The sequence below is a fragment of the Ischnura elegans genome, chromosome 10 (genome assembly GCF_921293095.1).
Source record: "Ischnura elegans chromosome 10, ioIscEleg1.1, whole genome shotgun sequence".
NCBI classification, from domain to species: domain Eukaryota; kingdom Metazoa; phylum Arthropoda; class Insecta; order Odonata; family Coenagrionidae; genus Ischnura; species Ischnura elegans.
The window spans coordinates 43,096,229-43,168,317 of record NC_060255.1 but is presented as its reverse complement, the minus strand read 5'-3'; positions in this window follow the sequence as shown (position 1 = coordinate 43,168,317).

Here is a 72,089-nt window from a genome sequence, read left to right as displayed (position 1 = left end):
AGAATTTACGCGCGAATCGTTAGTAGTAAACTTTTACCAATGCAAGCACGTTTGTTTGGGTATCACCGCTTAGAACCATTCGGCTACATTAAAAGTTTTAAGAAAGATCAACTGATCGCAATGCTTTCTTGATGATCGAGAGCGTGCTATTCAATTTTACCGGAATAGAGAAAATTCTTCCTCATAGTTCGGATGGCGTCATTAAAGGCAGGTAGTGACACTGATGCGATCAGGCGTAATGGTCAATATCGAAGTTTAGAAATCGAGTTTCTATCAAAATTCGGAATTGAAGGCCTTATCTTGTTTTCCTCGATCTTTGGCATTTAAAACTCGATTTAAATCCAAATCGATTTTTCCATCACTAATTATACCTCTAAAATTGTGCCTGAGCACATTTTTTACGCCTTAAAAATATTATCACCAATAATCTTCGAAGATTTTCTCAAAAACTGGGACGAATAATTTCTTATACTGGTCATTTTAAACAAATGTATACCCCTTCCATAAAGAGATTTGGTATTCACAAAGGTAGCTGTTACATAATTATTACGGAATTATTCAATAAACTTAAAAATATTCAGAAGAAATTAGTCCTCTTTACTGGAATTTTGTGAAGACCACAGAACTGAAGTTAACGAGTATGTCCTCAAGGAGAGATTTTATGAGAAATTAATTCCATACATATTACCGCCAAGCTTACATTAATGTCCTAAGTCTAATATTCCGTTACACGCGACCTTTTCCCTTAATATACACCTCATGCTCCTATGCAGGAAGAGTAGGTGTAAGTGAGAAAAGACTTGCAGTGTCAATGGCAACTAGTAAGTGCTTCACCACGGGGATTACCCGTTCATTACTTGCGAGCGGGCGGATAAATATTAAGCGGACCGCCGCCGTCACAGGCTGAGAGAGTTGTCCGGCCTCACGTAGCGGAAAGCGGTCATGCACCGACGACGGGGCCCTTATAGACGACATAGGAGATTCGGCGCAATTAGCCCCAACTTCACGCCATGCCGGGCTGGGGCATCGGCCCATGCCCTTGATAGTGACTGGGGTGAAAGATGCGGGAGCGATGCGAAATAAGTGGAAAAACACCGTGATAGATAAGCGACCATCCACATCACCTAAACAGGATTTTCAATTCATATTTTATAGCGACGTTGTTCAGATTTTTTTTTCGTGGAAGCTGACAAATATATCATTCTTCAAGCTGAAATGCACCTTCCTTCGCCTTTTTGTCAAACTCATTTCGTAAACACCATGTATTGATAAATCCTTTTCTTCTTGGTTTCACCAATATAAAATTTATTCAAAAGTTTGTTATCACTCACCTGAAAACGCTGGTTGCCAGCGATATTGTCGTTTTGAAATAAATTTTGACTCGGTGAAACCCTGAATAAAATGGAGTTATGGTAACAACTGTTCGTGATGTTTTTTCGGGTGTAGCCCGCGTAGATATTTGATTTCGCGGCTGTTGCTGGTCACTTTTTCTTAGAAAATAATGGAAATGTTTTCCGTGGAGGGTTTACATAAAATTTCATAAAGGGAAGGAGATTGAAAGGAGAAGAGGTGAAGGAGTTGTCTTTTTTACAGAATAACATAAAAATCCATGTTTTTATTTAATAGATAGGTACTTTCACTCAAGATAGAGGGGAGAAAGTTCCTTTTCAGTTTATAAAATAAATGTCGTGTATATTTATCCTGAAGAACTCTACTGCATGCCTCTTATTTATTTGAATAATTAGGTAGATAAATTCAGGCGTCACTTCATGCAATTAGGAAAGTATGAACTTTCTATTTTTCCACAATTTTTTCTTCCAACATCGGAACTTCTATTCCATTTTTAAGGCACAAATATCCCTTGCAAATGACACAGAAGTCCTGAAACAAGCCGGAGTAAAATTAAATTTGGAAAAAAATGCCAAATTTATTTATTTTATAAGTTTTAAAATAATATATTTTGCTGAAATATCTCATTTTTTTCTTAAATAACCACAGAATATTTCCGATGACCATAAAAATAAGTAGTGGTCATGATTATCATTAATTGGTAAGAACGTTCGTATATATGTAGTAACTTTTCCTTAATAACTATTTATTCATGATTAATTACACACAGGAATTCCATTTTCATAAGCATACTGGGAAAAAAGAAATAAAACACAGGCATCTTACCATACAGAAAAGTAAACCTACAATTTAGACAAAAGGATAAAAAAACTCTTACTACTTACCATATTTTTAATACACTGTTTATACATAATGGCGCTCTAATCAAGATATATTGTGCACAAATAATATAAACCAAGTATGAAGTGCGTAACGTTTGTGCATAGTGAAGCTTATTTTCTTTTTCAGCGATTCAAAAAATTTAAACAGAAATATAAACTTTTCTAAAAACGAGTGATCTTTGATAATCGATGAGACACTTGCTGCAATAAATGATGGTACAACAGGAATGATGGATGATAAACTTTTTAAATTTTGAATAGCACAAAAAAACGAATATTTTCATAATTGCCGTGAATGCATTCCAAAAACTTGCATCTTCGACCATTCATATAATAAAATTAGATTTTTAACCTATCATTATTTCAGTTGCAAGTCTTAAACTTACTGATTAAAGCAAGTTAGTATTAATGAAATAATATATACTATAGTAAATTAAAGAAAATAATATACATGAATAATTATTTGTTTTGAATTATGACATTTCAGTGACTTTAAATATACATAACGTATTCTAAACGTCCCAGGCGACATGCATCTCGGAATATGCACCATCTCTCAACCTGAGCAGCAAGGTAGCCCATTGGACAGTGCACCAGGAAAAAGACCAAAGAAGTTCAGATGAACACGAAGAGAAATTTATGGAAAAAACCGAAATCGAAAAAAAAAGTATTTTGTATATTGCATTACAGACACATTGGGAGCAGTATTTTTTATTTACAATACTCCTCGGCCTGTATTTTTCCCAGCGCTGATTAAAAGTTACTAGTAATAAGAAATCATAATAGTAGTTAAGTTGTTTTAGTGGATTTGGCTCTCTAACGACCAATTAAAACCTATTGAGTAACCATTTATAATTGTTATCTCAATTCAGAATACCCAATGAATGGATCTCTAAGTTTCCACTTAATTTCCCTTAAAGAGCGTTTCCGTACAACTCCAAGACCCTAAATAAACTTTCAAATAACAAAGAACATTAATAAACCAGAGTACTAATAAAATTTCATTCATTGATACTATATTTTTTGTTATAGATACTAATTTAGTTGTCCTTTATCTAATTTAATAGCACTCCGTGTATTCAACTATTAAAATAGATGGATATAAGTAACTGATAATAAGAAATTATCAAGTCTAATGTATTGCGTACTTTGCATTTTAATTATATTTGGGGCGGTATTTTGTGCTCCAAATACTTCTCGGCCTGTATTTTGCCCAGCTCTGATTAGAAGTTACCGTTATAAGAAATGCTTACAAAGTTTTTTTTAAATGGATTTGGATCTCTAATGACCAATTAAAACGTATTGGGTAACCATTTATAATTGGTATATAATTACGATGACCCAATGAATTCATCTCTGTCTAAGTTTCCATGTAATTTCTCTTCAACAGCGTTTCCGTCCAACTCACAGACCATTAATAAACTTTCAAAATCATAAATCATTAATAAACCAGAGTATAAATAAACTTTCATTCTTTGATATGCATTGGTATAACTATATTTTGATTATAGATACTATTGCCCTTTATCCAATTTAACAGCCCTCTTTGTATTCAACTATTGCGATAGATTATTAGAAGTTACTGATAATAAGAAATAAACAATTCAAATGTATTTTCTATTTTGTATTTCATATACAATTCGGGCGGTATATTGTATTGGCATGCATATTGCCCGGCCCTGCCCTCAGGCTAATATCATTCGTATCAGTATACTTCTCCCCGTACTGAATCCTTCACTCGCATTCCCATCCCCTTTCCACCATCTCTTGCGCAATGCATTCCCTTCCGGCCAGACTACCCCTCGGGAACTCAGCGAGATACGCATTTTCATTCCACCTCCCCTCCTACTGTTATCCCTCCGTCCCACCTGCGTCCTCACTCAGTTTGGGGATTGGTAATTCGTTCTCCCCGCTTTGTTTCTCCCTCCCAACACGGACAGAGCGGTTCGCTTTTGCCATTCATTCTCTTCCACCTCTCTCTCTGTCCCCACGCGTGCTTTCTGCCTTTTCTTCGGCGTGCTGAAGCCTCCTTGTTTGCGATAAACCCTCCATGACAAGCTTTCACTCTGTGTGTACGTTCTGTGGAAGAAGTTTTGCACAAAAGAAATTAACGTTTGCTTTTTGATTGTTGCGGGACCTTTTCTTTGATAGAATAATTATGGAGAGCCCTAATTTTTACGACTAGTGAGTTTGTGTGTTCGGTGATCATTGCTCATAAGGATTGAAGTTATCAATGAGAAAGTTGGCCATAGTTCAGTCGTCACGAATTTGAGACGCCCAGTTGATATTTTTTTTCCTACTAGAGGTGTTACTCGAGCATTTGTGTTGATTATTTTTCTTTGAAGAGTTATTGTAAATGCTGTGGATCTATTAACACTAGAACCGTGCACGGGACTTTTTTGTCCCATCGCCCTTTGCAAATGTTTGCCATTCATGTGCTAGTGGTTTTATCCCTTTGAAATTTACTGACTTTTACTCATTTTTTATGTTCTTTCGAATGGTCATATTGAAAATATTGTACGATGTTTGGTTTGTGAGAAAAACGACGATTTACCTAGAACCGCGGGATGGGACTTTTTGTCCCATATGGGGAAAATATACAATTTCAGTTTTTTTGTACACTTATTTTGTATTTAGCATAATAACAGTTTATTACGAAGGGAATCGATGCAAAGATACCGTTATTCTGCCAGTTAAAAGAGCAGAAGGGAATAATCTGTGCACTGCGCCGGCCGCCTACTCACGCCCTCTGTCGACTATCCTTGACGTTACCTGGTTATTCTTGACAAACAACACTTTTGCTGTCAAAATAAGTTTACTGTATTCCTAGTTATACTTAATAAAACGTTTTAAACATTACCTAAACACGTGTTTTGTTCGAATTTGAGATAAACCGTTTATTTCTATATCTTGGGGTTACAAGAGCAACTACTTCAATAAATTTTCTTTGAAGAGTCATTGCATATGGCAAGGTGGATAAAAGTGCAAGTGATGGCTTTCCTAGATTTGAAGATGAGCAAAAAAAGTGGTTTTATCAAAGCTATTCTGACTGTAGCTCTCCCCTTTTAGAAGTCTGTCTTTAAATTGCTTCTCTAACAGTTAAGGTTGCAGGGTACACATAAAAAATATAAGCAGTGGTGTTATTAATCAAGAAGAGGATATGGTGTTATCTATCGAAATTTGGAATCTGTTTGACGTTAGAATTGAATGTTGGGGCTCACCCTAAGAGACATAATAAATGAACCACTATTTGCTTTACTTATTCATTCTAAACATATTAATGATACTCTTGTAATAAGAGCGATAAAAAAACACGTTCCATTCAAGAAGTTAGGCTTGGCCTAAAATTGTTACATATATTATATTTAGCATCTACATGAGCCCTTCTAGCCACCTCTAGGGTATTTGTCAGGGGGTGATAATTCACCAGTATGCAGCATGCAATGAGATTCACTCGCGCACACCACACGGACCAAAAAACGTTACGCATACTAACAAATTATACTGCCAAATTCATTCATAGGCTAAAATTGCCAACTACTCATTAAGGTTTTCTGCCAATAAAGCTAAAGCACACAAAAATGCTATCAGAAATAATAAGAAAGTTCAGAAACTTTCATTTAGGTATGCATAAGTTAAAAGGCTACATCACAACTCATCTAATCTATTCGGGTGCAATGGATCTGACAGGAACGGCAAGAGTGTTTTTTTCATATCTCCGTGCCACTAGGCAGCATATTCCCTAGGTGATTGTTTGGTAGGTGTGGTTAAGTGTTTCCCATGGTAGCTATTGACATGCTCTATGCAGCCTTTTGCTTTTATTGTTTATGCCGAAAGATCAGTGGCGGATTATTTAGCATATGTAAACAAAATAATGGCACAGTAAAGCAAAATGAAAATTAGCATTATTAGCTAAATAAGTTAGCAAAATAAAAAAACACTGATCTTATAGAATCAATATGATAAAATACATTGCTTATAATAATAACTTATAGTCTAAAGTGCATGTTAAATCGCACCTTGCTGGATCGGTCCCGGGCAGTATGATGGTTTGTAAAGGGGCATATATATATATATATGGCAAATAAGACAGAATTTTTGTGTTTGCTCATACTATTAATGGTGCTTTTAACTTTGAAGGTGTACCACCGAGCCATGCTAAGAGTTGATAATGTTTTTTTCATATCTATGCCTGCCAGGCACATTGCGTCTGCACTAAGCAGCTCAAATATTGCGCTCTACGGAAGGTTAACACTGACGTCATAGTCGCTTATCGTGGGAAAGATTAAATCCTGAATCTGTCTGTTCTCCAATCTCTCTTATTTTATTTATAAGATCTAATCCACCCTATGTGTGTTGGCGTTCGTAAGGCATGGCTGACTTCGTCAGAAAATGCACCGCTCTTGAATTTATGTAATAGGTTTATTCTATATTATAGATTTCCCACTCGAGTTTATTGAAGAGGTCAGTTACACTAACAAGACTTTTGTAACGTCTTTTCACGACCCTGGAAGCTCTTCTTTGCCCGCGTTGTAACTCTGTTTTTCAGCCTATTTCATGAGGATCCCAAACAATGCCAGCGTATTCTGAATGGGGTCAAACGAGGGAGCCGATATTCTTTTCACTAGAATCACTTTACGATTAGGTTGATTTGTTATTTCCCGTATTTTTTTATATTCCACGATGGGTAATTATTGAGTAGAATTCCTAGATATTTCACGGTTTCCACAGTATCTAATAGGACAAGCTGAATCATATAGCTTTGAAATGAATATCCACTGCTCGCAGGTGAATTAGGTGGTAAAATCGGCCTAATTTCACTGAATGAATCCTTTTTTTACCTGGTTTATGAAACAAGTATGAGGAGTATTATTTGATATTCTTATTTTTTTAATGTCCATTACACGCATTATGTCCTCTAAAGTAGTCATGAATGCCAAAAAGTTCATTGTCAATTCGCAATGCAAATATTAGTACAGAAAAATCAGCACGCACTGATATGGATGCCATTTCTTAAAAATCCAATGAAAAATTGCTTGACAGAAATCAAATTAGTGGTTGCCACAAATTTGTAAATAACATGTATGCAGCCTTTTGGCATTTTACAATTATGCATTCATGACAGCATGATTTATATGCCACCATTCGTGAATGTGGATTTGGAACACAAAGCTCATTCAAGTCCACATAGTGCAAAAATTCCCAGAGAGAAGCTTAGTGTCCATGAATGATTTACCCTAAGGGAGATGTCTCCTGGTTAACCCTTCGGTGTCTGTGCGGGGTAACTTAAGTACCCCGAATTATGATAATGTTGTATAATTTTTTTATGTCGTCCGTTTGATATTTTTTGTGCTTGAGCTCAATCACTTCGTTTTTTAGTCGATGAGTCATTTTTTTACATTTAAATTATTATTGAAAAGTTATATTTTAATTGGTGGGGTAACTAAGTTACCACGCACAGCTGTTGGCGGGGAAAAAAAAACTTGCTGGTTATATGAGTGACGGGATAAAAGTTAAATGCAATAAAATTTATTGCACTATAGCTTCAATAACGCCAAAATTATACATGAAGTCACCTTTTGTACTTATTATTCATAGCATGTTAGTCAATGTACAGTTACGATAGCAGAATATGAAAGATTCATGCCATTTCGCACAAAATCGACGTACAACCTAATGCTGCCTATAATGTATTAATAAAATATACAAAACAAGGTATTATATCGTTAACAAAAACCCATGGTGTTGAATTACAGGAAAGACTACCTGTAATTGATTTAGGCTATTTCAGGCTATTTGTGCGAGTATGTGAAACACACCTTTAAGGCACTCACAACAGGTTAAAAAGTACCTGCAGTATTAGGAGGATGCGTATTTATGTGAAAGTATCGCACGTTATGTTCAGGAATTCCTCTACGGCTCTACAACAGGTTGATTTGATTTTGATACCATACACACAACATGTCGATGGCTAAGTTCTAGCAACACATCTCTTAAAATTTGGCCGGTTTGAGACTGATATCTTAAAAAATGTAAAGACACTAAAAAAATAAAATTCAAATAATAAACAACGCTTAGCAAATATATTCTTCTTTTTCAGTTTAATGAATTTTTGGTTTTTCATTTTTGTGTACAATTAAGAATATAAATCATTTCTATTGCTCTCCTGAAAAGTTGCTATTTTTGAGATACGTGTTGTTAGAACTTAGCCATTGATATAATGTATCAAATGGGAAAATGACTGGCATACCCCTTACAGTCGCTCGCGTTACTTTTTTAAGCACAGTTCAGTTTAAAGGGTTATGTTGTGATTTAATCTAATCACTCGTTAAATCAATCACAGACTTTCAACGAAGTCTAATTTATTAACACATAAGACATATTACATACTCAGTCTTACAACGTACTGTGACCGTGACGTACTGAGCGGTGACTACGACTGCTGCACACACACTCACTCTGCTCAGTCCCTGTACGCCACAGGCGCTGGTGGCCAGTATGTGAAACTCACCTTTAAGGCACTCACAACAGGTTAAAAAGTACCTGCAGTATTAGGAGGATGCGTATTTATGTAAAAGTATCGCAGGTTATGTTCAGGAATTCCTCTACGGCTCTACAACAGGTTGATTTGGTGTATACGTCAGCCAGGACTGAATTAACCTGGTGTAGATCCCGAACAGTATTCCTGAATATAACTGACGTGGAATAATTAAAATCGATTATCCTAAGTTATGGTTTCCAGGGGTAACCATATATCTATTATGGTTCATTTAGAAATATCTCCTCAATATGAAATGCATTGCATTTCGGAAGCACGCTCCTTATAGGTGGTGAACAGAAACTTCTTTTAATGCATGTATTATGATGGGGAATTTCAGTTGAATGGAATATTACAGTTAATACATATTCGTCTATTTATTTTTCCTTTCGAGAGCTTTGTTTATTTTATAAAAGTACTTTTTATATCTTAGACTTAAAGAAAAGCTCTGGCTAAAAGATAGTGTGCTTTACCTAATTTTGTATGCCTTTTAATTAACTTAAGCCTTGATTCATAACGATATATTTTAAGAAATTAGGTATGTATTAGACGCAGATATACCTTTCAGTAATTATCACTCCCTAACTCACCGTTATCGTTGTTTCGCTTTGTCACAAACAATTTTTAGAATGTAACGTTCGTTTGATAATTCTTTTTGAACATAATGGACTTCAATGTTATCCCGAGTGACTTCTGCGTCACATCATCACCGTTAATTTTTTTTCCTGTGAAACGTGAGTGGATGCTCACGCGTTATTACCCACTGTGACAATCGAGATAACACCCTAAAAATCTGCCAAAGAGTTCACACAAAAATATGCAGTGGAAATGCTAAATTTCAGTTAATGAATTTCAGTGGGCGACCACAATGCATTGACCTGAATATTTTGGTAATATCATGTCCATAATAAAAAATGCAAATACCATTTGGTAAACTGGGTAAATAATAGAAATAATATTAGGTATGAAGCATTTGTGTGCAACCCTCTTATTTTTTTCGAAATTAGTTTCAATATCTATTGCAACATCTTAAATGTCTATTTTTTCTTGTTTCATCCATCAATCATTAGCAATTTTATATGCACATGCTCATAAATGTTGAAAACATGTTTTACAAAACAGTTTTGTCAATCGATTTATTTCTAATTTAGGATTAGTATTTTGTCCACATATTTCAACTTATTACTGTTGGTGGGTAGCCGAGAAAATACTAGGCCCGTTAAAAATATGAGCATGGAGTGAGGTGCTTGAGATGGAAAGGAAAATAAAAGAGGAGGTGCTAAACTTGGTTGAAGTTGGTTGAAATCTGGGTTGGTCGCTGAAGAAAGAAAATTTTAGAAGAGGTAAGCAAAATACTGAAGGCCGGGATAGAGCAAGTACTAAACTTTGACGGTTAACTGAAAATCACCTTTGAGTGAATGATATCTGGGTAAACATGGAAGGGAAAGATATATAAGTGTTAAATAATATTAAATTGACGACTTACATCACCTGAAAATTCAATATCGAATAATATTTTACAATTTTGTCGTCGGACAAATTCTAACCTCCACTAATTGGGTGAATGCCATAGAAAGTGGGATTTTCTTAAATGGTGATGTCCTTAATAACTCTACTCTCAATGTAACATTATTTTCCAACATTTAAAAGTATTTAAACAACAAACTTTTTTGTGGAACATTACTGATTGTAAGTGATTTATTTTCCTCTATAGGTATATAGTTTCGCCATGTGAAGCCCAAACACTTGATATATATTCGGAAACTGTGTATTTTAAGTATGATTTGGTTGAAATAAGCGTCACCTACTAAATATTTCTTAAATGGTGCTGTGCATAATAACTAGACTCTCTTCGTAGCACTCATTTCCAACGCTTTTAATCATCAGTGTGTCACCAACGTCTTCGCAGGGTGCTTAATTGCTCCGTCAGTCACCGCACGACTCCGTCAGTCATATGCGATCGCCCTACAGTCACCACTTGCGTGAGATGTCATTCCACCTCCTGCCCCGGCTATCCGTCTCCCGCCTCTCCACCCTCATTGGCACGGCTGACGGCTGTCCCTTCGGGGCGAACCCAGGATCACCAGATGACGGGGCTAATGCCACCAATGACATTTCTCCAATCCCACCTTATAGCGCTCCCCATTGCAATCTCTATCGGTCGACAGCAAACACAGCGGCCGGCGTCTATCAAATCACCCGACCAGCAGCGACCGTAGGTAGGTTGGTAGGCATCCTCGCCTTTCTCTCCCCCTCTCACCCATAGTTCTCACGCTGCTGGTCCGGCCACGACCTTTCCGACATTGCATCCGTGGGATACTCGCATCAAACTACCGGCCTCTGTCCCATTCTCGCCTCCGTCCCTTGGGCCATGCAACGGGCTTGCCCATTTCCTTGGCCTTGTTCCTTCCTCGAATCTCCATCAGAACGATATTGCCTCCACGTAGAAAACTTTGCGTAACGCAGAGCACTATCACAAAATTAGAGAGATTAAAAGTATGCATTTTTATTTCAAAAGATTTTCTATCTAATAGCACCAAGTGCTTGTGATAATATTTCATGATTGTTAATTCTTATTTGTATCAGGTTTTTTTGCTGAAAACTCATGCAGTTTAGGTGCAACAGGGGCGCTAGTTACCTTAAAAATTTTGATATCCTCGAGGCCTGTTATGAATCGTATTCTAGTCATAAATTATATATGATTTTTTGAATGCAAGGTATAGGAACCATTACTCATCATTAGCTTTAATTTCAAACTTAATTTTTCACAGGGGAAGAATGCAGCTTAATTATTAAATAACAATATTATAATGCAGGGATCAATTAGTGTATTTGTGGACCCTGGAAGCCAAGGGGTACAAGTGCAATTTAATAATTTTGGAGATAAGTTAATTAAATAATTTTAAATGCAGTGGTTTGTGGGGTACGTACAAAATATTGTCGGGGCAAAAGGATGCAAGTGAATCACTGATCCTATCTTTATTTATGTAAACATACTTATGAGCGATTCACTTGTACACCATTGCCACAACAATATTGTGTACCCAACAAGCCATTATCTACACTTATCTCCAAAATTATTAGATTTCAATCATATCCCTTGCCTCCTAGGGCCCTTATTTGTGCTTTCGGGTGTGAAGAATAAATTTTTATGTCAAAATTTATAAATCGAAAAATATAGACTCAGTATTTGTAAGATGAAACGTTGAAATATTTCACTTATTTTATTTTAGCATGACGTAATACGTTGTTATGACAACATTCTACGATGCATTATGTGCAGCCAAGTTCTGAATTAAGTAGTTCTGATTTTAAAGGTGAAGGGGGTAATTTTTTATTAGAGCTTAAAAAATAAGGAAAAGCAAGTGCAACATTTACTAGAAGCAAATTAATAGCTAGATTTCTTTTGAGCGAATTTCTTTTAATACAAATGCTCTGATAAAAAATATGTGGCATAAGTAATTTTCAGATATCCATGAAACTTATAATGGAATACCACAAAGTAATTCAAGAGGTAGTGAATTTTTTTTAGGATATCTTTGTTTGATCATGTAAAATAAATATATATATTTAATATTGAATAGGTAGAGATAGGTATAATAGATGGGATTCTGGTTGAAGTTCTGGTTAGATTCTATTGAGTTTACTTGATATCAGAGGGAGAGAGAGAGAGAGAGAGACATTTGACTTCCCTGGCCATGATGCAATGATGCATTTGGTAGCGGTGTCAAAAGTGAAACATGAAATACCCTGTAATGCTCCCCCATAATAGAAGTTAATTGACCAAAACTAGGACCATGGGGATGCAATAAAATATGTCAGAAGTGTGGACAATTTTAATTTTCGGATAAGTTTGCATGCCATGTTTTCATTTAATGCTCGATTGGAAATTATCCGTTATAATTGTATATCCCATTAATTTTTCATAGTGGTCAGGCTTGTACAGGGTACAGATATGCAAAACTAAGTTGTCTTAGGAAAAATGATAAATTTTACGGACAGTGTATCATCAATTAATAGCAAAAGGATTATAAATTACTGCGGTTGCACTTTCAGAAGGTTGGTGACGATTTCCAAGAATGGCAGAAGCTTTTGAAGTTTTTATAAGCACCGGAGATGGGTAGCTAATGAACTTGCACACTCTTAAGCAGTACTTGCAGTAGTAGATACGTGGATTAATTTATTATTATATGAATTAGATGAATAACTTTGGGGGGGGGGTGGTGAGTCAAGCGACGGTTATACTATGTTATACTATACCTTCTGGTTGGGTATTTTTCTGCTGGTTGCATGCCTACCAAGAAAATAAATTCTAAAGCTATTTTAATATGCATATTTTGAGCATTTTTTCGGCTCTATTCTTTTTGGGAAATCTCCACCAGGAAAAGTAAATGATGAATTTCTATCTTCGTGTTTTATTATAATTCAGTGTAATGAATATGCCTTTAAAATCATTTAATGGTTTTAAAATCATTTAATCTGCTTAGAATACACATTGAAGGAAAATGTTTACACATATTCGTAATATTCACTCTAATAACTTTGAAAATGCATCTCTTCTACGTTTGCGGAAAGAGCGGTGTTTAGAACAGCTGGGATTCCAGAATGTCCTCTTGGAAATTAATTTAACTACCTAACTAAAGATGTTACAATAACGGAAACAAGCTTTTACCAAGTTTTTTTTACCAAGGTCCTTGCTACGCAACGGTCTCTAAGAGTAACATCAAACAAAATCATTTCAAGGGTGTGCGTACTGGAATTTCGAATATGTTTCCGAGAGAAGCATTTTGCATGTATATTTCGTCTTTTGATGTCCAAATGGAGTTTACGGATCGCCAACTTCACAATGGCGTCGTATTTATTCTCCGATGATTTTTTTAGCCTCTTCCGACGGGTCAAACATTTTCGTTGCAGTGCTGGCCTTTGTGAAGCGTTGCACCCGCAGGAAAATGTGACCCTGGTGTGGACTTCCCCAAGGGCGAATGGGATGTTCGTTATTTTTTCATTCCTGGAATGAGAGATGCAGCGGGTCATATATGTTAATTTCCTCTCGACCTTTCCATATTTGGTCCCATCCTGCACTCTGGCTAACAAAGGATGCCTTGACCGTATCAAAATGGTTTTAAAATCATTTAATCGGCTTAAAATACACGTCGAAGGGAAATCTTCACACATATTCATCAAAAATCCATATGTTGGACGTTTGGTGAAAATCCTTTTCCCCAAAAAATTTGAGCACCAATTATTGAGAATTTTCAATGTTAATTTTACATTTTTTCATCTGTGAACATTATATTAATGTGGCAAGCGTTGTGTGAGAAACATTTATCAACTTCAAAATTTTCCACATCAGATTTTGGTTCTGATATATCAAAAAAAAACTTCTTATATTTCACGGATTTCCTCTTTCCAATCTGAATGACAAGACGTTTAATTTTAGTCTCTGCAGGAAAGTTAAGGCCAAATTTATGCTAGTCTGATTTAAAATTTTGTGAAATCCCTTTTTTAAATTTTCAGGGAAAAGAGAGATTTGGATGGCTGAATATTTTGCTTCGGCCATTGACACGTCAGTGTGAAATTAAATAAAGTACTTTTAAGCGTATAAAACTTTGTACTTTTTATTACTAGTTAGTTATTTGTTCTTCAAGTTAGTCTAATAAGCTCTCATAAACCTACTATTATATCTATAGCGTTATAATTTCGCAGAATTTGTTTCTCCGCCAATGCAAATTCTCATAATTCGACCGATTCTACTTTTATCTAATACTCTATTCAACTCTATTCTAATTTTTTATCTAATACATTATATATCTAACACAAATTTCCGAAAAAATTTTTCAAAGCGTAAAGTTAAATGCAAAGGAACTACTTTGAGGAGGTCCTAATCCATCCCGAAGGAGGCTGATCTCTGTAGCCACTGGGGACGCTATTTAGTTGGTTTTCAAAAATATCCTCTGCCTGATGGTGAGTCTAAAACGACGGATTTTTTATCGAAATTTTTCAGTTTTACATTTGAAATTGCGAGAAGTAGGCTTGTAAGGTCGAAATTTGATTGATGAGCAACATTAATCTTAGTCAACTTAGTCAACAATTATAGGTTATTTCTCCGAAGAAATTTGGATCGCTTTGCCCATCAGTGACGCTATTTGCGACTTTTACAAATCCATTAAAATGCACAGCGGGTGAAATACTTATATATAGGCTGACTTGAGGATCCCCTCTTGTAATACTAGCGGTGAAAACACATGATCAGTGTCGTGTTACAATGTTTTTCTCTTTTCTGCGATTCCGATGGCTATAGTTTGACGTAGTCGCAGTGAAGAAAACAGATATAGGTGGAGAGAGCGAAAGGGAAGGTATTTGATTGCGGCGTTCGTGGGTTAGCGGCAGTGATTGCAAGATGGAGGGAACAAATGGGTGAAATTTCTCGGTACCGTAGCGTGAGATTGGGAAGTCTGTTGCGATGGAGGGTGCCGAGAGAGGGTGAAAAGTCTAGCGAGCCTGTCGAAGGTGAGACGGAAAAAAGATCAGGAGGAGGAAGAAAGTAAAGAAATGGGGAATACGGTTTTGGTTCGTTGCTTTACCTTTGTCACACAGCCTTTTTACTAAGCTTTGCTTTGCTTTTGCTTTTGCTTGGCTGCCACAAAATCAAACAACTTTGGAATCAAGTGTGTCAGTTCATGTAACTCCAATACAAGTAATGTTTTGAATCAGGCCCGGAGCTAGGGTGGGGGAGAGAGGCCACGTGACCCAGGTGGCAGATTTCAGGGGGCGGCCAAATTTGTAAATTTTATTTTAACCCTTTATAACCGAATGTTGCTTAGAAGCAACATCAAAAATGTATGAATTTTCAGCTCTGTTTAAGGAAATATCTTAACTGCGCAATATTTTGTGGTGTAAATTTTAGTGACGATATATTTAGCAGCCACGATAAATGTGATTGAGTGCTAAATTTTCAAGTTTTTAAAATGAAAATTGTTGAAATTTGATTTCCCCCAGAAACAGCTCTGGGTTAGAAAGGGTTAATAAGTTACGTAATATTTCTAATTAAATTATTTAGATATTTAGCAGAGATATTTTGATCAACTCGGTTTGCGATTTACCATGGGTGGTGGAATAGTGTGCAATGCTATGGTGAGTACCTCGATTAGGCAGAATTACTACTGAAGGGTTTTACAAACACTCAATTCAAACTACAGTGAAAATGTTATTCATAGAGAAATGAACTGAAGTGTGATTGATTTTGGAAATCCTCCACGTACTCTTTGAAAAGGGATTTCCATTGTTTTCCATACATATATTGTAAATTAGGTATAAATAAATGAAAACATTCAGGGAAAAGGGTGAAACAAGTAATCGTGAAAGGAATTTATAAAATTTAACAATAGTGAATTAGTTGGATTACAAGAAATTTTGGATAGAGACTAATTGATTTCTTTGAGATTATTTGTTGCAACACTTGATAATAACTAATAATTTAAACTCGATGTTTTCAGGCTTAACTTTGTGAAAATCTATTGTAAACAATTAAAAAGGTATGATCCTTTTTCATACAATTTATATAGGACAAGAATTATGAACTCAATAGAATTAATTTTTTTATCGAGTTACTCGTCATAGCATAATTTATTAAAATTATTTATATTTATTTCTTAAATAAATTATATGAAAAAGTACCATGCCTTTCTAAATGTATATAACCAATACATTAATTATTGTATAAATGTCGTCAGTAAAACTCATCTCTTTTTGTAAGAATATATATAATTTAATATCCTAAACTATTAGATGACTCATTAATTCTTTGGTAAGTGGATTTTCCGAACTATGATTTCAACTAGGCGTTCTTAAGACCGCTATTACTTCTTATTATATGATTGAATATTTAAAAAATATATAGAATATATATTGCTTTGTTAAAGCCCCACAAAGTAAGACACCTACATATTCCTTTACCCATGGGAAAAAACTTTTGTCCTAAAAAAGGTGATCCCTAGGCCACATTGCATCTGTGGCTATGAGGTGAGCCCTACCTTCACCTACACAAAAATACCTTCGGGTTCAATGACAGTGACGATGAGTGAATGGTTCACTTCTGCATATTAAAGGGCATAGCCGGATAGGAAGGTGAAAAGTCCCCCCTCCCGGATTTTTCCCGTACTTGGGGTATGCAATTGGGCATCAAATAGGACAAACCTCCCCATATTTCCAGTCCGCTATGTGCCCACCAGGGCCGGCTAGATCGAAAATACGATTTTCACTCTTTTTTAAATATCTCGGTCAAGAATGCATATTTTTTATTGCAGTTTGCGGCATTTGAAACCTTATTTAATGGCACATCTTTCCAATTGTTTTCAAGAACTTCGAGCGGGGCAAGAAGATATGGCGTCGATTTGAAAATTTCTAATGCATGTTTTCATAAAACTTTCTTGAGAGGGCCAAAAAGAAAAAACGTTTTCTGGAAGTGTTTTTTAATACCTTTCGGCTGGCGTATTGGAAATATAACTTTTAGGTGGTGGAACATCGCGAAAAATGCGATTGAAAATATGCGACTTTGGCCATTTGGCTCTATACTCTGGCCCTCCATAACACCCATTTTTAGTTATTATAGTATTGTACCGATTAAGGTGCTCACCATAGGGACAGAATTGTATTGATACTGGTGCCGTAAATGACTTCAGGGCCTCCGAAAACTGCCGGAACGTAAGAATTTAGATTAAGAAAATGAGCTCGATTTGAGTTCTCCCCGCGTTTTATCTACGCGTGTTGTTTCATTTGTGGATATAGTGCTACAAATTACCTCCATCGTGTTCCCGTATAAGCTAGATTGAAGGGGGTGGAGTATGATCATTTCTTTCAAAAATGTAGTCTGTAAAGGTTATCTACATGATAAGCGGTTTTTACCTATGAAATTCCCACTTTCCGTATCTACTGCAAAAGTATTTCCTTGCATGTTTCTAAAATTCGTCTATTTGTGGACAAAGTCGCATATTTATCTAACCGCAGTTTGACGGCGAAACTTAGTGACTTCCTTTTTCTAGAGAACTGATTGTCCGCGAACTTTTACCGGTTTGTCATGGGACCAAGTAACAGAGTTACTTAGTGTGTTAACGTTGACGAGAAATTCGAATATTAAGTCAGACACTCAAGGGCTGATAGTTTTTCTTTTTAAGCTCCAAACCGGAAACATGAACAGTACTAGCTCCTCTTTGTAAACCATTCCCTATTTTTACCCTAGATGGGTTGTGATTGTTATGCCCGGACCCTTTTTGGCCATTCAAAATGATGCCGATTCTCTAAAATAAATCTTGCAATCGGCATATCCAGTGATAATTTCATGAAAAAAGGTGGCATTTTGATTCTGGATAGAGGATTTCGGGATGTTGTGTCATATTTAGAAGATAATTCAGAGTTCTGCGTGCTGATGCCGACGCTGAAAGGCATGCTAGCTCAATTAACGACTAAAGAATTGAATAAATTGTGATTTCGTGGCTAAATTAAGACGGGTAGGTATTGATAGCAATAAGGAAAAATATCATTAAAATATAACGAACTATAATTTTTATTTAGAATATACTTACAGCGAATGGCATCGTATGGGGCAGCATATTGAGATATTTCTGTGACTGTGGTAATGGAATAGAAGAATAGGGTGTTGCGCTCATATAGCAGCAACAATTTATTATTTATCCTACGGGCAGTACCAAGATAAAATCGCAAGACCATGGTTTTATTTAGTAATATTAAATAAGATTTTAACTAGCATTTGTTTTGACGGACAACGTAGTAACATGTATCAATGAATATTCAGAGGATGACGAATAACATTTCAAGAGCGATTTTCATTGACATCCTGGAGTCAATATAAAATTGTATGGTGAAAATTCATCTGTTCGGCTAGTTACTGTTCACCAGATTTTTTTTATTTGTATGCCAACTGGGAAAAAGCTGAAACCCATAATTTTTTTCATTTCAGCAAACAGCTATCATAAACTTATCATGATATCCACATAGTTTAGCATAGGTGAGGTAATTTAAATGAATTTATATCTTATAAGGACGTTGAGGAAGTTCAACAAATTCTCATTGAAAGGAATGACGGAGGGGGTTGGAAGACGGGAAATTCTTTTTAGCTTACTCGGGCGTTTTCAAGGGCCCTGAAGGCATTTTCGGAACCAGTATTAATACAATTCTGTCCCTGTGGTGAACACCTTAATCGGTACAATACTATAATAACTAAAAATGGGAGTTATGGAGGGCCAGAGTATAGAGCCAAATGGCCAAAGTCGCATATTTTCAATCGCATTTTTCGCGATGTTCCACCACCTAAAAGTTATATTTCCAATACGCCAGCCGAAAGGTATTAAAAAACACTTCCAGAAAACGTTTTTTCTTTTTGGCCCTCTCAAGAAAGTTTTATGAAAACATGCATTAGAAATTTTCAAATCGACGCCATATCTTCTTGCCCCGCTCGAAGTTCTTGCAAACAATGGGAAAGATGTGCCATTAAATAAGGTTTCAAATGCCGCAAACTGCAATAAAAAATATGCATTCTTGACCGAGATATTTAAAAAAGAGTGAAAATCGTATTTTCGATCTAGCCGGCCCTGGTGGGCACATAGCGGGCTGGAAATATGGGGAGGTTTGTCCTATTTGATGCCCAATTGCATACCCCAAGTACGGGAAAAATCCGGGAGGGGGGACTTTTCACCTTCTTATCCGGCTATGACCTTTGCATGTTTTTGACTTCTGCATATGATTCATAGATATATATTTCCTTCAGTCTTATATTTCTTTGCTTTTCATTTGATTTATTTACATATAATATGATCAAGAAAATTCCTTAAGCACATTGCCATAAAATATAGTTTGTCTTATTTCACTCCCAACAAATACCTTTTATATGTCTTAAGTATGCCTACTCTTGCAGAGATAAGAAATATTAATGACCTTGTAACATTATGTAATTTATATATCCTTAATTGTAATCTATATATTTTCTATTGAAGTGGCATGATCTCACCTGTTTTAATGCTAATTAACTTACAAGTACATTATCATTTATATCGATCCGGAAATATGTTTCATATTAGTCATCACGGTACTATTATTTAATAACCCTATTTAAAGAACACAGAAATTTAGAGAACACAGAGACAGCAAGTGATATTGAAGATATCGATTTCTCTCTTTCAATTACAACATTTATAAAAATTATTCATAGAAACATTTCGCAATCCTGTGCAGGATATAGAATTTCAGTTTTTCCCGGAGTATAGTTTGATCTGATGTGGTTTTACGTATTTGGTCCCATCGTTTCGACGGCTGAGTCTACCACCATCTTCTTGGGTAGTTTTGGAGCCAACCGTGGAGACGTTGGAACCAATTACCCAAAACCACATCGGGTGGGTAACCCAAGAATTATTCCTTCAATCTAGAAGATATATTTGGATTAAAAATAATTTTATACAACTGTTATTTTTTATTTGTGCTCGTCAAATTTTACAGATTTTGTATTCTTTAAGAAATTAAACTAATTTATTATTATGAAAAATTGCCCCAGTGCCCGTAAAAAAAGACTATTGAATAATTGTTTATCTATGGAGAGAGATATCCGAAGTATCGTGAAAGGCTCGCGAACCAGTCGAAAAAGAAAGAAAAGGCTGATGGAATAGGATGAAGGAAGATTGCGAAGAGAGATGGGCAGATGGCGGGAAAGGACTCTTGCGGGTAATTATATGGAGTGGGAATTAAGCCGGGGGTGAGTCTTGTGTTCTTTGAATCCCCAAAGTTGTCTGTTCGGGAGTGTATATGTGGAAGTAAGGGATGAGGGTGTGCGGCTTAGTAAATGTTCCAGCGTCTTCGAGAGTAGTCTCGGCAGTTTGTTAATAGGAGTGGATTAGGATTTAGTTTGGAAACCCCTCGCGTGGCGGCGCTCGTGAAGCTCCTCTGGTTGGAGACCGTGGCTTGGAAACGGTCGTCGTCGTTGGGGAAATTTGAGAGTTGTGGGAGATGGTGACCAGAACGTTGGAGTTGGTGCATGCTGGGAAAGAGTTGAGTGATGAATTTAGCTCGTTTTATGTCAGAAGAGTTTGTTCAGAGATCTCTTCGAATCGGATTTGGAAAGGTAATTATTCGTCTTGAAGGTGAAAGGGAAACTCCCGCGTTCCTCTTCCTTCTGCTGATGATTATTCATTCTTGTTTTTAGATTCTATAGAACGTGAAATGGAACAATGCTTTCCCTCGTATCCTTTGTGTGCAAGTAACAGAGTGCGCTCCGTTTAGATTTTTACAAATAAATGACTCCGCTTTCAGAGATCAAATGAGTTTTATTTCCCTTCTTTCATGTTTAAATTAATGGATCGTACGGTTTTGTTGTTAAATTTTCGATACATATTGGGAATAATTCTAATTAGATTTCGTGCCTGACTGAATTTATAAATTGTGTTACTAAAATAAAATTAGTGTATTTGCAGACTGTCATTTCTTTGTGTCCCCTGCCGGTTCTTTTCCTTCTCTCTGTTTTACACCCGTAACTTTGATTACCTACAGCCTTATCGGCTGATACCTTAGACGAAGAAAATGATCATAGAATCGAAAACAATTGGCGATGGCATGGAAAACCACCTTTATACCTATTAAGGGTTGTATATGACTAGAAGTTTCTCCTTCAATCACCTTGAAAGTCCGAAAAATTGATTGGTCCTCTTAAAAGGGCAGTGGGAAAGTAAAGGATATAAACAAAATTACGTCGCTAATCAAATGAAGAAAATTAAGTCATTTGCATAGGCCTTAATTTTTCCCTCTTGTGTTGGTCATCATTCGTAGCAATTATCTTGGCTCTTAATTTTAAATTATATTTTAAACACAGTTTTTCTCAAGCAAAAATGGATTTTCTAACTGATGCAGAACCTTATTTTACTTTTTCGTTCTGAATTGTACCTATTGTTGCTTCATGCGTTAGCTACTAATTACAGTTTGTACTTGTACATACATGTACACATACATATTTATTGAGTTAACACTTTAATTTCAATTAATGTTACGTTACTTTTTGCCATCATTGAAAGAAGAAAAGTATCAAACCAATTGTGGTATATAATGTAGCAGGTAGTCTTATGTATTTCATATCGCTATACCGCCGCTGTCTAAAAGGTTTTATGTTGAACATATCATGTCTTAAGAGAGTAAAAACAGAAATTGGGAATGTCGTTCACAATAAAATCGTCATTTCCGTCAATGCGTTGTAGAAGTCGGTCAAATTATTAGCCGGCATCCGCGAATCACTTTACCAAATGGTTTTTAACGTCTTGAAACATTCCGGGTGCCTTTTTGCTTGATTGGTCATTCCCACTGGATCGTGATCAGGAGTGTTTTCCTACGCTTTATAATCATGGGAGAAGGGAAAGCTCTCATGCCTTTTCTTCCTCCTTGCATTTACAAGCACGAGCAACTCTCACGTGTTGTGGTGGGGATTTTTTTTCAGTTTTAAGGGGAATGGGGGCTCCAGTTAGAAAGGTGAAAGTGAGTAGGAGGGGCAGTTGAGCAAAGTAATTTATTCACTCCCATCGGCTCCCAATCGAATCGGAAATATCAAGCGCTTTTCATTTATTTCTTCCATTTTTTTACCATTCCGAAAAACAGTCACGATAGTATTTCCCCCAAGGAATCTAAATTACACGTTGAGGGAGCAGATCTAAATGATTTTACGCAAGCACGCAAAATGTGCGGTGTGAGTTGGGTGGAAAGAGTGTTGGTAGGTGGGGGTAGCAGTAGTGTAGACGTGGGGGGAAAAAATACTGCAAAAGGGAGTGGACAAAGAATTTGTTCCCAAATTACACCTCTCGTGCCGCGTCCTACCAACCCAAAATCGATTCCGCATAGGGATTTTCCCTTAAAAAAGCCGCTGGAAAATGTATTCGGGTTGAGGGGGTGGGAGAATGCAGGGGTCACGAGGTTTTTGGGGAAGGAACCCCAAAAATATTTTTTCTTCTCTTTTCGAGGAGAAATATGAAAAAGGGGAAGGAATGACGCCAACCTTTCAAGGAAATGCGATAAATTTCCCAAATCACGATTTCTTTAAGGGTTCGATAAAATTGCTCAGATAGATGAATGATTGATTATGGTTCCCCTGCATTAAGAAATCGCCGTAATAGTTCCCTACCTTTAGTTCACCTTGGCGGGACAGCTTTCGTTTTGGGCAATGTGTGGGTTATCAAGTGCGTTCACTTTCAGCAAAAATCTGAGTAATCTTCCATTTATGATAGTGAGTGGCCGAATGGTCATGCGTGTATAGCCGAAAGAGCGTACTCACTATAATCAAAATGGTTGAATTTTGTATATAATATAGGTACCCTAAGAGATTAAAAACAGAAATATATGAGTGTTGAGCCTTTTAATGCTGTCGATTTTGTAGTAAATGTTTGATAACCCTTTTGTTTGCTTATTTTTTTCTGAAACATTTGAAAAACGAAAGGACATAAAAATTTTCGTAATATTTTCATTCATTTTTATTAATATTGCTGATTTGTGCACATTATATAGGTATCCATTGTGATTCTCTTCGCATGTTCACATTTTATAAATTAAGGTGAAATATTCATTCTCGTCCTTCAAATTTACTTTCTCACTTTTCATTCGCCAATTATTTGCTGGTTTTATGTGCTTCTACTAATGTTTGATATTTAACTTTCTTCATTATGAACCTCCATTTATATCTTTGATAATGAATTTATTTTGATGATCGATCACTCATGGCCACCCATGGTCACTTATAAGCGAAAGCTTTACACTTGCAATGCCCATTGGTGATAGAAAAGAGACTTTACTTTAATTAAATTAATATGGTGTTTAAGCAAGTTTCATTTTATCAATATTTATCCGGTCGTGGATTCATGTATTTCTTTTAATTATGCTTCATATGGGAATCTAATTTTACTCACATTTTTGCTGCGTTCACTCTGAAAGTTCTGTTATCAATAGAATGGACGTTACAGATACTATACTGAGGTGAAGCACCTTTCCTGTTATTTTTGTCATAATGCCATGCAAGCTTTTTTCGCATGATTTACTTTCCCCTTCCAACCTTAGTATATTTTCCAATTATACATTAGTGTATAGTCTTTTCTCTTTTTTGTAGCAGTCTAATTTACGGAAACAAGTATGGAGAATTTTCAACAATTTTTATACAAGATGTACGGTCCGTAGACCGTAGACTAAAAATATAATACATAGTCTGCAGCCTTACTTTTATTAAATTTTATAAAGTAAATATGCAATTTTGTCCCTGTCTAGTTTTTTGCGTAGAGCTATATAAGGAATATCCTTTTTTTGTATTTGCAAATACTAGATAAACAGAATATTAAACGATGTCAAGTCCTAAAAGTTAAAAAACACACTCCACCATTGCTCTGGTGGAATTAGTTTGCTTTGCCAAAATATGCTTTCAGAAAGAAAAATAGTGTATTCAGGACAGATTTCGAGTGGAAACAGAGTTGGTTATAGAAATTTCGAAGCAGGAAACTTTAGGAAACTGCTCCAACAAATTAAACCCATTCTGGGTGAGTATTCTCTCATCGAATATTTTTCGATGGCATTGGGTCTAATAGCGATTGGCATCATCCCTTATCGAAGGACAGCGAGATTCAATGATGGAAAAACAATTATTTAAAAATAGTAAAAATGGAAGATGATTAAAATACAGCTTCAGAATTCGTTTACATGGAGGGAAAAGCAATTTTCACCTAAGAAACCACGAAACCACCACGAAAAAAACATTAATTTTAAACCATTCAAATGTTTTAGATTTATTTTTATGAGTACTGAAGACTTTTCCGTGAAATTCGTCCTAAACGCGTGCAATATAGGCGCCTTACACACTTGTATCCCGGTAGAACAACCGTTTTGATCACTCTGCAGTGGGGCGGACAGGTCCTTATTAGTTTGCAGTCTCTTGCGCACTAATGGAAATAAATAAAGATTAACTAAACCGGACACTTTGTTGTTCACGAAAATTCGTTCTCTATTGTCGCAATGATATTTTCCTGGAACAAGGAGCATCATCCCTTTGTCCGTGTTTCCTGACAGCTGATGAATTGACGTATTATAGAGCCTAGGAACAGAAAAATGTACGTTTCGAAATGAAGGGCACAGTGCTCGCCCGGTCGGACTTCTTGGAGAGATATATAGAGAGAGATTCAACTACATGCGGCAATATGTTTGTCCTTCCACTCTCATTCCGTTCAAAAAAATCCTTCACCGAGGGGATGTTGTTCCGTTTCCCCGAAAGGTATGATGATGAAGTCGCCTACGCCATGACTCTCACTACTCGGTTGGACCGGGGGTGTTCGTTCATCATGGAAGCCTTGGGGAAGAGAAGGGCAAAATAGCGGGGAGAAAGTGACAAAACACGTACTACACACTTTGGGTCCTTCGCCGCCAAACTCGAATTTTTCCACCTCTGTCACAGCGGGGTAGTTATCGGCAGCCTATCAACGCTCCTCTTTGTTGAGTTCACGGGGGTGACCGCGGAGCTTCATAGCCTGGGAGTAAATGATTACTTGCCCGTCGGCTTTGTACCAACCCTGTGCTGCGTTTGTTGGAATATTATTGCTTCACCAGCAACCCCAATCAAAGGATATTGCAAAGGAGAATCGATTGCGAACATTGTTTCGTTCCGTGAAATTACATCGTTGTGCCCTGCGGTTCTATTACGGTTACGTATTACGATTTTCCTCCAGTTTTTCCCATGGTTTCGAGAGCAAGCTAATTGAGGAAGTTTAGTACTTCGAGGGTGAATTAATAAATATTTCGCTTAATCTAAACTTCAAAGAGTGTGGTGAATATAGTCAACTGTCCACTTTTCATATTGGCAGCTTACAAAGCTCATTACTTAAGAGAATGTTCATTCCTGTATGCATTATCAATTTTTTGCAATGGTAAAAATTACTCGCCGACCTAAATTAACGGAAAATTAATAATTTATTTCAACAAAAACCATCATTAGATCATTTAAAATCGTACATATTCCCAATTTCCTGTAAAAAATACTAATTAAAGTATTTTTCATCTACGTGGAATCTTTCTATCACCATTTTATAAGGAAACTAACACTCCTATGCTTGTGTTAAATTCATATCGCATGTGTATAATGTTAACAAGGTTAGCTTACTCGCAGGATTAAAAAATACATTATGAGTTTTGGCTACCATCGTAAATACTTGTAGCCCTCTTCCATGCATAGCCAGTATTATGATAATGGCAGTACTAGACCGATGAGGCGAAACCTATCTAACCAAAGAAATATCTTTAGAAGGGAACCAAGTTAGTTTTATTTGAGATATTGGAATATATTTATGTTTTCACATTTTTAAATTCACTCAAATTTCACTTTTTTGAGATGAAAATCTATTATGGACATGTTCGTCATTTTTTGTCTTTGGATGAGGCAGATGGATAACTTTTCGCTATTCTTGCGTGTAGTTTTTAAATTTAAAAAGAAATAAAATCTTGTAGGTGTTGAAATAAATATAATTTTTTCCAGAAACGATTTCTTCGTTTTATAGAATGAGAAAAGCCTTGGTTTTAACTCCGGTAGGATTGAGCGACATGTTGTTTACCCGATTAATTGAACTTGTCTGTCTTATGTCTGTTTTCCAATGCAGCCAACTCTTGGGACTTATTTTTTTTGATGTAGTATATAATGCCAAGAATATTAATTGTATCTTCTTATCTATCTAAAATGGGAGACAATTTCCTGAGAGAAGTCAATTTTAATTCTTTGGCTGATTTTATAAATATCAACTTTTAACTTTATTTTTAAACTACTCTTATTCAGCTATGACCACGAATATTTAAGTCAGCTTCTAGCTGTGTTATCATTCACCGTGCATTTAAATGGATGTACAAAAGTCACGACTTGTATCGCTGGCAAGCCGAGAAATTCCCTAATTTAAGGGATAAATTACGCTGAAGTTAATGTACGAATTCGTTTTAGGTTTGACTTAATGGAAATGCGGTACATCCACGATAAAATATAAAAAATACAAATAAAAATTTCCACACTTAAATACATAACTCCACTACCAACGATGATTTCAGCTCCCCATGCCATCTTCAAGGCCTTGAAATTGACGTACTGTGAAACCATGGTCGGTATTGGAGTTACATTTTGGAAAAATTACTATTTTTTTATATTTCAAGGCATTTACAATTGAAATAGATTAACGGAACCATGGTCGGTATCGGAGTCAAAATGAAAAATTATAATTTTTTTAACATTTCAAGGCATTTAAAATTAAAGTAGTGTCGAAACCATGGTCGGTAGTGGAGTTATATATTAAAGTGTGGAAAAAACATTTGTTTTTTATATTTTACCATGCCTGTAGTTAATGTTTTTAGCCAAAGTTTATATTCATGATGATTTGATCTATGAACTCTATAGCTAAAAATGCAATTTTCGCGACGGTAAATAATGTATAATAAAAATTAAGAATTAATGGATCGCTTGGTACGATAAAAATAACAATAATTCAGATAATTAGGGCGAGATTGGTGCTAGAAAGTACCAATATCTATAGAAGCCTACTTCGCACTCATTACTTTGCTGCGAGGATTTTTTGAAACAGATTAAAATACGTCCAGATTAGCAAAAAAATCAAATTTCAACGGGATGGACAACGGTTCCTAGCATGCACACCCTGTGGCTCTCAATTTGGACCAGAAAAGACACTCGTCCCAAACAATCGAAAAGCAAATCCAATGCGTGTCCCCATTTTGCTTCAAGCCTTGCCAAGGGAAGTCCCATTCCTCCGTTCCGCGATAAGCTTGCTGTTTATCCAAACATCCTGGAACGCTCTCCCGTTCCACCCTTGAAAAGGAAAACACGGTGCCCCACCGGTTTGATTCTCGAATTTGTCATAGGCCTCTCCCGTTTGGTCCAAACTATCGGCGATTCTATGAGGAGAACTCACTGCAGGTATTGAGGCCGAAAGGAGAGGAAGGACTCATAGCTGGAGGGAATTTGCGTGCAAAACAGAGGGACACGCTTTCAGGTCGTTGGCAGGGATTGCCTTAGTGACAAGAGAATAGGACAGGGGCCATGCGCGTATAATGCCAAGAGGCATTTGAAGAAGAGTTGAGGACAGGTTTGTACTACTATATTAAGCGAATTATACTGGGAAGCCCTTGAGACTCGGAGGCTGCGCGCTAGGCTTAGATCTCTGGAAGAATTGAGAATAAAACCTTTGTGAGATACACGGAGAATATCATCTTCGAGCCCCACTATATTTCCAGCTCCGGCAGAAGTGATTAATCAACCGAGATATTTTGCCGATCAGATAGATATGGGAATTCGTTTTTCCCCCGGAACATAAAGGACTTAAATAAATTCTAGTGGTGATTTTGGTTGAGCATATGCTTTTTATGTGTAGATGATGTATATTTTTACACTATGTCCTAACACCCCCTGCCACACGCTTTTTTAGGCGGATTTCGGGGTAGTATGTAGAGGTAGATGTATAATCGAGCATGAGAGTTATATGATGTCTTTTACTTAGACACAAAACTGAAATTTATTACAAAACTAGGTTCACGGAAATGAAAGATAAGCAATAATCTTCCTTTTTTGGGCAAACTGGCAGCACGATTGGCTTAGTGACAAACGGATAGGATAACAATCGTGTGCTTACAATGCCAAGTGGCACATAAAGAATAGGTGAGGATAGATATGTACCAAGAGAGCATGAGAGTTATACGATGTCGTTGACTCATGCTCAGAACAGCAATTTACTGCAGAGATCGGTTCGCGGAAGTGAAACATATGTTTCAGCGAAACAATAATCTTCCTTTATTTGAAAAAACAGGGCGAACGGTTAAGACTACGTTGAAAAATAATGTATGGCATCTGAGGCTTGAAAAATTGGAAAATCAGCCGTCGCCGATAATAGAATGTTGCCACCCAGATGTTAAGCGAATTAGGCTGGTAGCCGCTGGAGACTCGGAGGCTACGCGCTAGGCTTGAACAATTGAGAATGGATACCTTTCAGAGTGACACGAAGAACATAATATTAGAGCCACACTTTATTTCCAGGTCCGATTGCAGCGATAAATTAAGAGAGTTTTTTGCCGAACGGATAGATATGGGAATTCGTTTTTCCCCCGAACCATAAAGGACTTTAATAAACGCTAGTCCCAACTTCCTTAGAGCTCTTCATTTTTAATTCATAAACGGCTGGTGTTCTAACACCCCCTGCCGCACGCCTTTTAGGTGGCTTACAGGGTATTATGTAGATGTAGAATAGTATCAACCTTAACCACACCATCTGATTTCTTGATGCCAAGATTTTAACATGAATATTACAAAATAAGGGAATGAATAGGATCAAAACTCTACTGTCAATCAACTTCTCGTTAAAGTTTAATATAGGAAAATAATAAAGTTGCCGCTTACTTCCATGAAAATGTAATAGATTTTAGTGTCATTTAGTGTTTTTGGGGTATATTTCATTGATAGAAGACATTTTTCTCTAGAATACGATCAAAAAAACGATCCTCGCGAAGCCAAGGATAATTTTAGAACTGTTGATCTGCTCGGCATGATTGCGCGACGTCTTCTTATCTGCGAAGAATTAAAACCATTGGTTTTTCACCGAGAATAGCTCCATAAGAAGGCGTCGCGTCGCGTCGAAGAGAAAGAGGGAAAAATAAGTCTCTTTATTTTCCTGTGTCACATTCGGTGGCTTAAATAAATTGGTGCACGATCCCATAAAGATTAAATTTACTAAAAGTTTTTGTGGGAATGGTGATGTAGAGAGCTAATTATTTGCGATAGAAGGCATAGCGTTCTCAATTGCACAAGGGGACATAATACTCTTGCTTCACATGCTCTTTTTTGGGACTTATTTTCCAATTAAAAATTAATTATTTCAGGGTATACTAGGTCGACACGAGTTAGCACTTGTCTGAAACAGAGTTTAAAAATTTTTACCATAGTCTCTTTTTATCACATAATATTTTTAAATTTTATAGGTGCAGACAAATCTTGGAGGAGATCTTTACTCTTTACCTTGAAAGTTTCCACGTTATTACATACGTTATGAACGAGCTATAAGTTGCGAAAAAAATAAATTAGGTACGGTTGATCTAAAGGGAGTGAGCTTGTCCAGTTAATTCTTGCACTGAATAAGAATTGATGAATGATTTAATGAACTCTTAGATTCCACAGCAGGTAAGGTAGCAATGCAATGATTTATAGAAAGTGGGAAGAAAATTTATCCATACACGTCTTGGTTTGTATCATAATCACAAAATTATGTAGCATTAAAATTACTCCATTAAGTCACGTGAAGTAATAACACATAATAAATATGACTATTCCGTGGTGCAGACTCTTTTAGTCCCTCATTTAATATTTTATTTGTACCTAATGAATAATAATAATTGTATGTATTAAGTTTTTGTAAGCTGAGTACGAAGGAGAAAATTAACTAATTTTTTTAATATTTCATTAAAAGTGAGAATTCACGTGAGCGATTCTGTATGCACAGAAAGACCAAACCTTTCTTTCAAGTTTCATTGCCCATTGAGAGTAGCCTCTCAGATCTCACATTACAAGATTTAGATGGCAATCCCTAATGAGTGGTTTTATAATGACTAAAAGGCATTATCCACCAACAGATTGTAACACAAAGGGCAGCATGCAAATATAAATCAATATTATAGCCAAAAATGAAACTTTTATTCACTAAGAAAAGATGTCAAATATCGTTTTATACAATTTATTGCATTGCCGCGATAAAATGAAGCGAATGCTCTACATGTAATGGCGACCAAAACATCAACCAAGCATTGAAACTTTCTGAATATTTGAAAATAGAACGCATGTGAGAATCAAAGGATAGTGTGCCTTGAGGAATTGGCGATGTAAACTATAGCCTTGGTATCTGAGAGGAATTTATATCGAGGGCTCTTAGATATCACTTGAAATAACATGGAAAGATGAGAAATATCTTGAGCTATATCCGCACGATATCTCAAAGGGCATTTAGAATGGGAATTGCGCGTAACATAAACTTCGACGAAGAAAAGTGAATTACCAAAGAAATCTATCTGCCTTCTCAGAAACAAAGTGTTTTAACATCCTTTGAAAAGAGATTGGTTGGAAAACAAACATTTCTCATGGCAGTTTTCAAATTACAATTTCATGATCTGTTAGTCTAACACTTGTTCCTTTGAAAAATTGAGCGGCTCTGCTCTTTATTGATTGAAAAAAAGTCGGAAATATGATGTTGCATGGTTCTTAAAGCGTTATACCTTTTTTCAATATTATTTATTGGAATGAAAAGTCGTAAAAGAGGCTTTTATTGTTATCAGAAACCTGATAAGAGGATCCTAGTGTGAGAAAAAAAAACAAGGGTATCTCCCAGTAGAATTAAAAATGCTGGAATGATAACATACTAATGTGATGAGGTAAATAATATCATTTTGTATTTTTGTTATAGACTTGATGTGATTTCTGCTTGTATTACGTTTTAATGTTCTCTTAAAAATATTTTTAAGTAAATACTCAATGACATTGTTTTCAATGTGTTTTATATATTTAGAAATTTCGAAAATCTAAATTCCCAGCCATCCATATTTGGGATACAAATGTGTGTATGTATTTATATAGATATATATTTTTTTCTTCGTTTTTCCGCATTTTTGCATTTTAACTTATTGAACCCTATTTTTATAATTTTAGTATAACCTCTTTTAATTAATTTTTATTAACTTTAATATTGTTGTGATATATCTCATGGACAAGAACGGTGCACGATATTGAACGAATAAGAAGGCTGGTAAATATACCCATTCAGTGCGCGGCGCTTCGTGGGATGGAAACGTGGATGCAGAGGAAGGCTGTTGATAAAGACATTGAGGAATTTTCATGAATTGATAAAATGCCCGTGGACCGGGAATCGAACCACGGACCTTTGGCTTTCCGGGCCAATTCGCAGACCACTGCGCTCTCCAGGTTCCTTAATGCACACGGTAGTTGTACCGAGAAATTTTAAACATTACACATACCGCTTTGCGCCACTTTAGCGCAGGTTTGAGGCTCTCAAACGGTTGTGGTTTCTTGGAGATCCTTTTTCACTCGCATTCCATCCTTGATGGACCGCGAGGACATAAAATTTCGTACCATGAGCCTCGGTAGAAATACCGCAAACCTGGATAGCGTAGTGGTCTGCGCATTGGCCCGGAAAGCCAAAGGTCCGTGGTTCCACTACCGGTCCAGGGAATTTTTTTCTCAAGGCAATTCATGAATATTTCACCACCGTTCACGAGGCAAGATTTGAAATATTACAACACATTGAGGAGGTTGAAATGCTGATGCAGAATGGGATGGAAGAGGTGAGATGGATGGAAATTAAAATAAAAACATGTACAAGACGGAGACATGATGGGAGAGGAGAAGGATATTCTAGGGGAAGCAGGATGAGGACGAGAGAGAAATTAGTCTGAGGAATTGCTAAGCGGAAAGGGGATCTTTAATATCATGTCTGAGAAGGTGACTTAACGTACACATCTACGAGGCCACCACCAGGGTGAATGGCACGGGGTGATTCCACACCGGGCATGCAGCACTCATCCTAGTCTTGATCAGACACGCGCTCGCTTGCCGTACACAGGCCAAGCACACAAGGCAACGACATAAGGTCAGACCAGAAGCTAGGAGAGTGCTAAGGACAAAAACATGCGACCATACAAATGAAATAATTAGTAATCATTAGGAAATGAATATATAGCGTAGAAAGTGGTTCATGCGTCAGTAATTCCATACCATAATGTTCATGTAGCTAAATTGTTGGCGCCAAATTCTTTTAGGATCCGAATCTCGGATTTAACATCTATACTTCTTTTATTAACAATCACAGTAAGTTATGACGCATACATGCAGATTTTTTTGTTATTTTTTCCGGCTCAAGTTATCCTAGAACTTATCAGTCGCAGGTATTGAGGTCCCTTACTGTAGGCGGAAAAGAATGATATCTTCAATCAATCGGTTCAGCTGTCTATTTCCCTCATCTATAATCATAATAAGAGGCTTTCTCAAAATATCTTGAACATCAGGCAAAATATACTCAAATTGAAATTTCAGCAAATTAAGAGGAGAATGAGAGTAAGAAACTTGGAATTCTAGTTCGAATGAAAGGGAATAAGTCTTATTGTGAGTGGAAAATGGAAATTTGATATGGAAGGGCCGATGGGCCAGGGATATTTACTGCATTTTCCATTCAAAAACTTGGATATATCATCTAAAATAGTCTTGACTTGCATACTTATCAATTGTGGCGGAAATAAAATTTGGCTTATTAGGCTGCTTTGGGATGTGTCAATGGATATATTTTTTTTAAATCACATGCAGCTATTGTAAAAGCTAGCTATGATTACGCAATTCCCTTTGTTCGTAAAGAAACCGTTAGTTTTTTAAATTATCTGTGAGTAGTGAACTAACATATTTTGCGTATGATCAATTAGTGTGGTTTTATTTATCTGTTTTAATCTACAGACACCTATTTCATTTTCACTCTGCATTGTACCTCTTCATATATTATTTTTCAGGACACCAGCTCAAGTGGGTGAAGTGCTATAGGATTCAGGATTGCGTAATTGGTGAGTCAATTTCTACAAAGTAGATTTTTTCTACGATGTGTTTAAACTTGAAATTGACAATTTTCTCAAGAGAGAATCATATCATCTGCTTTGCTGCTACTTTATATTTTATATTTAACTTTATGTAGTATTACTCGCTTATTTTACCTATAATGTAGGATATTCATGAGGATAACAACGAGGGTTAAAATATTATGTTAAGTTTCGGAAAAAAACGAAAGAAAACTGTCACCTGTGCTCCAACAAACATTTGGCGCTCTCATCACTCATGCGCAGTAGTTCAGTAATTATGTGAGTGCTTTCTTCCCTCTCATTAATGTGCACTGTTATTTTGGTATTTTTATCTTCAAGACATAACGTCAAATCCTCCTGATATCACCCCTGGTAAACTTTTCCGTACTCTTGTATTTAAGTCCCGCTTATTGGGTATTAACAGAAAAAATTGTTGGCGTCGAATTTCTTGGATGCGAATCTCGATTTCACAAATTCGCATTTATTCATACTTCTTTACACCAACCCTCTCATCGAGGATCTATTACCCCAGGTGGGCAGTACGCTTTCTGGAAAACTCATTATCCTCTTAGTTTGTCTTTTCTCCGTTAGAAAAAGCGCCCTTGTTTTTCTTTATTTTCCTTTACTCATCATATTACACAGTTCCAGCACGTCAAGGAAAACTACAGGATGTATTTACCCCTCGTAGGATGTGAACAAATGAGGATCTTTTGTGGATTTCCACGGGTAAAGTTCATCATGTTCACCAACGCTCCGGAACACGAATCGTGAATCGTCTTCGAGGCTGAATAATCAGCCCTTGGCTTTAGCCTTGGAGATGATGCACTAGCTACGTGTTGAAATGTTGGTGGATATTGAAAATCTCGATGGAAGAATATTTCAGAAAATTGGCTTTAATGCATTTGCTTCCAATTGGCTGGCTTGTTTCGTGAAGAGCCTTCTGCAATATTTATTTGAATTTTGAAATGTATTAATGTAGTAGTTTAATTAAACTTCTTTTACTTCTCCTTGGAATCACTTGTTTGTTGGCTTTCTATTCGTCACTTTATTTAACACATTCAAATCTTTTTAAGATTTTAGAGCATTGCTTGCGTGATACAAAAAAAGAAATTATGAATAAGAAAAATCACTGACGGGTAAACGGTTTATAACTTCTTCCGCACCGTTTGAAATGTATTATGTGGATAGTTGAATTAAACTTCTTTTACTCCTCCTTGGAACTACTTGTTTGTTACCTTTCTAAGTATTTATCATTTGATATAACTCTTTAACATCTTTGTGGGATAATATTATTACGTGCGTGAATATAATTAAAGGAACTAAGGCGTAAAAATGTTGAAGGCTAAATGGTTTACAACTTCTTCCACGCCAAAGGTGAGATACGAAATTATGCAGCAAACGTGGAATCACAAAAACGATATAGAGAGGATAAAATGAAGGGAAGCCTTTATTCTAAGCAATAATTCGTAATTTTTTTTAGTTAGAGAGCTGTTTGCTGATAAAAAAGATATTTATGCATGAATAACATTATACATAAAATATTTGGTCAGTGCTGATTTTCGTGTTTCCCAGCCGCGTTGGTTGTTTTTGGATGACAACAGTTTCGGGAGCCATCCTGCTCCCGTACATTTTTGTGATTTCACATTTGCTGCATAATCCCGTACGGGAGCAGGATGGCTCCCAAAACTGTTGTCATCCAAAAACTACCAACGCGGCTGAGGAACCCGAAAATCAGCACTGACCATGAGCAACGCCGCGGAAACCTACGCCAGAATTTCACATAAAGTATTTGAGATAAATAACGAAATTTCAAGAAGTAAAATAAAAATTGTTTGTACGCATGAAAAATATCCATGACTTTGCATTTAAATTACATCCTCAATGTTACAATCCATTCTAGCTGTTGCAACAATTTTTTTTTTAATTTACATGTATGCAAGCCAATGAAAAAAATTTTTAAGGACTGATTGAAGGAAATAATGGTAGAGTACGGCCTCTTATGGCATAAGCAGCAGATGATAAAGAATGAAAACAGAAGAATTACGAGGTGAGTTCAAAAGTGACACAGCACTTTTTCTTTTCATTGCCAAATTTGGTTGAAAAACTTGGCATTTCTTGTGGAACATTATCAAACATTCCCTCTTCGTCTTGTATAGTTTCATTGACTTCTGATACGTGACAGCTCTGCACGGCGTCTGTAGTGGAGGAGCGTTCCAAACCACGGGCAATATTTGAGTTTTATTTGGCGGAAAACTAGGGTATTACAGATATTCATGGGCACTTGCAGCATGTCTATAGTGATTTAGCGGTGGAAAAAAGCACGGTGAGTCGTTGAGCAACGCGTGCTACATCACCAATGTTACGGGGATGATGAAGAAGTTATTGATGCAGTACAGCGTTGCAGTAGCGTAACTAGGGATAGGCTCTGAGGTGGGATGGAATGGCCCCCCAACCCCCCACCCCCGGATAACGGGGTCCGGGAAAATTTTTGAGAAATGACATGCCTGAAGATACATTTTACATCATTTCGGCACTAAAGATTTAACTTTAATCAGGTCCCGTTATTGCATGACCAAATTAGATAATAGTTTTAAATAATATTTAAATTTCTCTGAGGCTTAGGGGGGGTCTTTCCCTTTATCCCCCCACAGTTACGCCACTGTAACGTTGGCTCCGACATTGGAATGGTGCCGTGCAGGCGTACAAGTCCTCCTTTGAAAGTGGCTTCAAGCCGTTGTATTGAATGGTGATTACGTTGAAAAATAGTGTTGTGCAGGTAAAATTTTGGGAAATAAAATGGTAATATTTAATGGTGAATAAAGCAATACTTGTTTCCAATCCAGAAAAAAGAGTGTTGCATTACTTATTGAATTCAACTCGTATGTAAGCGTGAAAAGATTAGCCGTAAGGAGGGGAGAAATGCGTCAAACCTATCTTCGAAATTCTGACTGTTGATGATGATAGACTTACTAACGGTGAAAGGTCTCTATCAAATGTATTCATGATTGAATTTGATAGAATGCAATATCAAAGGTATGAAGATTCATTATCATCATCAATGAACAATCCTAAGATTAATAATCGATTTTTATTGCTCTTGGTGAATAATATTGAGGAACCAGGTTGATTCAGTCGTATAGGCCAAAGTTTTGGAAGACGACTTGTCATTGAATGTCCTTAAAAATGGGAGGCAAGTCGTTTTAGGAAACGTTGGTCTATACGACTGAATTAACCTCGTTGAGAACCCGAGAAGAATTCCACAATCCTAAGATTGTTTTGATATAGATTTCCATTCCTCACTTCTATCCGCAAGCCTTTTATAGCGACGTATTTCTTCACGTTTTCATCCTTTATAACCTGTCTTACGTAACTCACTCGGGGCCGTCCCTTGCCCTTCTTCACTTTCACTTGATCTTTTATGTTTGTTTTCATCAGGCAATCATTTCTCATAATGTGCCCAACTAAATTGCCTCGTCTTCTCATTAAGGCTTATCTAGGACTTATCTTTTCTTCCACTCTTCTAAGCACTTCCTCATTATTTACCCAGTCGATCCATTTTGTATGCATCATTCTTTGCAATAATTCATAATGGTGTTTTAGTTAGACAGCCATTTACTCATAAAAAAGATATTTATTCATGATTAACATAATCCATAAAATACTTACCATAACTCGAAAAATTTCACTCTAATAATTGCGTTATTGCATTTCTTTTTAGTTGGACATGATTAGGATTTTGGAGAAAAAATAAAATATTACTAGTGAAATTAATACTTTGAAAACTTCCTCAAATTCAAAGGAACTCACATAATATAAAAACTAAGATGTGTATTGAACACTGGAAGTTATTTTTTTATAATTTCACGCGTATATAAAACTCATTACTGACGCAAGAAGAACTGATTGAAAAATCGTGAAAATCGAGGTGAGTTAGGAAGTAAAAAAATGAAAATATGCAGAACACCTGTGTTACTTTGCCAACATCTTAGAAGAAGCGTTTTCAGCCTCCAAAAATATTTAAAGGTACCACATTTTGGCTTTCTATCACAATATCATAGGTAGACCCTTTTTCCAGTCAAGATTGCTTGGGCCTTCTACAAAGAGGTAGTAAAATTTTAGGTAATTGAACGGGGTAACTCGCAAACATTCTGCTCACCTGACTAATCTCGCCCGATGCAAGAAAAAACATATCAGCACGGCCCCCTTTAGACACTGCGATGTATCTCTTCATAAAATAAAAACACACTTTTTTCCCTAGCCACGCCTGCGCGTGACGTGCGACCGCCCGGGGCAAAAAGGAAAGAGCGCGTCGGAAGATACGATAGAGGAATGAAAGGCCGATGAAAGGAAAGAAAAGCGAAAGAAAATGCGAAAGGATGAGAGTGGACAGGAAGCAAAACAGGGAGGTAGAGAGAGAGAGAGAAGCGAAAAAAAGAAGGATGGAAGAAGATCCCGGCTCAGCAAACAGAAAAACAGACCCACCCCTTGAGCCAGATACTCAACCCACCCCCCTCGCTTTTTTTCTTCCCTCCACGTAACCTATCCCTCTCCAGGACTTGGCCCACATACGCAAGCCCGCGTTCACATCCAGGGCCCCTTATCTGACCATTTTTTCCTCTCATTTCCTCCGAATCCACCCCTTATACCTCCTCCTCACGGTAGCCTCCCACTCACCCTATCACTTTCACGCAGTTTTCTACATCGTCCTGCAGCGATCTGCTTTTTCACCCCACCCCAACAGAAACTCACCGCACTACCCCACGTTATCCGCTGCGTAAATGTTTTCACTCATTATTTATCCCTCTTCCTTTTATTCATGTTTTCTTCCCCCCTCCACTACTTTCTCTCGTCCTTTTTTTTCTGCTTTTACTAGTTCGTCGAAACTGCTTGCTTCGCTACTGATATCTCTCCTCATCCCACCCACCTTCCCCTAACCCTTTTTAATTCCCCGTCTACTTGCGTTTATTCAGCATGTCGTGAAATTCAACTCGGTGCTCTTTTTTTTGAGACTTTCTCTCGCCCTGGCTAATTTTTTTTCTTCGTTCGGTCCATCATGTTTTGGAGCGGTATACGATTTCTCGGTAAGGGCAAATGAGCTGTACCTGACGGCAGAATTTGATGGAATTTTTCATTTCCCCAATCCCTAGTCCATAAATATATGTTCTTTTGAGAGAAACATTAGAAAAACCGAAAATATACTCACTGTGTGGAACTGGTGAGACACCAGAAGGTAGACACAGCTATGAAACGAACGGTATCATGTGAATAATGTCACCATGGTGGAGAGTGCACAATAACGTGGGTAAGAGCTCGTTATCATTTACCATTAGGTAATTATGTATTTCAAACGTGGTAGATAATATGAATAAATGATGTAATGATGGCCTCAATAATAGCAAGTATGGCAATTGAAACGCAACTAAAATGTTTCGTTTTGACCCAGAGGGAAACGAAAATATGAATCCTAGCCTTAGTTTCGTTCCCGCACGAATTAAAATCTCCAAGGAGTATAGTTTCTACCTGGGACGAAACTTTCTCCCCGGAAAGAAACTAACTTAATCGAAATTCCGCCGCTTATAGTTAATTTTCGATCCCAGAAGTTGAATGGAGAGGGAAAAGAGGGAATAAAGTCGACCCATTACGTGTGACGTACGTGTGGAGAGGTTAAAACATTGAGTGAGACAAACAATCGAATAGGCAGTTTGCGTTCACCGCTCTCCTGTTTGTGGTAAAAATGTGAGTCCATAATGCATCTAATGGCGGTAGACCGAACCTTTACTTCATTCAAGCATACTTTGTACTTGGTGTGTGGGTCGAAAGTAAAGTTTTCAAAGGTGAAACACGTGGTCTCTACGGTGAGAAACATAGTCTGTGCTTCGTTTTGTGCCAGAGGTTTAGTTTAATTTCGACCCGAAGTAGTTTTGAATCCGATTTCGTTAAACCCTAAGTTTAGCTCCCTGGGTTTAATTCTTTTTCGTCTCTTTCCGAAATTTCACTCCCGGGAACGGTTCTATTTAAAATTTACTCGTTTTGACTTTAGTTTAGTTTCGATTGCCGTGTTTTTTAGTGACACTCCCCTACATGGCTTAGAATTTAGCTGATAAGCTTCAATGTTGAAAAAGTTGGTCCTCTGAAGATCCCGTGAGGATGAACAGCAAGTCGCTGCTAGAAGCATCGGGAGATATAGAGAGCATTAAACGGTGCAAAACGCAAGAAACTTTTCTGCACCTGATACGCCGGGAAAACCTATTGTCATACTTCTCTAAGCAGCTCTACGGATTCGAAACAGTCTCGAATTAATTCTCAAAGGACATCTTGTGTTTTTTACCCAATGATTTGATTATTTCTCCGATGATTTTATCTTTTCCGGGTGTTATTCAATCAATAAGTTTCTAACGGTTCTCTCAAATTCCCTTCTAACTATTCTTGGACCACGATTATATTTCTCCACTTGGTCATCTGGGACTGCTTCTTTGAGGAGTTCCGGGCCTCGGCATAGTTCTTCTACCCACTGATTCCATCTACTTCCGATGTATCTACATTCTTTCAGTAGTTTACCATTGGAATCTTTAATGTTTTTCATCTTGGTTTCTCTTCTCTCTCGTAGGCAGTATGTTTTTCTGAGTTACCTTCCTCTGTTGCACCTTGTGGTTCTATTTACTCCAGGTATCCTAAACCCTTCACAAGCCTTCCTCATGGGCACCCTTCCAGCCAGGGCCAAAGGTCTTATGTATCGTGTGCGAACACTCTAGATTTTTTCCCAGTAATTCTCCCACTGCTTTGATTATTTCTCCACTACCCTCACCTAATCGGAATATAGTAAACCTGATAACTGGGTCCGTCTACTAGTATCTTCCATGCATATATTATTCGTTGGTGCTGCATGGAGAGGATAGCGATAAGTCGAAGTAACTATTTTATTTGTGTTTATTTCAAAAATTTTCTCTTTGTTCAATTTGGTTAAAATTTCCATCTGATGGCCACAAAAATTGATAGTTTACTCATTCCGTTCTTGATTTCAGTAGCTATTAAAAATTATCATTATATCTTATCTTTAAGTACATTTCAGAAATCATTGGACGAAACGTTTCACCAAAATGATAGCGAATGATACGCGGTTGACCAAGAGGATTTCGGGCAACTTCGTCTTGTCAGCAATATCTGCGGTAATAATTATCAGTATGACATGTTAATTGCTCTGCGTCATCATTGGTTCACAAATACAGGTTTTCATTTTTATTTCGTTTTACGTTTGTCATTAAATAATTTTTCGATTGTGAATGCTATACTTTGAAGTATGTGTAGTTTTTATTAAGTTAATAAATGCACTATTTAATGAAAAGGCATTTATAAGTGTCTTAAAAAATTCACATTTTGCAAGGAAAAACTGGTGTGTGTACTTTTTCTGCTTTGTAGTCATTTAATTCCAAGAGTATTAATCCTTCAATCAGTTGTTGTGTTGACCAAATTTAGTCTTCAGGCACCGGAGTTAAAGGGGAATAATCGATAAATTACATAGTATTAAAGCTATCGAATTTACATCCTGAAGTACGATTTTTGACTTTTTAGAGAAACTGAGGCCTTCATTATCGTAATGCATTTTAGTTCCCAGCCCTGTGAATTATCTTCTCATTTTATAACCTTCCTACATCAAATTAAGGCGTCAATGGATAAACTAACCAAAACGTGTAACTATTAGCTCCATGATGAATTATCTTTGAATGTAATCATCAATTCTTTCCTACACCCCCTTTCCTATAGTTCCTGAAAAAAACATGACTGGTTACTGAGCGATAACAATCATCGTAGTGCGGTTCTACGTAAAATAAAACGATCAAGAGACCCCTGTAACTGTGACGATATCAATGAAAAAAAGCAATATCTCCCGAGAGATCGGCCAGGTAATGCACCGATATGGCGCCATAATTTCGCGTTTCAAGGGTGGTAAAAATTCCGCCGTGGTGGTTGGGGGGGTAAAAAGGGTTTCATGGAGAAGCCTCTCGTCGAATCAGGACTATTGGGTTGGGGCATATAAGGGAGGGGGTAATGTGAGGGCTCAGACAGAGAATTTGGAATGGAAAAAAATGTGGGGCTTCGGAATGGTGGAATGCGAGGTATCAGGATGTTCGTAGAATACTCAATGAATCGCGATTCACTATATATATGCATGCAAAGGGGTGCAAGCTTTAGATGGCGGGGAAAAGAGAGGAGGAGGGTAGTAGGTATAACGGGACAGGGCAGGGATATATTCTGGGGAATATGACCGTCGAAAAAGTAAATCATCAATTGTAAAGCAATAATTGTTACACCGTTTATGGCTATTCAAAAGATCATCGCAATATAGAAAGCCTTCAAGGCCACTATTTCGGAACTATAACTGGAGTATATCGTAAGTTACCTCAGGTTACTGTAAGAAACCTCAGACTATATTCGTAAGTTGATGATACATTTTACGATTTCGTAATGAATGTAGTATAATTACCTATCTGGTAACTTATGCCATCTCTTAACGAAAATTAAGGGTTTATCTGTCGGCCCTGAAGCATTGTATTCCAATTGTCATTGCAAGCCAGTGTCATTTTATGCTTCTCTTCATTGCTAATGGAAATACTAAATCTTATTGAGTTCCCCAGTTACTTGTGGCATTTAAAAAATTGGTATTACTAACTCTGGTCCCTAATGTTTGAATGCAGTTGCATGTTTTTTTTACTTACGTGACAGGAATATAATTCTAATAACGGGAGGGTTCCCTTGTGCTGTATTGCTCAATTATTTGTTGCTGAAATGAATGTATTAGTAAAAATTTATAGGATAGTTAGCTCTCTTCCATACATGTCTTCATAGTTGTCTTAAAAGCTATTTTCGTTTCTGTAAACAGTACACTTTCTTTCTGAGCAACTGCTCGACCTACATTGACGAAGATATGAACTACGTAAACTGCAGTGGCTAGTTTCAAAGAGATACAACGAGTTTTGGATCAATTGCGTGAATGAGTTTCGTGAATGCCAAAATTCTAACAAAGCGTCTTCAAATATTGTACAGTTGTTAGTGCGGCTTTTGAATCCAGCTTGATTTCCGATTTTTTATCGTCAAATAAATATTGGTTAAAATGTAATTACTTTTCAATCGATGGTCATCAATTCATCAATTTTTATACCAACCATTGGAATAAGCACGAATATTAAAGCCTGTAACTGTCAGTGGAATAATTATTGATTGCATACGGCTCCGTAGCTCCAAAGCACGTCTTTTTTGTTTACTGCTGTAAATTATGAGTTCGAAAAATTTGGTAACTACTTCAATTTGTTTTTTCCCAGTTTAGAAGTCCTCATAAAATATTTGCATAACACAGGCAGATTGTGTTTTATTTCCCTAAAATTAGACCAGGGATGTAATAAAATTGATGGCTCATTTTTTTAATATTATCGATTGAGAAAGCGGCTATAATCTTATAATTTCGTGCTAATCTTCCTTTTATAAGGCTAATATGTCCTCTCCTTCTCTCTCAAGAGAATTCTTGATTGTAGGATGTCAGATTTAGTGTCGAAGTTAAAAGTCGCTCAAACAAATCAGGCATATCATGCCTAGTTACAAAGGTGGAATGGCAAGGTGATCTGCTTGTTTTGCACGTTTGCTGAATGTATTAGACAAGTGAGTTGAATTTGAGATAAATGTTTTAGATTAGATTTCGGAGAAAGGCAAGTCAATCAAGGAATTTAATGGGAAGAAATTGAGGGATGTTCATCTGAAGGCAAAGGTTTGCATTAACAGACTTGACTCAGCTCAAAATATTTAGATGGAATGATGAAAAAAAAACATTATTATCAAATCTGTAGATATAAATCCGAGGGATAATTTAGAATATAAATCTGGACGATGAAAAACTATGGTCGCTAGGGTAATAATGTTCCCTACAATAGCTCGTGGCTCTGAATCAATCTAGACCTGAAATTATAAAAACGAGATAGGATATTGTGATATGTTACGCCAGTGAAGCAATTGAAATTACGTTAACTGCTGTAGTGCAACAGTTCATACTTATTTCTATCGTTAATTAATGCTCAGCTGATGTTTTTATTTAATTATAATGGCCCTATATTAGAAAACTGGTTTAATTTTCTTAATGTAGCATATATGTATGGCTACTGACTTGTTCTACTTTCTATTTCCCTGTGGAGAAAAAAATAGCCAATTGAATATCTTCTTCGCTTGGGCTATTATTCTGACCATTTTATTCCTTCTTCGTCCAGGAGGAAAAAGCCAGTAAGATTGTCCACGCGAAAATGTCATTCCTCAAAATTAAGGCTTTCCTTATAGTTAAAAGTATAGGCGTTGAAATGAGAAAGCAATGTACTAGAACTTATATTCGGAGCATGATTCTTTATGGCAGTGGGGCACGGCTGATGACAGTACCGGAGAAACCAAGGTGGGAAGCTTTCGAAATGTGGGGTCATAGAAGAATAGTGAAGATCTAATGGATAGAGCGTGTGTGTTATGCGGAAGTTAGAATAAAAGTGGGGTAGAGGATTTTATGGAAGCCCTGGTTAGAAAACGGAACAATTCATTCAGCCACATCATGAGACTCGGGAGTCAAATGAAAATTGTAGCAATAGGACACGTGGAATGGAAGAACGGCATAAATAGATTACGGATGATTTTCATAGGACACACGATGTGAAGCAGGTGTTAAAATATAGTCCCATTGGAGAACTGAGTGGAGAGATAAAAAACCAAACTTAAGGTGATATGATGAGCATATACGAGCAATCCCATACAGTGCTAATATTCGAAAATGTTTTCTTAAATTCTGTTTTTTGGCACCGAAAATTGTAATTTATAATTATATCATCTCCATTGAGGTTTTATTAAACAATAACATGCTTTCATTATAATTAAAGTTTTGATTAGGTAATTTGTAGTAAATAGTGTGTATTTTTAGTAAATAATAATTTAATAAATTAGTATATTATAGTAAAATCATGCTCTTTTTGGGAATGTATTAATAGCATTAGTAAAATTGCATTGTTGGAAGATGAGGAAAATATGACAATGAGATTGAGAATCAAAGAAGAGATAAAATGTTTGAGGACGTGGAGGAGAAGGAGATAGGAAGCGAAAAGGCTGTCCCTTCATGGCTACGAAAGGAAAAAGCTATGGAAGGGCTGTTTTTGTGGAGTTAGGTAGGGATGGTTAGAATTGTGGGATGAGCGGGGAATCTTGGTGTACGTGACTTGTATAACTGAGCAGCGTAGGGAAGAGAGAGGGATGTGACACACCAATTTAATCGCGTGTGTTTCTGCTATTGCATCAACTGACGTCGAAGCCACTGCCTGATCGCCGTTTAAGCCTTTAAAACTATTACAAATAGGTTTTATCATCCAAGGATGTCGAAACCCTTTTTGGGCACCTGAATTATAACTGGGTTCGTTTAAGTTTTCATAAATTATAAATGCATTTTAAACAAAAAAATTCAAAATTAATGTTTCGCGGAGTATAAAAGGTCTGGGAAGAAAGTATCTTTCTAGTTTCCCTCCGGTCAAATTTTGAAAAATGACCATGACTTCAAAGACTGACTTCAATGGTATCATCTATTTAAAGTTTCATGGCGGCGTCACAGGTTTTATCCATATTCAGGAATATTTATTTGGGAAATATTATGCCGTTATTTTTAGAAAATATGATTTACTATCTGATGATGCTATATACTAGTAGTCTGTTGCAGTCAGAGTAATGGTTCAACCATCTCTGGTTTGGTCACCTGGAATTTTATTTTCTCCCTGATATTGGATCATTCCAGGTGTGATTTATGTTGCACGGATCCCTTGAACTACTTTGGGTCGCAAAAGATCTTTCTTGTAACAGGGTTGTCAAATGCTGGTATTACATGATATTTGAGGGTGAACTATTGCATGTCTGGGACATTGTAAATGTCCTAAACTCTTTGATACCTTCTTCTTGATCGAAATTCAAGCCATGTGCCCTTATGTTTCTAATATTTTACACAGACTGATATTTTTTAGCTGGCAATTTTCAGAAAAAAATATGTTGATCGTTTTTTGCTATTTGTTCAACTTTGACCTCATGTATATTTGTCAATATGACGATACAGGAAAGAAGAAATCATCATACAAGTTATGCAAAATTTGTTTGAAAATATTTAAGAGAAAACAAATTATTATGGAGGCTTCCGCGGTGAGCAGATTGGTGATTGTTGATATTTTATTAGCCGTATTTTCCTGGAGTTATCATTAGTGGGCGGAGAACCAGGAAAATACTAAGCACTTTCAATATTTCTTGAGAATTAAGGATCCTGAAAGCCTGAAGTCCGCAACTTATGTTCGTCCGTTCTTAAGTCCGCAAAATATGAGTCAATTCGGAATGAGCCCGAAAAACAATCACCATATTTAAGAGAAGTTTCAACTTCCTAGCGTTCTTTAATCTTGAAGCCTGTCATCGATTGCCGATGCTGCAACTTTGTGCTTATAATAATCAACAGCTATTGCTGAATTCCATGTGAGCATTTAAATCGCTAGAAGCTGTGATATTGGCATTTTCCGAGTTAGAGGTATTTTTGTTCGCATTGTTCTTCGTGAGAAAAATATTTTCGTCCTCATGGCTGAACGATCAACCTTAATGCTTTAGAGCTTTGTGATTGAGACATATGCAGAGAAGGGGATTTTAAGTGTTTTTACGGTGTTCAGTCCTGGTTGTGACGCCTTTGAAGCCGTATTTTCCTGGAGTTGTCATCATTAGTGGACGGAGCACCAGGAAAAATGAAGCACTTTCAACATTTCTTGAGAATTAATTAAGGATCCTGAAAGCCCTAGCGTTCTTAAGTCATAGTAGAAACATAGATTCCTGATTCGATTCCTGGTTCATTGCAAAGTTTCTTTTAGTTGTATGCAATAATTCCAATTTTACTTGGGCGCCAATTAAAACTTTAAACAATCTGCCTAGCAAGTAGCGTTCGCTGCTTGGATTGTGCAGAGTTGTATTTTTCCCCGGGTGTAGTATAGGAGTAACCATGCACTCAGCCCTCGCAAACGCATTTTTTTTGTATTTGCTACCTATTCCAACTCCTCCGGGAGTTCACAGCAATGTTTAGGAGACAGGTCGGTTATCTGCAGGTAATTGATTCTACGGATTGAAGCAATAAGTAAACAGATGGCGGCAAACACATCTCGACGGTGCCGGAGGAGCAGACGGAAAAAAAGTCAAAACTGCAATGTCAGAAGCTTCTACTTTTTGTAATAAACGGATTTGCTTCCATCTATGCTTGAACTCGGATGCAATTACTTCTTTTTTATTTTTTTATCACCAAAGCTCCGGGGTCCCATTAAAAGTCCTTCGTGAGATTCATTTGAGTTGGTGAGTGAATATATATTTTTGTGTCAAGATTTAAATTTTTTCGATGCCATAAGAAAACTAACTCCGAGATCTTTACTCACTGAACTCTTCTGCGCGCACCGATGGGCAGGCTCGAATTGAACGCTTGAGTGATATTTTGTCTCAATTTCTTGAACGATGACACAGAAATTTCTTTTATTTCAAACCCAGAAGACTCTTTAAGATTTTTATTCGTATATTTCTTCATACTCGTTTTCTTTACCTTTCAACACGGAGCAGACATAGATTTTTTGGGTTAAAATGATCTTTTACAATATATTCCTTGGATCAGTATTTTTTCGTCGAAAATACATGCTCAGCTATCTTTATACAAAATGAAGAGCTGTATTAAGCGTAATCCATTGACAGAGTATCAAATAATGACTTTGATCGCTTATTGACTTTGTGAATAGAGCTCAAAAAAGGAAAATATATTATAGCAACTATATTGAACCAAACGATGTTCTCATACAACATCACACTCTAATTAGAGCGCTATCAGGTTAAAAATACTATAATGCTTGAAGTTAATGCAATGCTGATAAGTTTTATCTGTCTAATCTTTCATCTTTAAAGCGAGCGAAAAAAAACGCTTCGCAACGTAAAGTATTATTTGTATATGCGTATTAAATTCTAGCAAAGGCGTCACGGAAAGAATATTTTTCATAAATTTCTTAGTTCGATTGACTTAGGAAAACCACGCGGGTAATGAGTTTGTTATTTTCCTATCTGTCTCTTAATAGACTTACGAACAGGTTCTCATTTATGCATGAATACGAGCGTGCTGCGCCCGCTCTTTTCAATGCAGGTCCACAGAGGGATAGGCGCGTTTCTAATTTTAAAATGTAGAAAAAAGGCAGGGTCTTACGTACAAATTTAATTGGAATGTTCATGTACAAATTGAGGTCAGAGGACCTCTTTAATCACAACATTGGAAGTAATTACACTATCCTCTGCTAAACGCACATGATGACTCATACTTACGTATCAACAGGAGACTTGAATGTGGAATCAGCCGCATTTTGATAAAATTAATTTGAAGAATGCGAGATATTGTTGAAAATGAACAAATGTATCAGTTTGTGCGCCGTTAACGTCAGGAATATTTACTGGTTTTTGTTTTTTTTTAATTTATTGAAAACCAATTTTAGGGAACAATAGCAATATTTAGGAAGTAAGAGATGCCGTCACATGTTCTCTGATAAATTCTGTGAATTTTGGTACCTCATTTGTAGAGTTTGGTTGTGTATAAGTTGAGAAAAAGGTATCTATACAGTAGAAATAATTTAGAAGATAGACGATACTAGTAAAAAATGATGGTCTATGAAGACGTGGCTGTAACGTTTGTGATATTATGAGAATTTAGGAAAAATGAAATGATGTGAAAAAATGCTCATAAATTCCATCTGAGCTCTCATGGAGGTGCTCCATTAAAAATTACATGGTGTTCCTCACCTTTGTTTGCGTTTGCCGTTGCCTTGACAAAATATTCGTCTGAATATTTCGCGCGTCCTCACGTAGTTAACGTATTGATTTAAAAATCCGCTCCGTCTGCAAAGAAAAGATCACCAGCTGTCAAGCACTGTGAAATTTTATTTCCTGTATCGAGAGCAAGGACTGGAATGGTCTACCAGTGGAAGTTATAGAACAACTTCCTCGAAACATTAAGGCCTTCATGAGAAGGTTTACTAAAACTGAATTGAAAGATTCTTTTCCATTTTTGTATATTTACTATGTTTAGGGTAATGTAGAGCATGGTTAGGGTATTATAATTCTTGTTCATGTGTTTTGCTAAGTTTGTGTTTTTCCATTGCAACGTCGTGTGTTAACGTGGATAAAAGCAATTTATATTACAACCTGATTGATTGGTAGATATAATTAAAAATAAAAATAATATGATCATGCTGGTACGGAATTAGTGTGTAGGTATAAATGAGGAAATATAAGACGAAGCTCGTGCTTTATGCTTTTTATTAAAATTCCGCTAGTTATTTCTTTGTATCATTTAAATATAAATCAAAATTATTATCTATTTGAATGCGAAAAATGAGATGAAAAAAATTAATAAAATCACTGGATTAGCGAGACTCCGTGCAGGGAATTGCTTCAAAGGAAACTTGGAATTTGAAGTCAATACGCAGAGACCACAAGCTATTTGAGAGACGTAAAGAAAAGCACAACCATATGGGTGATATTAAACATTTTGTTATTTTGTGGAACGGAATGTTGTTACGCAGGTTACTATCCCGTCAAAAAATGCTTCAATATGTATGCTGACCGGGTGCGTCTTCCGCAATTTTATTTTACAGCAACCTATGAGATTCCCCGTTTTCCGTCGGAATGCTTCGGTGATTTTCTTTCCCACACCTGGCTCAAAACTATCGATCCCTTAGAGTTCCTTTCCTCCACTGTCATTTCGGGAGTTGCTTTTTCCTTCGGGAAACTTTTTATTTGTGCGGTGGCTTCTGCATGCCTCCACCCCACGCCCTCAGTCACATAACCTTCGAGGAGAACCGCCTACCTCTCCTCCAACTCTCCCCAAACCTTACTTCCATTTTTGAAATCCCCTCCCACGCCAGCCACTCCTGAGATATGAGGTCCTCGATAAGAACCGGTCAAATGGGGCCGAAGGAAGGAGGTTTTTTATTCGTTCGAGTCACGTGACCACCCGCTGCCATGCCGCCGATTCTGGGCTCTTAATGCCGACTCTTTTTTTCCATTGAACTTTTCGTTATTTTATTTTCCATTATTTTAATATCTTTGCCGCGAAGGACGCAAATGGAGTTTTGTTTTGTTTTTTTTTTAACGTATCCAGCGTTATATTTTTGACGGAATTTCACTCAGTGATATCGTTGGACGCCATCTAAAACGTTAAAGGATTTCGGAATAACATGTATTAACTATTCCTGCGGAGAATATCGGAGGGCTGCTTATAAATGCTTTTATATTTTCTGAAACCCTTTAACTGTACCTGCGAAAGATGGAGACGTGGTCGGAAATGGAAAATTTTCCGGGGAGAATTAGATGATGATTACCTCATTACCCTTAATACTAATGCATAAATTATATAAATAGGCTCAAACCTACCCTAGCTTTATTTATTTTCAACTTAAGATTTCCAGTTACGTAAACGTTAGTCATTAAGTGTAATTTACCAGAGATTGAATAAAAGAAAAACATAAGTATCATTTGACACTATTTTAACTTTATTTATCCCTTAAAAGGCCATGGTTTCTTCCACAACAATCCCCTGTTTTTCTCTCCGTAACCAAGGTGCCAACTCAACACAAAACACTAAAAAATCAAGACGCAAAGAAAGCAAACAACAAATGAAACACTTAAAAAGATTTGAGACGCATATAAAATCATTAATAGAAGTGTTGTCGATCATTCAAAGTACATGCATTAACTTCATGTCGCAACTTAATAGGGAACATGCGTTTATCAATCTACTGAGTCTCATTGAATTGACAACATTCTTACGATTCCATATATCTTCGACAAAGCTCTTCTAGTACCGCACAAGCAACATTAAATGCTTCTTAAAAGTTTTGAAATATCGCTTGAAGTTACACGACTGAAACATTCTGACGTCATCGCACGGTACACATTCACTTCGCTAAGAGAGAAGAGCCTTGATTGCAAGATATCAAAGTTATTATCGAGCTTTGTAGTAATTTCTCTAATAAAAAATGACATAAGAGGTGTTTAAGAGGGCTCAATACAACCGTTTACCTTTCGTCGGCTCCCTTATGGCGGCTTGTTTCCAGAGAAACAGTTATTGCTTTGTCACTACCGCAATGCGTGGAGTATAAGGAAGCAGGTAAATAATTATGCGATCGATAGAAATTATATTTAGAACGTTTTTAAATATTTATTTAATGCCCAGTAAGATTTAATAGATCCATTTCTAGCTGAAAATCTTACTTATGTATTTACTAAGTAATTTGTGAATCGGAATACTTTTCCCCAATCGGCCAGAGTAAAGATCCAAAAGGATCAATAAAAGGTAATAAAAGAGTATTTGTTAGACACAGAAATAAGTTTCAAGTTCTATTTACGCAGTATTTACTCGATTTCCTGTTTTTGAACCGAGGCCTACCGGAAAAACGTGTCAACATTTGAGTATTATCCCGTTGACAATGTAAATAAAGAATTTTAACTCCATTCTCGAGGTCATCAATCACTTTCTTTTCTTATTATTGTCCTATGGGACACAAGCAAAAACCTTCTCCGGTGAGGAGACAGAGGTAATACTTGAGCGACGGGGCACTATACTCGTTTTATTTTTCTTTCAAACATTTTTCTATGGAAGATCCCTGCTGCATACACTTAATGCACTTAGCAAATGATGTTGGTGTGTGACGAAGATCACAATCTGTAATCAACTTATTTCATTTAATCTTTCCAAATCTCCCCAAACAATCCCCTTTATTTGTTTCAACAACGCAATGGTAACCCAACATATTCTCAATCTTCAAATTCACGATCAGATTAACGATTATCAATCAGTGGATACCGCGTCGTGACGTCACGCGCGGCTCCGATGACGTAATGTTTTCAAGCAGCCGATGAAGATAACTTTTTAAAGACTCATAACTCGGCTAAAAAAAATTATTCACCCGCGAAATTTTCGGCGAGTGCAATTGAAAATGGGACCTTTTTATTCCAGTACCTACTTCAAAATAGTTGTGCGTGTTACGCATTCAATCTATTTCAACTGCCTAGGAAAATAATAGGAAAAATTAACACCTTTCACTCAAGAGATACATTGATATTTACAGATGTATGTAAGATATTTTCCATTTCCTTTCGAAGTAAAATTTGGCATTAAATGAATTGAAATGTAATACATTCAATATTGGAATATCCAATGGAAATTATGTAGTGATGATTAATTAGTTTTTAAAGCCGGGAAAACGATGGGCCGGTGACTAGTTATGTCAACAATTATTTATTGTGAACAGTGCTGAGAGAATATAGCTTCAAATTTGTAATTTGTCCATTCAAAAAATGGGGCGTTCCACGAAAAAAAAACTCCATTATAATAAGTTCTCTCAATAAGAAATGCGGAATTTTATTTCATGGATATTTTTTAATCGACCTCACAGTTGGAAAATTCATTTTCTTGAAACGGATTTTAATTGACCTCAAAAAATTTTACTCATTTATTTCAATTAGGTCGACTCGGATATTTGACCTTTCAGTTTGACCTTTTGTTGTTGGCAGAAATGAACTTCCGTGGTAAAATGAGAAATAGGTGTTTATCTGCAACTCTAAAAATGAAATTCTTGTTCATTTTATCACTCATCTGACAAATCCGAAATCTCGTGGCTAAAAAGTATAATACCACTATACAAGATATATACGACTATTTATTTTGAAGGCTGATTACAACTTTTAACCTTCGTGTATGTAAAGAAAATTAAATTATTCCAAGATAACTAAATGCATAATTATCCCCTCTCACTTTTTACACTTCATTCTTTTTCTCTTGGTACACCTTTCTAGGTTTTAATCTATGGAACTTATCCCAGTTTGCCAAGAAACTCCGGAAATTAGGCATAGACAAAAAAAAAACATTTATTTATGTAAAATTTGGCGGATAATTCCTTTCTACTTCTATCATGAATGGTTGCAGTGTGAGTGCTCGAAAATGTTGATTTGTTCTTAGTGTGCAGGTTAATAAGCCTCCCATTCAGAAGGCGAAATCGTCACTGTAATTCTCCTATTAGATTTTTGTGCACTGAAAACATAGAAATTAGTAATTTTTTTGAATACATTCCTGAAAACATATCATTTTAGCTTGTAAATAAAAAAAATACGATAAAATGAGAACGTGTGACACCAGAAGTAAAAACTAAGCCGTTATGGGAAATTGCTAGGAAGGACGTGGTGTAAACGTCGTACGCATTTCAATACGCAAAAGTAGACCAGACAACATGGTTAAATGAATTGCATCGATTGCATTTACGGCATCCTAAGATTAACTACTAATCAAGCTGATGCCTTATTAAAGGTTTAATATGCCAGGTCAGTACAGATGAGCCGGTAAATGCTCTATGATATCATCTGTTAGTTGATATGTTGATAATTAGACATGATCAATAAGTAAGGCATCAAAATATTCTTGTGTCACAAAATAAATGTCTAAAAACTTGAGTTGAGATTCGCTTTACGCTTTTTCCTGCGACTTTAATGAACTACATCTTATGTGCATACATCGATGACAAAGAGGAATATAAGACTAAGAAGAGACAGGGAACCAAGGAGTGGTTGATCATTGTGAACTGAAGAGAATGAGGAACACTAACCATTGCTCTGTTCCCAATACTCCCAACTCGCATGCTTCTTTCAAAACTAAGAAACCTGACTAAAATTGGCTTGAATGTGGAGTTGATAACCTGAGATGATTGTATAATGGTTCACAACTACTTAAACGGGCTTAAATTAACTTAGTTAACTTTCGTCGCATAATCGAGAGAGCCGTACAATTCAAAATCGTTCAATCGAGGTTACGTTATCCAGTTAGGTTGTAGGGTTTACGAAGTCTTTATCGAAGAAGCCAGCTGCAATACCGGCAATAATGTGCTCTGATAGGATAGACATTGTGTATATGCCGTAAACCTTCACCAAACCGCGAGACTTCATACAAGGATGCAAAAATAACTCAAATAAAAAAAACGTGGAGATCACTGTGACGGAGTAGGTTTAGATTGCAAAAGGAGTGTATGCTGTAGAGACTTATCGAAGCAGAGGTAGATAATGAGAGGTGAGGAAAATAGATATGGAAACGACAAATGTCATTTTGATGAGACTGAGAGTAAACTGTGCAGTAGATTATCGGAAATACAGAAATAATTCAGGTTTTACGGCCATTATATCACGTGTGTCCACTTTTATAGACGAAAGTTTCGCCGGTCTGTCAGCTGGCTTCTCCTCGGCGATAAAGTCTTCATCACACCCCGAAAGCCTACTGAAGGATACAGAAATTAATCCGATGGAAAAGCGATGGTATTCAATGCATGATGGAGCCTCCAGAACGAAATAAATGGTAAATTTAGTGTGTTGGAGAGAACGATCGAATTGGAGGTAGATAAGGTGGGTGACGGAAAAGAATGGAAACGTAGTTCAACTATGTAGGTAGATTTTCGGGAATACAGACATGAGGTATAATACAGATTCAGCAGAGGTTCACGGGATAGGTGGTAGTAGTTTGCCTAAGTAGGCGATAGTTTCCCTGATATTGCAGATGGGTTCTTCAGGTCAGTGAAGTTTTCGTCGACTTGAAGAAGTCAGCTGCAATGGCGGCAAAACTGTGGTATACGAAGATGGACTCAATTGGTGCATATCGCTGTTAATCTTCCTGCTGAATCTTCACCACACAGCGGAAATGTACACAAGAATACGGAAATCATTCCCACTGAAAAACGAGGCAGCGTATGCTTTACAGAATGATCGAAGCAGTGGTAAGAGAGAAGTTTAGCGGAAAAGAAGAATGGGAACGACAGATGGCATTTTTATGAGACTGAGCGGAATCGGACTGAGGAGGAGGCCGAAGGAAAGGAGAAGTTGGGCGTTGGAAAAGTGGTCATTTCCAGTCCGGAAGGGAAGAAAGGGGGCGGTAGCAGATGGAAATGAGAGTAGCAGGCGTCCCATTTAGGATAGGAGTGTATTGCCGAATTACGCAGTCGGACGGGAGGTGGTCGGAATGGTTGTAAAGGTCTGGGTGGGAAATAAGGGAAAGCGGACGCTTTAAGGAGATGACAGCGTTGGACGGGGTAGGTGAAGAATTGACGTTGGAAGTGGAAAGAGTGCCCCTAGTGTTGGGACCAGGAAGTGGAATAATGGAGACGCCAAAGCGGGGAGACTGAGAACGGGATTAACGCTGAAGGATAAGGGAAGAATGCTTAAGCAAAGGAGGCTTTGCGGGTTCCTCGGATATCGCAACGCATCAATCTAGTTTTCTTCTTTTTGCGATCCCAAGATATCCGCTGTACCTATGTTCACCTGAAGTCGCGATTAAATTAGGGAAGGGATTCGGTAAAAATTATTTCAGCCTAATATATCCCTACGGTTAATCGGTAGCCCTTTATCGGTTACCCTCGTTCAGCACTGAATAACCAAAAAAAATATTTTTAGGTGATAATTGAAGATTCTAATATAGTTCGTTGTCTCGGGTGTAACTTTATGGAATCGACTTAATGCATATATAAAAATTTATTAATTCCACATGAATTAAATACTGTACTTCCTAAGTTTCGACGTGTGGCGACGATATTTATTATGTGTCTTACATGAAAATGTACCGGATGATGACGAACCACGTCGAAATCTAGGCGGTACAGTATTCAATTTATGTGCAATTATAATTTTTTACATTTAATTTATCTAATGTAGGCTTATCTATGACTATGGCAATTGTGTCATATTTACATACTTGTTCTCTCTGTGGAATCTACTCGGTTTTTCTTTTAAATCCTATTAGATCGTCCGCGTTAGCTCTTAATTTTTCAGGGTACTATTGTCCAAGTTACTGAGTGTAGTAATCTTTTTATATGCAAGCAGAGATTAAGATATACTGCATATAAGATGTTGATTTATTACATTGCTATGCCTTGGGAAACTCTACCAATGATTTTGACCGAGAAGGTTATATACTATAAAAATTAGATTATAAAAATATCTGCATTAGTTCAAAATCTATAGTCTTTACGGTGCGTTCAGAAACGGAGCATTCCTGTGGCGATAACGTATTCACGTCAAATCGTTTTACGGATAACGTTTTCAGCTGTGTCACATATTTACCTAATCAAATATTTTGGTGGTATAACAGTTTCAAAGCTGACTTTGAAAGAATTATGGTTATCTTTGTTCTTAGAAAGACTTGAAATGAAATTTCAATCGGTGCCAGAAAGCTGTGCAAAGAAAAAATTTTCAAAGTCCTTTGGCTTACATAAATATTTAGTGGATCCTTATTGTTTCTCACTCGTTTAAGTGCACTCAATTCAATAAATCAGGTCAGAAAGTAGCAGTACCACAAAGCAATACAGAATTATTAGCCCTGAGTTAGTCTCTTTTTTTCCAATGGCTTTTTCAACTATTACAATTTTCATCCCTTACCTTCTGGAACTGACATTCTGATAAGAAGTCTCTATTTCGTATTAATATGTTTTATAAACATTTATACCCTTAATGACACATTTTATAACGGCTACTAGCAGCACTATTTCGCTCACTGGCATCGTTGGGAAAAACATGAACTACGTGGGCATCAATAAGGCGTCTGCCTCAAGGCATTACGTTGAATTGATTTTCTGGCTAAACTCAGGGTGCGCTACTCTATATCACGACCGACTGGAAGACCCTTGGTGGATGATATCGCGGCTCGTGGAAAGAGCTTAGCACACAAATTACTTCCGATATTCTTACCTTTGCTTGTACCGGGAGCAGGTCCCACCTTACACGGTAATCCTGGGAAAGTACCTACTTGCTTCAATCACACATTTTATAATGGCTGCTAATTCTACTATATGAATCAATTGTATCGTTTGGGGACTACATGGTCGTCGAGAGCGCTTCTCCGTCAAGGCTTTACGACGAATTGATTTTCAAGAAAAACATGGGGGGCGCTGCACTATATATCACGATGACTAGAAGACCTTCGGTGGATGATATCGTGGCTGCTAGAAAGTGGCGTGCAAACAAATCGCTTCCAATTTTCTTACTCTTGCCTGTACCGGGAAAATGTCCAGTGGACATTGTCTACCCTTAACATTCCCATCGCCATTGACGTAACATCGCGTTCTCGTGAAGCTTAGTAGAACTGCAAGCAACGTAATATTATGTCGCATTGGTTTGAATTTGATCGTCTTTTATATTTCAGGCCTAATATTAAGGTCAGATATCTACCTAGAATTCCTCTTTAAACGTATTAGGGCATACAAAATACACTAGATTACGAAGTCTCAAATATGACAGTTTTATTTCATATTTCTATGTACTGTAGTAATGTTACAAAATTTTCAAAATTTGGGAAAAAATGCGCAGCTTTGGAGTAAGGGGTTGGATCTTTAGGGTTAGCACTAATAGTATTAAGAACTTTGCAGTAGTTCTGGAATAGAACTTGCTACCATACAGGCCATCCCTTTTAACGACAGAGAACCTCGTGAACGGAGGATTTACGAATCTATCCCTCTGGTCTCCCCCGGATCACCTGTAACGGAACCCATGCCCGGTCTGTGAGCGGCTACCAATCGTTTTTGTCCTCGAGTGAGAATTAAGGTCATTTCCCCCAAGGGCCCTCCCCTTCAAAAACGCGGCTCAGCCAGGGGTCTCCCTTCCGCCCTTTCCCGGCGAACTCGTCCGGGTTAGCTGCTTGCCTGCGGATCCACTCGCTGGAGGAACATGATTATTTGGTGCTAACGAGTTTAGGATGAATTCATTCATAAATCAAGAGCGCAGGGGTGGGAGGCGTGGGATTGGATTGGTAGGGGAAGAGTAGGGTGGGGGAGGGTTGGGGAATTCTACGTTCCTTGGGTGGGTTGGGTTTTTTTTTTCGTTGTGGGGTTATCGTACTGGGAAAAAAGTATGGAAAAAAGGGGTGGGCCATAGGTTGTGGATTGGCGGGGAAAGAAATAGGTGACATATTATGGGGAAAATACAAAAACTGCGTCATAAAAATTATTACGACTCAAAAAATTATACTATACTTGACCACGTATACTGTACAAGGCAATGCTGAGGTACTGTGGTGAAGTCATGTACTTCAGTTACCTTTTTCTTCATTATGCGAGGGAACTGTGTGGAAAATTAACCCTCCGACAGTCACGTCACATTTTGTACGCATTTTTTTTGCGCGGCGTCTCAAAAGACGCCATTTAGTAAATAAGTTAAAGAAAATAAATGCCAGTAGAAATAACTGTTTTAACTGTAAAAAAACCATACATATAATATTTAATTCATGCATAGGTATTAGCTATATGTATAATTATGATGGAGATATACATATTAATTAAATACGTAATACACCTTTTTTACAGCAATAATAGTTTAATTCATGTGATATATTGATTAAAATCATAAATGTGTTGCAAAAAGTCGCATATCCCAAATTTAATGCTTTAAAAAGTTGTTTATAATGTTTGCTCAAATGATTGACTTCATTTAAAAACTTTGCAATGAATATCACGAAGGAAATTGTGGTTTAGCGTCTACCAGACGCCAAAAGCATCAAAATATTCGTATTAATTTCAGAAATGCGGCGAAATATAAAATCATTTTGGTGACTAATTCAGAAGTATAAAATAATAAGATACCAATAAGGGCAGTTTCCTAACTTTGAAAACACAATGTGAGTAAAGAAAAGAAAATAGCTTGGTGCTTGGTGGAGACTACGGAGGGTTAGAAAAAAGTATTATATAAATGCCTCTGACTCTAAAAATTATACTATACGTAGACTAGCCTACCTTATAAAGCAATTCTAAGGTACTTAGGATGGCTCGGTTACTTGATTCAATATCCTCTACATCACTTAATGATCTTTTTCAGTGCTACGATTTAGACGCGTGCATTTTCATGTAGCGGTTAGTTTTTGATAGACGTGCACAATTCACTATCCAACATATTATATCCAGCAAAAAAGACGTTAATTCGTGAATATACTTTTTATCCCTGATTTCAATGAATATTTCTCCAAAAATATATACTAGATCCAAAGTATTACGGAATTGCGATGATTTAAATTGTTTGCACATTTGTGGAAACGTAAAGAAATGAAATCATAATCATATTATTTATTTGTGAGGCGAACAAAATTGATAGCAAATCCTGAAACTAAGTACATGAGAAAGTATTCATGATAATCAATCTGAAGTTTCCAACAATTTTTCTAACACATATTTAAAATCTAAACTTGAATTTCGGATCAAGCGTCGGTGCAGAGATTCATATACATCCATGCCAATATTATTAATACTGAGAGAGGGCATTTTATTTATTTATATGTCCTGTATTGAACTGTATTCCAAGTTTTATACCGTTGCAAATTATAGGTAACCACACCGCTCATGAAATAATGGTAACTATGTAAAATATGCGCATAGGATTATACAAGTTTTGTTTCGTATTTAGTGTTTTCATTTCAAATGTGAAATTACTGCTCACTTTTAATATCTCAAGATTAACGTTTCAACGATAAAACTAACTTTTCAGCAACAAAATTCAAATGCAGCAAACTCCAGGAGGGAAGTTGAAATATTATTTTGGAATTCAGCATTAACAATGTGATGCGGAATGTCTCGAAATTATTAACGACTTTAAGTGCCATAAAAATACGAATTTCTACCTAAAATTGACGTGGAAAATCAAAGTATGGGATAATTTGACGGTTAACAGGGCGATGTAAATATTTCAGTTACAAAACAAATATGAGCAGAATGATTGAAGTCTGTTTTGTATCCTATACTTGGAGCACTGGCCTTGATTAAGAATTTTATTATATCCAATTGCACAGAATCTCATTGTCCAGCTTACAAAGAGGCTGCCATTAACAAAACAAATCGCAGGATGTGAGTTTCTAGTCGAAAGCAAAATGTTGTTTGCCATTCCAATGCTTTTTAACGCACAAACGTACTACTCTTGATTTGCTTTGTCAAAGGAAATCTCTTGTTTTAGGTGGACAACTCGGCAGTAAAACGGTTGGTCCAAATGGACTATCAAAGTGAGACGAGCGTTAACTCTAGGCTATTTACAGCTGAAAAGCATGAGTAAATGCGTGTAATAACCCTGAACCGCAAATGGTTAATTATGGTGCTGGATTGAGTACTCAAAAACAGCATGGTCAAACTTTCGGAAAAATCGTGGCTTTATTGGCTTTAATCGTGGCTTATAATTGTAATAATTAACCAAGTAATTGGAAAAGATAGATTTACTTGAGGGAAATACTTATGGTGCAACAGAGAAACACCCGGATCGATGAAATCATGGCAGATAATAGTTAAAAATATTTCCTTCAAAAACTTTGCAAAGGCATCATTTCAAATGATTACAAATTCATCCACGATATAAGCAGTATAAATTCGGTGTATAAGTACAAATTAAAGTTTATGTGTCATATTATTGTATATGATTTTTTTTTGAACGAAGTTTATTTAAGTATTAGGAAAAGCATTGAAAATTTGTCGTTTATTATGTCTCCCAGGTGATATTTCACGTACCCTTTCAGATAGACCTGTTAGTCTGTGACTTATCATGACTGACAAAAAACATTGAAACACCCAAACATATTCCATCTGCAAAATAAGTTGTGATCTATAATTAAGGTTAAAGCTCAATGCCTCAATAAAATCCTTGACAATAATTTTTTTGGGTTGAGGTTGCCGATATCTTTTTCTTTTCAACTTAGTCATCCGGTAGGGTTTCGTCGAACAGGTCACCGAATAAAACAAAAGCCATACGCGTAGAATGCTATGAAACTTAAACATAATATTTTCTCGGTCATATTCTCTGTGTTTCACCAAATTACTTCCCCTCTATAATATGTTGTATGAATGTTCGCCCCTGGTGTAACGTGCCCTATTTGATACGATTTTCTCATGAGTGGAAATAGTTATCTGTCTGCATGGCATTAATTTATTGCTTCCTTATTTGTATAGTTTAGTATTAAAATATTACATTTATATGAAATAGCGAAAATAAATGGCTCTTGAGAATGATACAATATGAATCAACTAATACGAAGTGGATGAAACCCTTCAGCCTCGTTCACATTGGCTGGAAACCTGACTTGGCAAAAAAGTACATAATGCAAAATGTAAAAAATTCACCTCCTCGATTTGGCGAAATACTCAAACCTCAGCACTCCCCCTAAAAGCTTCTGTATGGAATGCAAGAGGGTGAGTTTTAATCGGAGGGATGAAAAAAATGAGAGGAATAAAGAAAAAACCGTTTGGTGTTTTTAAGTGGATGTTGGATGGGTGCCCACGATTTACACGCCTTTCCGAGTGCCTCCCACCCCCTTTTTCCTCCCCTTCCAACCCCTCGCTCATACAAAGCTCCTATTGCCGCTCAGTCGTTCAACAACTCTACCGTCTTACTTTTTCTTCATTTTTTTAAAAGAGGGTTCAAGTCGTTAGCGGTGAGAGACGATCGGCCATGTTATTTACCGCTCCAACGGAGAGCTGACCATCCGGGTGGAATACTTAAACCTCCACTTAACCGTCCTCCTCCTCCTCCCTTAGCTTTAGTGAAGCTATCGGCTTTCCAAACCAACCCCCTTCTTCAACTTCCTCTTCGAGCCCCCACCTTGGCGACATCCCCTCGCGTCCCTTCACTCTCAGCGGTATCCACCGATCCTAATCCTGGTGCAAAGTCTGCCTCGCTGGTATACCTTCTACTATCGAGGAGACGGTAAGGATTTCCACTCCCTATAACCGCGATGTGTTCGTTAGCTCTGACACATCAAACAGCATTTCGTTGATTCCTAACGGATAAATGTAATATTTTGTTTTTCCTTCGAAAAATAATGGACTTAAATAAATGTTAGTTGCAATTTTTCCTGAACATTTGCTCTATAAACGGCTTGTGTCCTCTCTTCCCCTACCACCCACATTTTTAGGCGGCCTGCAGGGTAGTATGTAGATGAATCCTGGTCCAACGTCTGCCTCATTAGCATAGCTTATACTCCCGAAAAAACGTATGGAATACCAGTTCGCAGTACTGCGATGGGTTGGTAAACCTTACACATTGATTAGTAGTTAGTTAATTCTTCACGAATGGATATGGAAATCCGTTGACGAATAGATATGAGAATTTGTGTTTCTTCCGGCACAAAGGACTTTAATCAAAATTGTAGTCGTTAATTTGTTGAATCATTTACTTTTTATATATGTACAGCTGGTATACTAACACTCCCTGCCACGCATCTTTTTACACGGCTTGCGGAGTAGTATGTAGATGTAGATGAATACTGGTCCAACGCCTGCCTCAATTGTTTAGCTTATACTCCCAAAGAGATGGTAAGGATTTCAAGTTTCCAGTGCTACGATGGGTTAACTTCTATTCTCTAGTTCTGCGATGGGTTCGTTAGCTGTCACATATTAAATAGCCGTTCGTCGATTATAGGTTTCCTGGGAGTGGATGGCAATTTTTTCATTTTTCCGGATAATATTGCGGAATATACCAACTATCAACTCCTTCCTCTTTTAAAACAAACGTGAAAAATACTTCCATGGAACTTACTCTAGTGAACGGTAGTCCTTTCTCACTCCTGACGTGGTGAAGCGGTAGGCTCTCCTAATTACCGTTTCACACGGTAAAAATCATTGCGCAATCTTATTGCACAGTTAATTGCGATATTATTTGGTTACGGATCATTTGTTAACTACGATGCTATTTTCGTATAATTAAATGTACTAATAGCTGCCTCTCTGTTGCAGGCTGCCTTGTAAGCCTATATTCAATCTTGGTGCTCATGACAAAAATTAAGCAATGCAGGATTTATTATCCTCTGGGTATTCAAGGTAGTAAGCAAGAGTTTAAGATGATGCTTTGATAGGTGCTATTCTTATTCAAACATCTTGTTCACTTTCACTATTTCCAGCAGTATCCCTCAAGAGTTTTCTCAATGTGAAGCTAGTAATTTAAGCCCTCAAAAACTAACTTTCATCCCCTAAAATAAATGTATTATGTTGGATTCCAACAACTATTTTATTTAAATATTTTATGATATTTATGCATCATAATCTTCATTCCCAGTTCAAAAAATACCAGCATTTAACTGAAGAAACTTTTGGTAAAGGCATTTACTAAACCTCAGTTTATATTTAAGCCGCTTGGCTAATACATTAGCTGAGTGATGATTTTATGCTCATGCTATAATGAGTCACTAGTTTTGTTGATCCTAGATCAATAAAGCTAGTGCCATATGCCATGAGTACAAGAATTAATCGTAAACATAAATGACATTATTTTATTCACAAAAATCTATTTCCTTACAATATTATTTATTGTTCTGATATTTTCAGTACCAAGCCGAATTGTACCGTAGAATACGTATATCTAGGTCTTATACTTATGTAACTGTTTAAAATATCTCAAATACAAAGAAATTTTTCAACATACTTTCGTCCAAATTTTTTTGATGCGGTGAAAAAAATTACCCCAGAATTCACTATTTCTTAATGGCAAGGCGCTTTATGAGGCGGAAGTCGTTTTGCTTTTTTGACAAATGCTTCAAAAGTGTGCTGTGGTAAACGGGCTATAAATCAATTATTTGTTACAGGTTGTTGATTGGAAACAAACAAGTAAATTTGCCTTATTTTTATCATTTAGCATTATTGCTCTGAATCTCCCGTTAGCCTCCGTTGGTTGTGCAACAGAATTTTTGTTCAGTCGCCTTTGATTTTTAATTGTACGCAATTTACGCATATTCCATTTCACGAAACGGCAAATATCCAATCAAGGGCAGCATACATAATGAACCTCTCGAATTCCTGCCGAAAAAGATAAACATTCCCCTATTTACTCTTGAATTCACAATATTTGCGAAGCAAGCAAACGGCAGCGTATCGATGAAAAGCAACATTATTTTTAACGTGGCTGCTATTCCTTTAAATTAAACCACCTAATTTTACTCCCATGAATGAGGAAAGAAAACACAAATAGCTGTCTTCCGATGCTTTTGGATATTTCACGTTTTCTTTAGAATCTTTGAACACTCATAAATATATTTGTAATACTTCGTTTAATCGCGAAAGAGACATGGAAAAAAAGGAGGAAAAAGTAATCGGAAGTTACACATATACTAATTGTTACATATATTAGAAGAACGTCCATTATCGTAAGGTTGTAACCATAGGCGAGGATATAGCTCTTGTATAACTAAGCCTCGGGCTTATGAATTTCACACACTCATATTTGGCCGTTTCCCGAAAGATATACCCATAATATGGACCCGGGAATTGAGTCAGAAGCCATGCCCTCTGTCTATCCTTACACGCTTTCCGTGAATTTTTATATTTTATTAAGTAGTTATGTTTTCAGTATGAAGTTAATGCTGTACTATCTATGTTGAAAATGTATTGCAATTAAAGTGATTTAGAGTATTTCGGAAACCTGTTACTATAGACCCTAAGTACTGTCACAACCGGGGTGTGGTCGGTTGTGACACTTTTCTTTTTTCTAACTAGATCCTATGGGCTAACCATTATGTTTAGGTAAACAATCTTAATATTTGTATGTGTAACAGTATAAAAATTACGTTAATAAACACTCTTAGTTCAGGTTAGAAGCCTATTTACAGAACTAAGGGTGATAAACTGAAAGTTTTCATAACCGTACCCAGTCTTCCCTACTATAAAATTCACTTCCCGCCACTGACTTACTGACTGACTCGTATAAATGTTTCGGGTGAAGTAGTCATAGAATTGATCCCTTGTAAAGTCTACTAAAACCCTAGGAAAATTTTTCGAAACACTCAATTTCCTATCAATTACAAAGTTGCCAATAGTCTCTATGGCTCCACTTTTTGGGGGCATTTTGCGTTCAAAAGAGCAATTTTTTAGGATGGACATTATTCTAATTTAGACCACGTGGTACGTCTAGAAACCAATTATGCATCGGATCACTTTTAATTTTTGCCAAATCGTGTAATTTCATGAATTTTTATCGTAATAATTCGCGAATTCCTATCTCAAAAACAAAAGATAATACGGTGTTGCGTAATTAGGTTTGACAAAAATTGTGAAAACTTCCAAAGAGAGCAGAAAAGGCCGTAAGTAAGCGAAAGTGAATCTACCATATAAAGATTAATTATATAATATGATTGAACGGAACGCTTTGATATAAGACACCCAAGGCTCAATAATACCCGGAGGAAGTAACCATTTGGTTAACGGGAAACAGAGTAATAAATGGAGAGGAATAAAAATATGGATTCCGTAACACTCTTTCTTAACGTATCTCTGGATGGAAGTATAAAGGGAAAAAAACTCTTTCCGCGCTAAAGGAGGTTATTTAGGCAAATATTTGAACAGGAAAAATTACCGCAAAAGAGGGCTTAATGAAACCTCTTTAGCCTTTTTCCTGGGATGGTGGCATTAAGAAACGGGGCAAGCTAGAACCGTGGAATCTGTAGTGGTGGAGAACATGAGGAAAGACGGGGAAGAAAATCGGGGTTAATCTGCCTCTTGCATGCAGTTCAGAGGGAAACCAAAATGGAGATCGAGAAATAGCGAGGCGAGGCCGTTAAAAGCGGGATTTTTTACCTCGTTTGCAAGGTCAAGGAACCGAGAAAAACGTCTGACCGTCAGGAGTACGGTGCCAATTTCTACCAATGCACGATAATGCATTACGAACTCTGAGAGCCTTGTTCCTAGGAATCGTGTTAGAAAATGGAAGTGAGCTCATGTGCTCAAGTACGTCATTAGCATTTTAGCTGAATAAATATTTATTTTCTTTATCGTTAATGAAGCGGTTTATATGGCTTTCTTAACTGTATTGAGGTCAAACTACCCAATAAACTAAACATGCACTACAAATCGACATTGTCTATGAGGTTATTATCACTTTGCAGCTTTCTAGCCCTCAGCAATCACATTTGTAAGTGAAGGTGCAAATTTCTGCTTATTCATCCACTCATAAGATAGTGAATTACGCCCTGAGCTTTAACCGTTGGAATTTTGTTGGAAAATGAAAATGTGCTCATAAAACATTCGTCATTTATTTACATAACTTCTTTTAGCCGGAGAAATACCTACTTCTTATTGTATTGAACGTCAATTAAGAGGTAAATATGCCCTTCTTGACTGCCTCGAGGTTAACCTACCCTATAGTCTAAACATGGACTCTTCACTGCCTATGAGGTTATTATGGCTATGCAGCATTAACATCCTCAGTAATCATACCTATATGTGAAAATTTTTTCGTCAAATGTTAAATAATTTCCGTGTGTTTAATAAGTGTCTTAGCACCGAGTGTTCACTAGTAGCATTAACGGGGCGTAGCCCTAATGTGCCTATCGTTAAGATTACATCTTTAAAAATTCGAATATTATCTCGCAATCAGTTACTGAGGGATTTAAAATATTTTTGCAATGATTGCTCATTTATTTTTTATCATTGCCGCCCTATATATTTCAATGGTTGTTGTAGCAAAACGGAGCATACGCGTAATGGGGAACTGCTTTGTTGTGCGTAGTGTCCAGGCTGTGTCTTCTCCTCAATCATGATCCTTTCAGAACCAGCGGCTGCTTAGTTGAATAAAGTGATCAAGAGGAATACTAGGCCAGCGGCCACCGACAGCGCCGTACCCTGACAATGTCCAGTGTTCACGTCTCCTTCACGCTTCGGTGTACTCAAGAGCTTGCAGAAATGATCATTGATGCGGAAATCAATCCGCGCTAAAGGCTATCCGCGCGCATAAGCAATTACAGTAATGCGTGTGCACCGGTGCTCATACAATAATCATGTGCCCTTAAGTATGGCTTGAGAAATGTCGCATAAAATTGACTTTGTGGAGTTTTTGCCAGTTCGAAATAAAATTAAAAATCCAGAAGTGAATCACCATTTAATATTTTACTTAGCCTTGAGGATTCTTAGGAGATTGAGGATATTTATTAAATATAGAAGTAAAATAATCTTTTGGCGCCTACTGTTATCTATCGAGCGGAGGATATCGCCAATTTTGAGCGAGAATGGATTTATGTGCCAAATTTATTGTACAAAATGGCATCCCTTATCCTTTAAAGTGATAGTAAAATAATCCTTCTGCTGGCATTATTTTCTAAAATTTTGAATAGATACCTTTAATCTAACTTTTTCAACTAAAGAGCCCTCCATACGAATTGCTAACTGCAGAAAGGCATCCAAATTGGACGATTTTTTAATTTTTTATTTAACTTGTTGCAAGACTAAACGTATTCTACTAAAAGCAACCATGTCATGCTAATAAAACCGAACGTATGTTTCCATAACATGTTTCCTTTTAGTAGGAAACGTTTACTTTAGCACCTAGATTAAACTTAAAGAAGGAAGAGGAGAAATCCTCCAACTTGAACATGATTCCTTTTTGCAGTTAGCGATTCACATATCATTAAGATATCATGAAAACTATTCTAATTGGTCAAATGATAAACTTATTGCATACATTTTTAATAATTTTCATTAATTTTTTACCTATCCCAATAAAGAAAATTAATGATAAATATCCTTTTACAAGTTCTATCGACAGTGTCTTTCTTATTGTGAAAAAGGCTAGAAATTTGAACAAAATTTTGGATTTCTTTGGTAATCCACTATCAATGAATGTAGGTACCTTTTCATTGCTAGCTGTGCTTCCACAACGAGTTCCAGGACTTTGAACCATGAGCCTCGGTTGTCTTTTGTGTAAATCCTAGTATCTAGAAAGGCAGTTTTGTTGTCAATATGTTGACTGGTCAATCTTGCGTTTTCTTTAAGTTGAAAGAGAAAATTCAAAACTGTGGCGTTGACTCGGCCACGAAGGACAATAAAAATTTTTGAATTTTGCTATTACATTTGTATTCATAACACTTAGTAACTGCAAATTTCACCTTAACTGTTGTAGCCGGGGATCAGGTTGGAGTGGTGGCTAGAATGTTGGCTTCCCAACCGGTGGGCTCGCGTTCAAATCCCGGCGGTGGCAGAGAATTTTCAGAGACTGCCCGATCCCTGCTTGAATGTTGTGTGGAGAAAATTTCAAGCGCAACACTCCATCCGTAGGATGGAACGTTAAGCCGTGGTCCCCTTGGCGCCTTTCGTTAAGAGCAGGCTAAGGCCGATGCCGGGTTTCTCTCTACCCTTCCTTCCATACCCTTCCCTCATGGCGCAAATGACCCCAGCTGTCGTTCGCCTTCTCCAAATACTATACCATACCATGCTGTTGTAGCAATTTCAATTTACTACCCCTATTTCAATTTCATAGTTTATTGCTGTTTTTTTCCTTTATATTCTTTGGAGAAAACTCTTCATTAAGACAGGAAGTGTTATTTTAGTACTCATATTACTTGTGAATTTACTATTTTTCTTTTTACGCTTGGCGACTCACCGAAATACCGGTTTACATAGCTTTGCGGATGAAATAAGTTTCGATGCATGGCTATTTCTTTGAAAATTATATTTTATCATCTTCCTCACTGCCGGAACGGCACTAGTTACGGAAACATATGGTAATCAAATAACACATTTATCAAACATAGTTCCTCAAAATAATTCTTCTAATATGCATCTACATTCGTAACCAAAACAAAAATTAATTTTTAAATAAACAGATATAACTTGTAATAAAACAACAATAATATATCACTTGGAAAAAACGTAAACGGAAGTGCGTTCCGGCACTGCTACTTTTGCCACAACACTACTGACCTTCCTTGATGACATAAAACTAAATTCTAGCAAGTACAATTGATAGAAAAATTTGGAATAATAAATAGCATATAATGTCATTATTATTCAAATTATTTTAGCCTAATTCTCCATCAAATATCGAGAAATGTGTCACTAACATATTCCAGGTTACCAAAGTCGGAGTTTTTTGTATGAATATTCGCTTTCTTGTTTTGTTTTATCAAAAATATGCTACTTGTTGTGGAAGACCTTAATTTTACGATGGAATGTCATCTCTGCTGTATAAAATTTCAATGAATGTGGAAATCGCGTCCCTAACATACGGTACATACAGTTAGCGCTAACAGGAGCAAGTCCCCATTTCCGTCGTTGATGGATTTTTTCCCTCTAGTGGGAATTTCCGCCATCGACTTGAGCGCCTCTCATAGGGCACTTTTCAAGTGAACTTCACCGTTTATTGGATTGTACGTCTGATCGTGGACGTCGTATTGCCTTTTGTAAAGGGCAGGAGAATGTTACACAGCTGCCGTGACCCTCAATTTTCACATTCCGATTCGCAAATTTTTTATTTTTATTTTTGACCTTACCTTTTGACCTACCGAAACCGGTACGGTACGAATATGTATTCCATCTTTCAAGGTTCATGTAGAGGTTCATCGCATATTTATTCCTATAAAATCGTAGTCCATTGCAGTGCTGTGTCTATTCTAACCACAACTACTGACACTTTACACTAAAGCTTTCCTAAAAATTCCCTCCTAAATATTCGATTCGTATAAATAGCGCAGATCTGCTAAGTATTCATTGCTTCCACCCTGTTTATTTTTCTAAGACGTCTTTTTCATTCATCAAAAATTTACGGTAATTTCCAGTTAAATGATAAGAAATTGGTTAAAAATGAAAAGATAAAATGTTTTGAGTTTAGTGGTGACTGATTAAAGCAAGCTATTAATGAATTCTGTGTGAACAAAATATTTTTCCATTTTCCAGCAGGAGTAGAACAAAAACATTCTCAATATACTTAACTGAGGCAAACGGATTTTTCGAAATGAAATGAAAACTATTTTTCAAATTTAATGATATTTCATACATAAGTTTTCACTTTTAATGGCCAATATTTGTTATACTGCTGGCATTAAACATATATCAACCTGTGATTTAACACCTTGTATGCATCGCGGTAGCGATATTGTGTTTTTGCGATAAGCTGATGTATTATATAGAATCTGATGTCAGATTTGGATTGAACGTGCCTGATGTCTACAAAATCTTTACAAAATCTATATAAAATCTTGATGCAATAATGATACAATTTTAGGTCAAATGCGAGCACAGTGTCCTCTCATTGCCCCTACCCTCAATTCTCCCACTATTTTCGACACCTGGAATGTGTCATTAACTGATTTCTTCGTATCCAAGTGAAAACTTGGCTAAAACATTTTGAATATCACGTTATTGACATTGTGATACATTTAATATTCCATTCGAGTAGATAAATTGTATTCCTCTTAATATTCAAATGTTTTGTGAGTATCAATTGTTTGCTGCATGTAAATATTTTAAATGCTACGCGTTTTCAAAATTTTCGAGGGCTTTGTAATTATGGCATTATCATTTTTATTTGATAGTACATATTTTTTCTGTTGCTCGAGAACCACTTATAAATTTTAAGTTTCGTCATATGCTATGAGCGTTTCCAATTTTTTGTATTATCATCAGCCCATTCAAACTGTAACTATTATGTATTTTTAACATCGGGACACAATTCTATACCCAACTGAACGTATTTAATTAAAATATAATTGATTATGTCAAATGATGCTTCAGTTGAATTAAATTTAGAGTACAAATGCCAATTTCAAACTCCTTTATGCATATAAAATATTTGTATACATGATTGCTAGAAGCAATATAAAAATGAAATGCCAGCCTTAATTCTCTGAATCTATTTCGCAATCATGCGTTGCAAATTTTGTTTTAATTCATTCACTGAATATTCTTCCATACTTGAGTAGGCTCTTTCAATAGGTAGGCAATTGTGCACATAATGTAAGACACCTGTGTGTGCACTTCTCTCTCTTAAATATGAAGGCTAAATTATTTTCTTAAGGCTCCCTGACCTTGCGAGCATATATGCTTCAGGTATTCCAAGGTTTCTCTCGGGATTCGAACCCGGGTATCCTAGATACCATTTCTTTCATTGATAGGTGATAAAAATTGTTACAAGTAAGTCCATTGAACACCTTCATAAAGTACACTGATACATTGCGTTTTTAACGTTGTTTAAGGTTTATCTGACATTTTACATGTAGTTTGTAAAGATTTCCTCCATTTTTCGGGTGTTAAAATACATGTTTTTCACAACATTCAGAAATATCTTGCCAAATTAGTAGTAACTTTAATGAAGAAAATTAAGGTTATATAAAATATGTTACATTTTCTTACAGTTTCGGTTAAAAGAAAATAATGCTTTATTTTGATATCTACTATGTATTTTGCCTAGTATGTTCCTGCCACTTTTATTGCTGTGTTGGTATACCAAGGAATGATTTAAATCTGTGGCGAGGAGTCTGATGTTGATTATAGTCGCTGTATAACAGTTCTGCATATTGTTTGTGTACCAAAAGCCGATCCAAGTTGATCCGAAGAGATCCGAAAATATCCGAATCGGTTTTTTTTAATAGCAGCATTCAGCGAACCAGGTACGGCGAAATAGTACTTTGCCGCTTACTGCATGAAATTTGGATTTATTAATTTTTCCTAGTGTAAAATTGTGTCTATAATAAAAATTTAAAATCATTTAACAAATTTAAGTCCATAAACTAAGCCTTTAGTCGTCTGGTTATGTAGAAAGCTATGAAAAACTCTTTTATTGTTGTGTGTAGAAAGACATTGTGTATGATAAAATATAAACAAAAAATTATCATTTACACATTCTTAAGTACCATCAACCACCACCAACAGTGGCTTCTACACTCAATGTCATTTTCAAGGTACCTTGAAAGCTTGAAAATGGCATAGAACATAAGAGTATGGAAAGCATGGCCGGAAGTGGAATTACACATTAAAACTTGGAAACTATCTTTAGTTGTTCACATTTCGTAAAAGAATCATCGCATTTCCAACCACCTCAAGTACGAAACGATTTCATTGGAATACATTGGCCATACTTATTGAGTGAATTTTTAGTCCCCATTAAAATCCCAGCCTTACATACGGTATCTAATTTTCACGGATATTGTTGAGTTAGTGACGGGAGAAGCAAGAAAGAAATTATCAGCAGAATAGCCCAGGCGAAGAGAGCATTCCACCAAAAGAGAGACCTGCTTACAGCGGGAAACTTAAATATGGATGTAAAGAAACAATTTATAAGAACCTACATCTGGAGTATGCTCCTATACGGAAGTGAGGCATGGACAATGACCGCAGCGGAGAAAGCAAGGATAGAGGCCTTAGAAATGTGGTGCTTCAGAAGAATGATGAAAATCAAATGGATCGACCGAGTTAGTAACGAGGAAGTCCTAAGAAGGGTAGGAGAGAAAAGATGCCTCATGAAAACCTTAATAAGAAGACGGAACAACCTTATAGGCCACATCTTGAGACATGATGGCCTGATGAAGACAATCGTCGAAGGACAGGTGGAAGGCAAGAATGGAAAAGGAAGACCTCGAACAAAATATATGGAACAAGTAAAGACGGATGTAAAAGAGAAGAAATACGTAGGTGTGAAAAGATTAGCTGATAGGAGAACTGAGTGGAGAGCTGCATCAAACCAATCCTAGAATTGTTGACCAGTGATGATGATTGTTGAGTTTTGCAGTTATATTTTGCTGCATAGAGCCCTCATTTTAGAAGCTTTTTCTTGTTATTTTTCTGCCTTCAGTGTTCTACCAACCTGTG